The sequence below is a fragment of the Ammospiza caudacuta genome, chromosome 3, assembly GCF_027887145.1.
Source record: "Ammospiza caudacuta isolate bAmmCau1 chromosome 3, bAmmCau1.pri, whole genome shotgun sequence".
NCBI classification, from domain to species: Eukaryota; Metazoa; Chordata; class Aves; order Passeriformes; family Passerellidae; genus Ammospiza; species Ammospiza caudacuta.
The window spans coordinates 52,126,755-52,198,843 of NC_080595.1; the positions used below are offsets into that span (position 1 = coordinate 52,126,755).

The following is a 72,089-nucleotide window of genomic DNA, read 5'->3' on the forward strand; positions in this document are numbered from 1 at the left end:
TTTTCAGTTAAATCAAAGCCACTTTAGAGGGCACAGGTGTAAGAAGTTTCAGACAGCTTGCATTATAGTTTCATGCAGTAAGAAAAAAAAAGTAAGCACCGAGGAAGATAATGTCATTTGAAAATCCAAGTGTTCTTATAGCTGTTCAAGACAATGTATGTGTAATTCAAGTGTGACTCTACACAGAGAATACTTGAAGTGTGTGCTGTACTTCCACATGAAAGATCTGGGTTTGGGCTGATCTTCATTATTCTTTCAAACAGATGAAGAAAAACCAAGTGATCAGCTGCTGACTTAGGGGCCAGGTACAGCTCAGCTGAGCTTTCTGTGGCATTACCTTGAGGGATGGCTGTGTTAATGGGGAGGCATCTGTGTGAGAACTTGAGCTCAAGTGGAAACAGGTTACTATGGTACACAGCAACATACACATACCAAATTAAGTAGCAGGAGTCCCCTGTCTATGATCTAGTCTGCAAAGTATGTCATACACATCTCCTGGTTCTTGGCTGCAAGCTGTTGCCATGGCCTGTGGAAGGTTGCTAAGTTGCAGGCTGTTTACACTCTCATTCTAGACTGCAATTCCTATTTCCCAGAGTTTCTTTATATCTGGATGAAAGTAGTGCTTGTTTCTTAGCAAGGATTATTTTTGTGCTGGGTAAGTGAATTTAGGAAAGCTTGCCAAAACAGCCAAAATAAAGTTTCTTTAAAATATAGAGATGTGCAGTGGAAAATTTGGTAAATACATGAAACCAGAAAGATAAGCAGCAGCAATGTGTTGTATTCATGCAGTGATACAGCAACAGATTCATATATGGAAAGAAGATAAGAGACTAAGATACTCTGTATGCAGTTATATACACTCAAGCATTAAATCTCTGTTTTATTAGATTTAGCTGGTGATACCACTTCTTATTTTTTGTATGTGGTGGGACTGTTGGGTAGGAAGCAGGTGCTTTCTGATTTATTTTTTTTTATTTCTGCTGCCACTTTTAGTAAACCTTAAAAATCATGTGTTGATCTAAAGATAACTTATGGATTTGTTTTTTGATCCAATTTCAGTCTAAGAAGAAGGCTTTAATTTGTTTTTACTTTTTTATATAATTGGAAAAATAAATTGATTGGTAGGGTCAGTCACCAGTAAGTTTGATTTCTTTTACTATGAGGAGCATATAATAACCATTGAGAATTGTATACTTAAATGAATAATTGCTTCTGTTCCCTTTTCTGATATAGGGCCATGGCTTGAAGGATAATATCCTTCAGTTTGTTTGCTTAATTTTTTAAAAAATATTAAAGGTTTCCCTTTACTGTTCCAAACAGCTTTTGTTCCAAAGCTGTTCAATCATTATGCAGTAAAATGGTTCTATTTCTGACTTACCTAAAATCTAGTCAGACTTGTCAGCAAGACTTCCATTTTTTATGCTGTTTATTAAATTCCAGTCAGCTTTGGAGCTAGAAACCTATTGCTTAAGCACATATTGAGAGGGAAGTTCTCTTGTCAAAGAGGCTTGGGTTAAAGAACAGTTAAAGTTCCTTTCCCAAGGTTGCTTTTTTCACCTTTTTCTCCACATTTAATGCTGGGTGTGACTTCCTGAAATATTGCTGGTCATACATAAAACAATTGCAATTAAAAGGTCTGCATAATGAAAAGTAAGCAATTAAATTTTTCTTAAAATAACCCCAGGAGTATAATATACAGGAACTTTCTATCAATCAGTAATTTGCTGGGGATCCCACGAACACTGGGACCCTGCACAGGTACAGAGGGTGCATTAGACTGGAGCACAGTTATTAGGATCTGTGAGCATTGGCTTTTGAAAATGGAAGGATTATTTAAGTCTGCCCAGAAAAAAGGCAGGCACATTGTTCTACTTAAAAATTTATGTCATATTATAGCACATAATTTTTGGGTGAGATCGCATTCTCCTAATTAATGAAATAAAGTTTTGCTATTCCATACAGTCACATATTTGTTTTTACACTGTCTTGTTTCTAAACAGCCTAAACACTTCTTTTTTCCCTTAAGTAGACATTTTAATTACAAACTTGATATAACATTGGTGGTAACAGGCTTACAAAATGAAGCTTACAATGAGTTAATACTGTAATGATTACTGCTACACCCTGTTTTTCACTCAAGAAGTTCCATGTACTTTGATCTCCAAGTAGGCCCTTGGCCTCTCTCACCCCTTTGTGCCTGGCAGAAGAGCCATGTTCCTGCTAGGGCTGCCAGAACTCTGGATTGGGTTGGGTCACAGCATCCCAGTGCAAATGCACCACAGATGACATGGAGCATCCCTCCAAAAACCGTGTGGCTCACTCTGGGCAGGAAAGAAGCCATGTGCAGGACTAGTCTGCAATATTTGTTAATTTCTGGACATTGGTGAGGCTGATAGGACATCCTGAAAGGGCCCTGTGCTGAAATATGTTGGGACTTTTTCCAGCTCCCAAGGTATACGAGGCTGGGGAGGATGCAGACGGCTTAACTGGATGTTGAAAAAAGAAACCTACCAGATCAGTTATTCCTGTATGTATTTCTGTAGTGTTTACTGTAATGTTATTGCATATTTATACTGCCAAGTTGCTTCTAAAAACAACAAACTTTTTTTAAAATATGCTACCCAAACCCCCATGCAAAAGTGGAAACCATCTCCTGTTGTGTCCTATCTATTCTTGCAGAATAATTTTCCAATGCAGTTCCTGAAATGGTCAGTTCTGACAGAACTTCTGTAGCTTAGTCTGCATAAAAGGTTGCTTCTAGCAATAAGCAGCTAAAATGGTTCATGCAGTTATCGCTGCTCTGACACAGCTCAACTCTAAAAATTATGGCTAGCAGTGCTTATCTGTTAACAAGTTCTTTAATTCTTAGTCTTCTTTCAGTTTTCCGTCTATAAAGGTATTTCTTAGCTGCTGTATTGCCAAATTAGAAGTATTGGTGAGAGCATTAGTTCATAGTTCTATCAGAATTAATATGAGAGGGACAGTTAGAATTCCATTAGAAGGTCTGGGTCCATAGATTAATTAGTTTAGATTAATCAACATAATCAATTTTCACTTAAAACATGGTCTTAAGTTATTTGCACTAGAATAGGGTTTCTTTTATATTTAGCTCAATCTCTTTGAAGAAATACAGGCTGTCTAAATTTTACAGGAATGAACATTTTACCCAAATCGCTAATACATCTAAATCAGCTTATCACATAAAATAAATGTTTGCCTTTTTACAAGCAAGACTGTGTACCATGTGCTGCTTTTCTCTTTTCTATAATTAGCAGAAACATTTGGGAATTGCAATAACACTTTCTCTGTATCTTTTACAAGAAAGAAAATGACCTAAAAAGGGAAGAAAGGCAAGTCTAGGAAGGAGCACTGCTAATCTAAACATCACCCACAACTTGCAATCAGGGACACTCCCTCCCTTCTCCAACCAGATCTTTCTGTATTTGTGTTTTGTTTTGGTTATTCAACCTCTCTCTCCTCACTACAGATTTCCCTACTTGGAAATATTATCATCTGTGATCACTGTACAGCAATAACAGATAAAGCTGTTCCAAGCTGCAAACTGGGCTATGGGGTAAAAGTTTGGAATCACTAAAGAACACGTATACTGCAGACACAGGCTACCCCAACGTGGAACTAATAAGTTCAATTGTCATTTTAGTAGTATTCACATTGATCAGATAACTCTATGCTCTCTCTATACCTAGTAGACACTTTTCAAATAAGAAAATTGTGAAGAAAAATCTGACTTTGCACTTGGAAAGCTGAATTTTGAACTGCTCTATGCAGTCAAACTTCTCAACTACTATCTACTAAAATTTCAGCCAGCAATACTTTGCCCAAGTTTTCTTGGGCAGTAACAAATGTTTTAAAACTCTTGGGTTCAAAAAAATACCAGGACAGTTTTATCCCTGAAAGAGACACTGTAAGAAATAAGCCTTCTGCAGAATGTTAGAACTGTGATTCTGCAAAAGTTTAGTGCACAGCAAGTGAAAATGCCTTTAAATGTGTTTTACATGTCTGCAAATAAAGTCACAGCTCCAATTTCTGGACATGCAGACTTTTCCCCAGAATCCTTTCAGATACAGCCATTAGGCAGAAACCTGAAGGAATAACTAATGGTTGGTTGATGTTAAGTTGGTTCACAGCCTCAGTGAGTTCTCCTGTGAGATCCCCACCACCTGCAGAAATTTTGGATAATAAACCAGCTAATTAGCTTGAAATTACATAAGGCTACTAGGTATTGGTACAATTTAGGTGAAATCCACAAAGCAACTGATTCTTGCAGAAACTGTGATCTCTCAAGTCCCTTCTTGCACACTAATGCTGTGTAAAAATAAGCTGGCTTTTTCTTCATACAATTCTTCCCTTTTTGCCAGTTGGAAACAGCTTTAGCAAATGCCTGGGATGGTAGCAGAAACAATAAACTGAAGGCTTTAAAATAAACTTGGCACTAAGCCTCGCTGTGTTGCTAGTTCACTGTTCGATTTGAGGTCAGTCAAGGCTTCCACTCAGCAAGTAGCTGCTCTAAGCATACTGAGAGATCCTAAACAGCTGTGAGGGGCACAGATGCACAGCATTTATTGTTACAGTGCAGACAGACCACTAAGATGGGAGTTTGTTCCCACAGGAATCGACATCTGACAGTAGTTTTTGTGACAGTTAAAAACAACTTGACTATTAGGGTTTTGCCCCTTTGTGCCAAAGCTTTTTAATGGGAACTCTAAGGCTTGCCAAGTTGGAATGAGGACTTACTGTAGTGGGGAAAAAAAAAGGAAATAGTCATGTTTAATTTGTGGTGGTAAAAGATGACTGGACTATAGGGAAAGCTTTTAGGTTTCAGAATAATGTTGAGGACTGTAGGGGAAGAGCACTGGCCAGGCAGGACTAGAATAACAGGTCATTTTGGCAAAGGAAACTATTGTTAATTCCTTAAGAGGCTTAGGGTGACACTTAAAACTAAATTTAGGGTTATGGCAATGGCTCAGCTGTGGAAGTACTTCATCAACTCCTTCAATCCCAAGCACTAACAGTAAATGGAACTCCTCCCCACCTTCCCTGCCTTTACTCCAGCTGAAATTCCAGTTTAGAAGATGACAAATCATAGACTATGCAAATCTAACAGGGGGAAAAAACCTATATATTTGCCTTTGTTTATTGACCTTAAAAACAAACCTTACAGTCCCTTTAGCTCCTCAGTCTCAGATCTAATGCCAATAAATTTCATCCTGTCCACAGCCCCCATTCAGCTTGCAATTTCACCAATATAAACTGCTCTTCTGCTCCCACTATACCCAGCCATGGGACATCCTAAGCCAGTCTGCATTTCTGTTTTTATCTTAGTCTTGCAGGATCCATCAGTAGATCCAGGTTTTCAGCCCTTCCTGTTGATCTCTCAACCTAACCCTAATCTGCACTAGGGCTTTTGAGGAAACCACAGGAAATCAAGCTGGCCACTTTCCGTCATCTTTAACCTTAATCTAACACACAATATTGAGTGGCACAAAATGGATTAAGGCAGATCCTGGAGAAGAAATGGACTGAATTATTTTTAAAGATACTACTTGGCACATCAGAGTCTACAGAACTATTTTTTATTGTTCCACAAGGCTTATGGGTCTAAGATGAGGACTCAATATTTAAAGGCATAAAGCAGTTCAGATTTGTCCAAAGATGGATGTTGCTGGTCTCTTTACACTTGGACTTAGACAACAGCCAGGAACTAAACTGTCAATCAGATGTCCTATTGGATCCTGCAGTTTTTAAGCTGAGACTGTGACTGGAATGAGCAGAAGCATATGGTTTTATGCAGACACAATATGCTGGGGTGGTTTGAGGACTCCTGTCATGCTTGAACTTTAGGATAAAACTCCAAAGTTGTTACATTCTGTCTCGTCCATAATGTTAAAATGAAGGCGTATGGTAAAGAGATAGATATTTGAAAGGCAATTATGAGACAGGGTATGGGTAGCTTGACTGTAAGGTTGAGAAAAAAAAATTAAAATGTACTGCACTGTTCCATAAAAGCAGCAGTGCTACAGTAAAGCTAGCAGAAATGAAGGACAGTGAGAATTTCATTTGCTTTGGTTATGTCTGGAAAAGATATTCTGGTAGAATATCACCCAAACTCAGTGAGTATCAGTGAAAATTGGCTAAACGACTCTGAAAAATAAATTTGGCAGCACATCCACTTCAGTGTCATCACCCCTGAATAAAGGAAACAAACAGGCAGGATTGAGGCAGGATTTCTTTTGACTCATTGAAAGGCCTTCATCCTGTTCCCAGAACTTGACCTAAATAAAGTTACCACTCTGTTTCTGTCCTTAAAAGCTTCTGAAATAGGTGTATTCAAGCAGGGACCGCCCATTAAATGGTTGGATTGCATCCTCTTCCTCAGTCTTTTTAAGTCCTGAGTATTGCTACACGTAGGAGTTGCCAAATTTTCCCCTTCTGGCTGTAAACAGAACGCGTTCAGAGAACCCCAGATTTCTTTTAAAAGCTTTCTAACCTCCCTCAGCATTTCACATTTCTTTTCTCACCACGACTGGCTGGCTGTCAGCGGGAAAGACATAAACATCATGAACACTAAAGCTTTATTTGCAGCCAGTCCTTGTTTGTAGCTGCAAGTATGGCAATTTTCACTGATGTTTTTGCTGCGCTAAATTAAGCCTGGGCTCTTGGGAGTAATTGCAGCGGCTTCCTTTAACGCAGCAATAATCCTTGCTAAAGTCACCATACGTGACGCGCAGCCTTTGGCAACCAGCAGAGCCAGCGTTTAGCAGCGGAGAGGATTTTCCCTCCCCGCTTTAGGAGGCGATCGAGGGTCGGTGCTGTTTGAACTCCCAGCCGCTGCTTTCGGAGGGGAAGGTGGGGAGGAGTTCCAGCCGAGCGCTGGGAACAACCCCGACCGACGGAGCCCCCGCTCGGGCCCCGCAAGGGGCAGGGCCGGGGTCCGGGCCAGGGGCAGTGCCAGGGGCAGGGGTGGTGCCAGGGGCAGTGTCCAGCGCAGGGCTGGTGTTCGAGGCAGGGCCGGTGTCCGTGCCGGTGCCCGGGGCAGGGCTGGGGCCCGGGGCAGGGGCAGTGGCAGGGCCGGTGTCTGGGGCAGTGCTCGGGGCAGGGGCAGTGCCAGGGGTGGTGTCCGGAGCAGGGCCGGTGTCCGGAGCAGGGCCGGTGCCCGGCCCCCAGCCCCGGCGGAAGGGCGGGCCCGGGCGGCCTCCCAGCGGCGGCTCTGCTGCCGGCCGTGCCGCAGCAATAGCAGAGCTCCTCGATAAAGCCCGTTCTTTGTGCGGCAGTAAAATGCTGTTCCGCTTCGGCGTGGTGCTGCCCGCCCGGGTGACGGAGGGCGGCGCGGAGCTGCTGCTGGCCGGGTCGCGGCCGGAGCTGGGCGAGTGGGACCCGCGGCGCGCCGTGCCCATGAGGCGGGCGCGGCCGAGCGCCCCGCTGCCCGCCCAGGAGCCCACGCTGTGGCTGGCCGAGGTGGCGTTGCCGGACGAGGACGCCGCCAGCCCCTTCTGGTACAAGTTTCTGCGGCGGGAGGGCGGCCACTTCCTCTGGGAAGGTAACGGAGGGGACCCGCGCCGTCCCTCGCATGCCCGGCCGCAAGGACGCGCTGGCCCTGCCCGGAGGGGCGGTGCGAGGCTCTCCCGAGGGCGGGCTCTGCCTCTGGCTCTGGCTCCGGCTCCGGCCGCTCCCGCCCCTGGCGCCGCCGGGGGCTGTCCCGGCCGGCCGGGCCTGAACCCGAGCTGCCGGTGCCCCGGCACGGCGGTGGCCGGGGCTGTGCTTGCAGGCAGAGCCGCCCAGGCTGCCGTGACGCGGGTTCTCGCAAACAAAAATGGTTTTTAACCGTGTGATGGAGGCGGGTGAATGCAGACGGAGGCTGCCTTTCTAGGTTGGTAAAAGTTACTTCAAAGAGTTTCATTCCCCCCCCGCTACTTTAGGCATCCATTGTCATGATGTTTTTTTGTGGTTTTTTTTTTTCCTTTCCCCAGAAGTAAAGAATTAGAATTTAGCATCTCGTACTATGCACTATGGTGTGGGTTGTTATTTTATTTCGCTAGGGTGATATGTCATGATGGCATTTTCAGGCTGGTAAATTTTACTATTGTGATTTCTTAAAGAAAAACACAGGGAGAAGTTAAATTACAGCTTTTCCAGTCTTCTTGCCGTTTCAGTATTACTTCCAGCGTGTTTTCCTCCTGCTGTGTGATTTCAAATGTGGAATAACTCTAGTCAGTTTCCATGTGCTGTTCTAGTGCACTGAAGTATCTTAAATACAAGAGAACACTCAGACAAGCGTCTGCTGAGTCAAATAAAACTCTAAATATACCTCCTGAGGAATGATCTGACCTAGTGAAAGGAAGTCAGCTTGCTTGGTAATTTGTGAGGGCATTTTTAACTCATAGCATAAAAATCCATGTACCAAAATAACACGTTGTAGACCAGTTGCTCTTCACGCGTTTTAAGAATACATACCACACTTCTGAACTCCCTTTCTGTCATGTAGACTAAAACATGCATGTTGTCATAACTGTTGCATTTGTTTGTTCTTCTTTGTGCTAATAAAAGATTTTGTGTTAATGCTGCATTCACAGAAGTTTACATCATGAAGGACTATGTACATCATACAGTAGTGTTTTGTTTAGCAGCTAAAACAAATAGTATATTCTGCCTGTTTTAACCATGTTTTTCTTTTCCAGAATTGCAGGAAAAGTGAATTTATGGAATAAAAATCTTTACATCTGTCCAAGGAAGCAGAATTGGGTCTCTTTGAAGGTGCCAAGTTGTACATAATATGACAATGATACTGGTATATAAAGCAGTCACCACCCTGCAATTATAGAAATAAAAGTAGAATTAGAAATTATATATTAGAATTTTATAGAAATAATGGAGAATAACTACAGAGAATCAGCAGTTGTAAGGTTGATGGTTATTCTCTGGTTTGGAAGTAGTGGTAGCTCAAATTGTTGTCTGTTCCAGGGAGCACGTTTAGGAAGTGTAGTCAGAGTAGTAAACATACTGTGTTCTGGCAGATTTGCAGTTTTGGGATTAACCTGGCTGGCATTTTGTTCTTGTCATTGTGAATTCTCAGAAATTTGAGCTTAGTTTCAGCTTAGCAGGAATGATAGAAAGCAAGTGGGCATATCATCTAAATGCAGAAGAGTTTTTTAATTAGTCATTCATATTAACAATTTTTTCCTCAGTTGATATTTACAGGAAAGCACGAATTTGCTTAAACTTTTAAATTTATTGTTCATAATGTATTACATGAAGAGAGCCTAAGGATGTTTTCTTGTTCAATAACTAAGCAATCTTGCAGTTCATTTTAATCTAATTTGTTTTAATGGTTTTTGGTTTTTTTTTGTTTTTTATAACTGTTGATCAATGACAGTTTGGCTGTCATCTGTTTGTTATTATAAAAATCACAACTTGAAAAGACAACTCCCTTCTCAAAGAAAAGAACAGGCATTTTTTGTGCTAAACAAATGCTATGCATTGTCTCTTTAGTATTCTGCATGTTTAGAATTAAAATGGGCTTTGGGAAACACTTAGCACTTGCAGAACATCTGCAGTTTTGAAGAGACATTTATGAGGGATAGAGGAAAGTGCAGAATGATACTTGCTCTAAGTTTATGAGTTGAGGCATCCATCTGTAACCAGAGAAACTAGTTCATGGATATCAGTCTAGTTATGGATGTCAGATGTTTACATATATGGGGTGTCGAAATCATGTGCTGTATTTAAGAAAATTACTTCAGCTTTTTTCTTAAGACATGTATGTGTGTGAGAATTCCACTGGCAGTGCATATTGTTTTTATGATAGTATGATACCTACTGTGGTACAAATTGCAGCCATTCCAATACAGTGAGAAAACTGAAAGATAAAAGTGGGGGTAGTTATTGCTGTGGGCTAGAGGAGTCAAAGTCACAGACCAGTGCTCTGTGGCGTTTTGTAGGAAGCTTTCAGGCAAGGCTTGGCCTGTGCAGGATTCACTGGGTCGTTGCGTGTGCCTTGAGGGAACAAATTCCCCTCCCTAGGAGGATGAAGTGGGAGATGAGACTCCCCTGTGCTCCTGAAGGATCAGAGACTTGGCCCTGCTGTCCCAGGGAGATGTTGCTGGTCTGCACCCAGGGCCTGTCATTTAAAGCCATTGAGTGTTTCTGGCTCAGGTCACATGAGCTGTGTGAGGTTCCTTCAGGGTTGGTACCTGCTCACCTACTGTGAAAGCTGAAGCCTGCTGTCCAGGAGGGTTTGTGATATGCTGTGGTATCTGTGGAAACAGGTTGGTTGTGCTGAGCTTTAGAATCTGGGAATAGGTTTAGAAAAAAACCTAAATTCATGTATGTACCTTTTTTACTCCCAGCTGCATCTGTGTCTGTCTGTGTACTTTGTTTTTGATGTTGATTCTTCAGAACTGGACTTCACATCTCTCAGCTTGGGAGCTGAAAGTATTTGTTCATACTGTCAAAACTAAATAAATACAAGATGAAACTTACGCTTGAATTTGTTTTTGTGAGTTTATGATGAAACGCTCATGTGTACCTTTATCCCCTTACTTTCATCTAAATAAACTGTAGGTGCTAATCAAGAAACATGCTGCATAATAGGACAGGGAATTTACTGGAGGTATTTACTAGAGGTGTGCTCCAAACTGTATTTGGAGATGATGGAATACAATCAACTGATACACGTTGTGTTTTTGGGAAGAGGAAAAATAAATTTTATACAAAACCTACATAAGCTTGTAGTACCTACACAAGCTTGTACTGTAGTGTTGATCCTTTGTTGTCCACAGAAGCTGTGGATGCCCCTTCCTTGAAGGGTTGAAGGCCAGGTTGAATGGGGCCTTGAGCAACCTGGTCTACTGAAACTTGTCTCTGCCTGGGGAAGAGGTGGGAAGCTTGGAACTGATGCTCTTGAAGCCTACTTCAACCCAACCCATTCTGCTATTCTGTGATTTTTGTGTAGCTCCTAATTTGGTGTAGATGGAGCTTGCTTGAAGCTTCCAGATACAGTATGACCAGTGAAAGCTCCAAAGCAGGGTCAGCCTATATTCTAGCAGCTTGTGCTGGTGAGCAGAGCCTTAATCCTTCCAAAAAAACCCCCATCTCTAGTTTTGGGAGAAGGAGGGAGAAGGAGAGAAAAGGAGGTGTCTTGTATGCAAAACAAACAAATGATACAATACAGTGCATTTTGGAAAAAATTACATTGTTCAGCTTGTTGTATGTTGTCCTTACAACATTTTCAGTTCACACTCCGGTGAGCCTGTTTGTAATAAACCAAAAGATCAGTAAATTTATGAAGTAATAAAGGTTTTCACATCATTGTAATACAATCAGTGAAAATATCAGAAGTAAATTCTAATAATATGTTTCAAGGGTTGAACACCTGATTGATTGAAAACACTGGTGATAGTTAAGCACATTAAAATTTCATTTTTAAAGTGTGTTGAAACTTAGAGCAATCTGACTTTTGGCCTCAGCTCTTTGAATAAAAAAGGTATAACTTCTTAATTAAAAGGAGGGGATTCTTCTAAGGCTGTATGAGAAGGTAAGATCTAGTTGCCATTTGTAATGGAGAGATTGTAACAGAATGAAAAATGCTTGGGGCTAATCCTTAGCAGGATATGCAAAATAAAAATTCGTTTGAGGCCATTCTAGGAAGTACAGTTGGATACAATGTTTCTGTAACTGAGATCCATGGTTTCTTTTCTTTTTTTTTTTCCCTCCAAAAGCAGTTCCATTATTAAAAAAAAAAAAACAAACAAAACGAAGAAAAAAACGAAGCTCAACAAAAAACTCCCAGTGAGCCCTGAAGAGTTACAATTCTTCATGGCTCTTTTAGTGCAGATGTTTCATGTGGTGCTCTTCCCACTGGGTGGTGCCACATTCCCTGTGTATAGCCAGCGGCTGCCTGGCGTCCTGCAATTACTTGCATGTTTCATTAGTATTTAGTGTAATCTGTTCTGCTTTGGAAAATAATCCCAAATTTTACTTATTTTCCCAAGCCCAGTTCTGAAGTAGGTGGTGACTAGAAATGGACATAAAGCACAAGCTATGTGATAGTTGAATAATTCTGCATCATAGGTATTTTATTCCTGCAAGGCTGTTGCTTTCTGGACAGTGCTAGATACCTTAACACCTTTCAGATGTGACAAAACTTAACTAGTGGATAACTTTGAATTCTTCAACCCAATACTTCCTTAAGGAATGGAGGAAAACTTTGGTTGGTTACAAAGTGCAGTAGCTCTTTGTGTTTTGTTCTTCAACCCCCAGATGACTTATACATAGCATGCATTTTTGTATAATTAAATGGCATCAAGATTCTCATTACTTCCTGTCTGCTTATCAGCATTAACCAGCTTATACTGAGCAGACAACCTGACATCAGTAAAACAACGCAGAGTGGCCTATGTGAAACTGCAAAATTACAAGAATAAAACTAAATGCCTCTACTTGCAAATACATATTCTCTGGGTTTGGCAGGCATGTATATTTTCCTACCCACAGAGATAATCAGGGTCCAGTTCTGATTTCTGTGAGAGTCTAATTAAAGCCTTTGTGGTTATAATAGTAAATTTACAATAAATGCATTATTTATGCAAATCCTGTATTTACCGTTTTTCCTGTCCCTCACTTCCAAGGGGTGGTAGCCTGCAGTAGGGCTCAGCAATTTATTTTGAATGGCAAGAAACACTGAGAAGTGATAAGTAACTGGGATGATACTTTGTTTAAAGTATTGCTGTGGTTGCTATTTTGATACAGCTCATTTCCTCTGTCATGCTTCTGGTATGACAGAAAGTAGCAATCAGTAGTAGACAGTACAGTAAACAGTGTCAAAGCAAATGGGAAGATAGTATTAGATTATACATTTTGTTGCTATCAGCCATTATTCTCTCATCTGTATTTCCTGTAGTGCTATTTCTACCATCTATCAGAAAAGAAACTGTCTTATACATGAGGAAGATTTGCTTTTAGTTGCTTTTCTCTGACTTCATCATTAAGTCAGGCATTTGGTTAAAATCTCTTAGTACAATAAAGTTCCCACTGAAAAACACCTGGGCCTGAGATGAACTACAGAGAGAAATAAAACATGTTTTTGAAAGTTGCCTTTAAAAATTCTGATTTTCTTATATCTGATGAAAAAAAAAGAAAAAGAAAGAACAAGCCTTGGTGATTAACAGCATTAAGTGTTGAGAATGCCTTTCTTGTAAACCATTTAGTTTTAATTCAGGCATAATTTCAAAATGTAATTCCATCAAATAATTTTCTTAGGATATATAAATAGACTAAAAAGTCTTAAATTCCGCCTGGATTTTAATAGAATTAGAACTTGTTTCCATGGTTTTATGTAGCAGCTCTACCAAAAAGGAAGTTGAAAAGTCTGCTTTAAGTCTGGTAGAATATAAACGTGGTGTATGATGAACGTGATTTTCTTCTTTTTGGGTATCTCTTCTTGGCTTGCAAATGCAAGGAAACATTTCTGAAAATCTGACCAGTTAAGGAGTTACTTAACTAGGTGTGGCAAATTAACAATTTTGTCTTACATTAATACTAGGTATTTAAGTAATACAATAAATTCATCTGCCACTTACAGAACCTGAGGGGAAGATGGTTTGCTGACAGCAGAAAAAAATAGCATTAAAAATCAAAGTATGCTTTTCTTAGACATAAGGGTAAGGCTTCATACATGGCATACAGAATTGGAGATATTTGTCAGAGGTGTTAATACAAAGGGCTGCTGCTGAGGGCTTTGCTGAGACTTGAGGAAGGTGGGACTCCAGAGCCTGTGGCAGACTGCAACTCTTGAAAACTTGACCTCACTCAGTTTCAATGAGGTGAACCTGCCCCCACCTCTGGTTTTTTAACAATCAATAGCAATTCAGTCTTGGCAAGATTGAGACAGATCCTATTTCAAAACATCAGAGATTGAATTTTGTTCACAGGCAGCAGGGAGACTTTTGTGACAGAATCTGGTGTGAAGGGTAAGTAAATTTGAATATTGTGAATGTACTGAAGAAAGTTCAGTTTGAGTGATGTGTGATAACAAGACTGTGCAGTAGCACATTCAGATAACTGAAAATTGTATCCAAAATAGGACTTGAGACTTTTCTTCACTGTAATTTTGGTATAAAATGTAAAGAAGCTAGCAAAAACTTATTCTTTTAAATGCTTTATTTTTGAGATTTTTAAAAAAATGTTTTCTTTACTCTCTCTTCTACTACTATTTTTTTTTAATAAAAGTCTTTTATTCCTTGACTCTTCCCTGTTTATCTGCCCCCAGAGTGCTTATAATATTAAACTCTTCCAGGGGAATTTCTAAGCATGAACTTAAGATACTAATTTAACTTGTAAAAGGACCTCATTTGATACAAATAGAATTACTTAAAATATTTAGACATAGTTAAAAATTTTGAATTGACACTTAAAGTGTGCTGGTTCATGCAAAACTTAAGACAAAGATTATAGGAGTTAGTCTGTCCTCTGACTGATTTGTGAGTAGGTGATCTCAAAATTGCCTGGCTGCTTGTGGTTTGGGTTGGTCAGTTAATGTGTTTCTCTAAGCTTATCTAAGTAGCCCTGTGGTTTTTAAAGAGATAGCAGTGAACTGAGAAACACCCTCACCTTACTGGGGTTTGGAGGTTTGGAAGTTGCATATCTGTGTTTTAGGGTCAGGCTAAGGCAGGGATGAGATACCCAGCACCTTATGGCTGCAGTTGTGCCCTGTAGTTCCTGCACATCTTCCCTTACATAACATAGAATAGAAAAAAATTAAACTTGGAGCAAGGTGTGCAACAAGCTGGTAACTGGGAGAGCAGTGGCTGAGCAGAGATTTGCAGCAAAGAGCTCTGCAGAGACAGTGGGAGAGGCAATCTCATCTTTTACATTTATTGATGTGTTTTTTGTTCATCACTCTTAATGGTGATAAGAAATTTCATTGACCCATATTTTGTTTATCTTTTAAGATCAAGCTGGTAATTTCTCCACTCTGTGCAATCTGTGTGCAGTCCTTTTCTGTGTCAAGATGAGTCTGTGCTGTTGGCAGACTGTTGAATTATACTTCTTTCATGCCTGCAGTACAGCTCTAATAAAATAGTAACTGCAGGCTTTTGTGTTTCATGGTTGTGCCTCATAAGATTGAATTTCAGAACATCCTCTTCTAGTCTCTGCTTACCTTTTTGAGTCCTAGATCTTTGTACATCTTGTATCACTTCCTATATCTGCTTCTAGTTTTCACAAAATCACAGAATTAATCAGGTTGCAAGGGAGCACTGTGGGTCATCTAGCCCAACTTCCCTGCTCAAGGAGGATCAAAACCAAAGTTTTCCTTTGCTCCATTCTGGTTTCCTCCTTTTACCAGAGCAATTTATCAGTTATATGGAGGTCTTTGGTTTTATTCTTTTGTTTAGTTATTTGTACAGACTTCTTATGCTCCTTTGATCATCCTTCATATGGATTAAACAAGGAGCCATAAACTGCAGTCCTGCAGATTTTGAAAGAGCCCTCTGTGAGGCTTGAACTATAAGTGGGGCTACTTGGTTGCTTTGCTCTCTGGCAGTTCCCTATGTCAGTGGACTCTGCACAAAACCATCTGCAGTACAGATCAACCAGTGCAAAAGCAATGAAAAACTTTATCATTTAATGCCAAGAAACTTATTTTAATCTTTCTCTTTCAGAAAAGCACTTTTGCTGTGAAGACTCACAAAGATGGGTTTTAAATATTTAAATTAAAAAAAAAAAAAAAGAGCCTTATTAAAGGAACTAAAATGCTATTCTAGAAGTTAAACTAGCACCTCTACGTTCTAAAAAACTCTTCCAAAATGCTTTTCATCTTTAATTAGGAAAGCCAACATGATCAATTAATGGGAAGATCAGTACCATTCAAATATTTAAATTATCTCTTTTTATGGTTGAATTTTACATATTTTCAGATGGTTGTGTATTTGCTTCCTAATGATAAATAATTAAACCTGTGTTTTTCCACTTGGAATATGAATAAAAATGAGATGAAGAAAAATACTGATATAGAAATGGGTTTAGCTGTAAAATCATGTGTTCGCTGTTGTGTGAGCCCTTTCTCAAAGGACATTTGTGTTTCTTTTCCTTTTTTCAAAGATGAATGGAACATTTGATGTTCTAGGGTTTACTATTGTCTCTAGAAACAGAAAAGTTGAAATAGTATAAAAATTGCATTGTTGTCTTATGACATCCAAAATATGGTGGATTTCCTGAGACAGATTGTGCTAGCAGAAACATGATGTGGACTGAGAAAATAACTTTTTCTCATTTTGAAACTTCCTTGTTAAATGCATATTGTGAAGCAAACTCTGATGAAAAGCACTTGTGTAATCATGGATATTGCCTGGGTAGTGAAACCTGATCTTTTTTGGTAATTGCAGATTTCCATAATTCCTTTAAGAAGTCCTTCTGAAGACAGTCCACTTTGATCATACTGTTCCCTAAATTAGTATTTATTGAAGATGGCAGCACACTTTCCTTCCTGTATGAAGCTATATCATGTGTGAATATATATGTATATGTTGAAAATATGTTGATGTACATTCTGTTGCACAGATGTCTTATTTCAGTAGGAAAGTTGTTTAATTTATAGATCAGTATCTAACATAAGGAGTAGTAAAGGACTAGGCAATTCTCATAAAATATGATATAAATGCAAGCTGCTACTGTTTACCTGATTATTAAAGGCAAATCAGAACCACACCTTTTGAGATTCAGGTCTGACTGTAGGCCACAGCGGGAAGGCTGAGGCTCAGTGGTGCACAAAAATCAACATCAATAAATATTTATTACAGAAGAAAGTGTTTCAGAATGAGATTTGACCAAACCTGTTTGAGGGAACAAATAAAATAAACATCTCATGGCAACTTACTCTTGGCCCCATATCCATATGTGGTTTCAGGCTATTTAGGGGAATTAATGGTGGTGAAGGTGGTAAGGTTACTAGGCAAGGAGGCTGCAGCACTTAAAAAGGCAGAGAGGAGGAAGGTCATAGGGAAGGAAGGAAGGCAAAAAAGGGACAAGAATTAAAGCTGGAGAAGGAGAAGGATGATGAACTGTAAAACTGGCAGGTGGCAGAAGTGCATGCACCTTCACCAGCAGCAATTGGAAATGGGGCAGTAGGAAGCACACGGTGGGTACCTGTGTACCAGGAAACACAGGGCTGGGAGTAGCAAAAAAGCCAGAGATCCATGGTTCAGAACTGGCAGGGCACAGTGAGGGCTGGCCGCTCCCTGGGACTGCAGGGACACCCCATGGGACTGGCTGTCAGGAGCAGGCAGCCTGGGGCACGAGGGCAGCCCCAGCCCCGAGCATCAGGCACCTCCCTGGGGACAGGCTGAGGCTGGGGCAGGACATGGGCCCGTGGGCGTGTGGGGGTCAGGATCAGACACAGCCTCGAGATGGCAGGAGGTGGGCACTGTGATGTGCATGGCTACAAACAGGTGCTGGAGAGTAGAATGGGGAAGGCAAGGTGGGCTCTTTGTGGCTGCATGCATGAAGTCATTAATTAAATATCATAAGCATCCATATATTTTGTCACACTGTTGTATTTGTTGATGTATGCTGTTGTCTTCTTGTATTGGTTACAAGTGGTAAGAACATGTAAGCAATTATAAGTGTGAGATAAAAATATAGTGGTGAAATTTGTAGCTTCTGAAACTTTACTGATCTTGCTTACCTTATTTATAATCAAAATAATCAAAAACTATGTGATGCATAACTGCTCAGCAATGTGAAAGAGAAAATAGTTTTCCGCCTCATATTTTATTTTTCATTTTGGTAAATAATAATATGTCACAATTATGATAAAATGGCCTGCACGTCATCTGGAAATAAGGAGATGGTTTGAGCTTTCCTCTTAAATGTTATTCTTACTCTCTAATCATTGCATTAATACATATCCCAAAATGCTCTTGCTTTAGCAAATTTCCCTAACTGTAGTGATTGAAAACTGGTCATGCATTTATGTGCAATGGGAAATTGAAGATATTCCTTTGGGCATAATTTTTCTCAGAAATATTTTAACATCATTAATAGTGTATAAGTGTAACAGGCTTAAGGAAGCCATAGACTAGGTCACTTCTGATCTGCACGATAATTATTCCTACATGGCAATTAGTATTACAGTAAGTATGTAAAGATGGTGCTGGGGGGAGACTGTACATGTACTGTATTTTTGGAGGCTTGATAACCTTTTGGTTGATGATGCGACCCATTTCAATTCAAGTTTCTTACTCTGGTAAGCAACTGGGACTAAAAACATCTTTTCTGACTAAAGCTCACACTATTGCTGTAGGAGAAGAAGAAGAGGTAATAAATATTGGTGGAAAATCATAAGAAAAAAAAATCTTGCTTTAAACTAGGCCGTTTAGGGTAGCTGTGGTCATTCACCATTGCAATTGTGACTCTGTGGGTCACTTTGGGCAGCTTCTACTGGGTATGAACAGACTCTCAAAGTGAGACATGCATTGGAAGACAACAAAGTGAGTGTCTATTGGTCCACAAACATAAAAGACAGAGAAGGTTTAATGAACTCCTTGGCTAGATATCCAAATGTGTCTGGTCTGCAGAAATCTGATGAGTCTTTGCTGGCCAGGCAGCTGTGAATGAGGTGGAAGAGGAAATCTTTCCCCTTTTAAATAAGTCTGCCTTGTTTCTACATTGCTGTTTCTACATTGCTGCCACCTTCTTTGGGCTTTGATGCCTTTCCACCTTGAAGTTTTTCCTCTTGAATCCTTTAGCTGGTAGCAAATCCTGTGTCACCAGTCCTACCTTTTTTGGTGGTTTTACCTTTCTGAGCATGCATGGCTGTCCTCTGAATTTTCTCTGAGGTCTTTCCCATATCTTGGCAACTTTCTTAGAAGTCAACCTGAACCAAGGTCAGGCTGCCATGGCATGTCTGAGACACAGCAAGATTGATACCCTTGGGAGAGGTCACTGAGCAAGAATATTAAACACTGAGGCCACATACTGTGAGACATCAAATGAGGAACTTAAATGAAATGAATTATTCTTACATTGTAAGTGATTTAGGAGTTTTTCATATTGTGGGGGGTTTTAAAATAACCAATAAATTAAAAATATTTTTAAAATAATCTACAAAATTTTATTTTAATGCTGAATATTTGCTTTGTGGCAGTGTTTCTGTTGCCACTACTTCAGTTGCTAATAATGCAGTTTGAAGAAGCAGGAAACACTGCTCCTGGCCTTGAATGCTCAGTTCAAGTCTCCCTACAGTTTTGGGTTTTTTTTTAAGATTATCCAGACACACAGTCTGCACCTGTCTTTCTTCTGTTCCAGGTAGTGGGCCCCATCATGATCGAAGCTGTGTTTACAACCAGAGCAACATAGTAGATGGAGTTTACTGCCTCCCAATAGCACACTGGATTGAAGTCTCTGGACATACTGATGAGATGAAACACACAACTGATTTCTATTTCAATATTGCAGGACATCAAGCTATCCATTACTCCAGGTAAAAGAATTGTGCAGAGCTTGGCTGGTGTCAAATGTTACAAACAAAAAATCTGAACTGGCATATCTGAAAACTGCATTTGGTTTATATGTATGTAAGAGTAAACTTTAACAAAGGTTCAGCACCTCTTTGTAATTAAATGTCAGTTTAGCAGATTCTAAGTTCAAGGATACCCGTACCCTGTATGTGTCTGTTACATTGCATCACATCTGAAAAAGTTTTGTGCCAATTTTAGGCTAGTCATTTTCAAATGCTTGTCTATATACATGTGTAAAATTGCATGTATCTTATGTGTTTGGTTTGGGATAATTTTACTGAAGAACTTGTCCTGAGAAACAAAAATAATGTAATCCAGCACTGGAGTTTACTGGTGACATGTTGTCACTCTTGTGTGGCAGCCTCTGCAATTAATGACAGCAACTTTTGATGACTTCTGCTTCTGGGCATTTATTTAAAAAATATATTAAAACTTAGACAAGTCTTAAAATGTTTGTATTCCATAGTGTTCACTTGAGTCCACTGTCCCATTGGTGAAGATCCTGGCTTGAATAAGGAGACAGTAAAGGTAGAGGAGGGCACCCAGCCTTTAGGGTGCAGAGGAAGCACAGGCTGTATTTGGAGCAACAGGGTGAGCACTGAAGGTTAGCAAAGTGCACTGAGGAATTTGGGACCCTATGTAGCTTTTCCCCCTATCTCCAGCCAATTGATACAGCAGGAAGTTTTGATAATAGTTGTGTGAATGCTGGCAGTCCTGATATGCCACATGCATTGCAGAACAGTTAGTTATCCCAAAGGGATATGTATTTTTTTTCAGAAATGAAACCACCTTGTACTTTCATTAGGCCTCGCATTGTTTTGTGTGAATTTCTCCCGACCACTTTATCAGCTATCCCAACCTTACCATGGTGTCTCCTCTTTGTGCTCTTTGTCTCCACCCTCTCAAAGGGTAGGAAGGAGAATTGTCTTTTCCTCATTAGACTTGCAGTGTGAGAGGGAAAGATTTCTTCCCCTTGGTATTTTTTGAAATAGCAGGGATTCATAAACACTGTCAGGCACATGTAGGTGTTTGTGGGACCTTTTTCCTGAGACCCTCTCAAGTTATATAGTATGCCTGGTAGACTAAAGTGTTATGTGGATCTTAAACATCTGTTTCCAACGTCCTATCAGAGTAAAGATCTTGTTTATTCCAAAGCAGAGATTTGTCAATCCCAAGTAATCTTTGCTTGGCAGAAACATTTCTTGAGAAAGAAGAACAGCTGTCAGAAAGTGAATATCTAAGTACCAAAGGCCAACTTATCTTCCTTTCCAGAGGCAGCAGTGATCCATTTAATGCTGCCTTATCTGCATGACTATGTGTTTAAAAGATTAGGTAAAAAGCTGCAGATTCTGCTAGAGGATATCTGAAGAAAATTTTCTGGGCTGTTAGTCTTTTGCAGATGAAGGTCTTCTCCTTCATTCCCTTCTCTCACACCTATACCTTCATTGAAAGGCAACCTTATATGTACATCTTAATAACTCTTATCTCATTTCTTTGAGCTGTATTAAGCAAGCGTTCTCTGTAACAGTCCTGTCACATAATTATTTCTAATACTTTGAAGATATGCAGCCTTAAATGTTTTTTTAATTACTAACAGTTGGGGGCAGATTCACCATTCTGCTGGTTATAACAAAGCAGCCCAAAAATAAAAATCTATTTTAGATTTTTTGTTGTTGTTGGCAGAGCAGCTGAAGTGAGCTGATGAAAATGCCTTTATTTTGCAATGGATTTATTAATTCAGAATGAAGATTAATACAATTTTTTTAAAATACCCATATACTTCCCCCCCCCATTCTCCCCAAAGCAAAACCAAACTCAGAAACAAAAAGTCAATCCTTCTGACTTTTCTGACTCTGATCAGAGTATGATCAGATCATGGTTTTCCAGCTAAGATTACCTTTTTCCATGCTGTACTAAAGGCAGCAGTGCTGCAAGGAGCATCATGACCACAAATTCTGAGTCCTGTCACCCCTTGTATGATCTTTACAGTGGTGGAGGCTGGAAAGAAGTGATGTATCAATGAAAACTTTTGATGTGAGCCCGTCCTCTATGTTGCTCCACTTAACAGGGCAGCCATGTGTGAATTAATGAGAAAAGAAGGTTTTTCTCTGTCAAAGGAGGTTCCCACATGAGCCCTGGGACTGATTTTATTTATCCTGTGTTGAATCACAATTAGAAACAGTTGCTCTGAGCTTTGTTGCCATCTTGCTTCTTCATAAAACATGAGCTTCTGCTTTAACTGGGCTGCAGCAGGATGAGAAGAGCCTGCCTCTGTCTGGAGCCAAAACCAATTTTGCACTATGCTGAGGCTGACAACAGTGCTCTGAGGAATCAGATTTTTCTTATTTGATGTAGATGCATCTCTCATAATTTAGTGCACTTACATTTGAACTTATATTTAGAGAACTCATTTTGTGTTGGTCATTCAGGTAGGAGAATATATAATGTGGTTTTTAAGCACAGCAGGAGTTGAACTAATTTCTTGTAAATGTGAAATGGAGCTTTCCCGCAGCTAGGAGTCATGACTGATACCTTTATGGCATTAATATTCACTTGGTTTGGAGATGTAATGACACCTTTAACCAAAATCTGATTCAGGAAAAAAAAATCCCACCAAAAAATCAGTTTCTCTTTTGTGTTAGATATTACTGCAATATGATGGCTTCAAATTACAGGAGAGTTCACTTAGGATGAAGAGTTCACTTAGGATGAAGTAATTTTCCAAAGTAAATTAGAATTATTGTAATCTTTTCTGAGAGTAGATGACTTCAGAAAATTTGTGAATCTGGGCCATATTATCTCTGTTTCAGTCCCATCTGTGAAAGGCAGAAGTTCCTAATTTGTAGATGTAGTATACCTTATTATTTGTATAAAAACATCTGCATTTCTCAGAAGAAAGGCATTACATAAGAGCAAGAGAGGGAAGGACACCTGAAATTACAAAATCCTTAAATAATATATTGAAGACAATGATGCTTGATGGCAGAATTAGGTGCTATGGAAATGAATATCTCTAGTTATGAATATCATCTAGTTAGTTTCCTGTTTCCAGACTAATTTTAGGTGTGTGTTTTTTGTGAGTCATACTTCTTAAATCTGACAAAGAAAAATAATTTTTACATGCTTTGCATGTAAAATGCAGATAAACTGGAATGTGTAAGTGAATTCCTCAGACAACAACCTCTGTAAGTGTGGTATTGTATGGCTGTTAAACATTTTGGCAGAAAATACACAATTAGCAATCCACAGTCAAGGGAGTCACTACATGACAGTAGCCATGGGTCCTGACAACATTTTTTTGAGGTACAGGTTTCTTTAGTACCTTTTTTGCATTTCAAATATATACACATACATATATGCTGTTAAATACTAATATTTCATGTTTATGGAGTGATTGGGAATTTGACAAATGTGTTGCTATCATCAGTGGTTTTTTTCCCTAAGACAAAATTAAGGTAACGATACAATAAAATTTACTCCCATGCTTGGAAATATTATTTTTGTTTCTCAATGGTTGCAAATGAAATACAATTTATGATGTAGTATGTACAAATGCTTTGTGGCTTGTTGGTGAGACAGTTTCCTAAAACACTGCCAGTAATACAGGTTATAACCTAAGTTAGGTGTTGAGTGGGAATGATCAGGAGAGTCACATAAGATGTGTGTCCCTGCTTCATTGTAAATGTTAATGTAGATAGGTGAGTGAATGAAGAATGATCCAGGGCAAAATAGAAATGCCTCTTTTTTACCTTTTGGAGGCACTAGAGCAGTATTTTGCTGATGGAGCACAGAATTTCTTTCTATGGGAAAAATGAGCATTTACTTGATTGATATGCATCTTTAATTAGGTGGTAAACAAGAACTTGGTTGAGTATATTTGGTTCAGTATGAAATTAGAATTGCCTTTGAAAAAGATACAAGAGAGAGCACGTTTTTTTTTTTTAGTCTTTAATTTCTCTTTTTACTGGTTGTAACTCATTCAAAAATAAAATGCCTTTCTATTTTAAATATAATTCTTAGCTAATTTTTATTACTGAATTGTAAAAAAGGCTTTAAAGAGTAAGCTGTCACAAAAAACCCCTAGAGTGCAGTGACATGTGCTACCATAATAGAAAGCTGCACTGATATTTTATGCCTACATTATGAATTAAGAGAAGAGGTGATGATGTCTACAGAGATTACCATAATTAACATTAAAGGCTGAGAGCTAACTGTCCCCTGTGCCTAAAGAATACTTGTGATATTAGAGAAAAGAATAAGAAATAATGAGCTCTGGAACAAAATTCATTGATTGTATTCTAGTAAAATAGTCCTGATCAAAAGGACTTAACATCAATAAGAGTTCATCCTTTGATTTCAGTACTTGGGGTTCTAACTGTGAAGTTATCTGCTCATTTTATACATTAAGTAATGAAAATATTCGAAGGCACATTTTTTTTATATGTTTATCACATAAACTAGGATATCTGACTTCTCCTTTGAATTGTTTTGTTGTACTGAGCTATAGTCTGAAACTGATATGAATTGGAACCATTGTTTACTTACCAATGGGAATCACCTTTTATAGAATGGTTCAAAGGTTAATTTTATCTTTTGTCCTTTGTGTGTCTTCATTTTTTTCCACATCACCCCCAGTTGGAGCTGGGAAATGCTTTTACTAGCCTCTGTTGTGAAGAAAATGGGTTTCAAATCAGCATAAGAAGTGACATTTATGCAATTTTTTATTTGAGTTCTTGAAAGTGAGGAGGGAGTGTGAGGCAACAGGACCAGAAGTGAGAAGGCAAATGATGAGGCTAGAATTTGATTTAGTTTTAAGATTTTAATCCTTATTTGTTTTCATGTATGTAATTTGGGTGATCTCTGTGTTGGCTAATAAATGCATTTTTCTTCCTCATTTGTTGTCCATCCAGACAAAAAGCTTCTCCTTTTGTGAACTCCCCACACTGTGCCCTTCATAATAATGGCTAAAACTAGGAAAAAACATTCTGTTTTTCTAAGTTTTGTGATCTTGCTCAGGCAGGATGGCACTCAGCTGGGATAGCTCAAGCCAGGCTATTATTGAGTTAGTTACAAATCTCAGTCTTGTGAACTGTGAACAGAAATGGAGTTAGGATGTGCCAGCAGAGCAGTCACATGCCATGGAGTGGAATACTGTGGACGAACTAGATGGCAGGAATTCTCTTTTCAATTATTTTGATTTTCTGAGCATTAGCAAGTAGCTGTTGCCAGCACAGCTCTGGTTCTCTGGCTGTGACCTACTGCCTGAGCACCCAAAAGGAGCTTGACATGGAAACTCCTGGATGTCACTCATTTCTAATAACATTTCTTGTGAGTGCTGTGGTAGCAAGGGAAATCTGCCTTTAGAAAAGGTGATTTTGCCAGAAGAAAAAAAAGTCACCGAGATTCTAGATAAAGATTTTTACATGACTGTCACCAGCATTTGAAGTCCCAGTATTACTTCCACCTCCAGTGACTGGCCTGTCAAACCTGATGAATGGCTATTAGCCAGCAGGCTGCCAGGTTTGTTGCTTTCTTCAATGACTAAGGGACACAAATTTTTGGCTGGGCATTGGGATGAAGCTGAAGTAATGTCTGATGAACAGTACACTACCTATGTGAATAAGCTAAAGAAAATCTTAGCATGGTGTCTGGTTAGTCTTGTGAGTTTTTTCTGGAAGTTTTTTTCCTGTAGTTTTCTTTACCATTCTGCCATTCTTATGTGGTTTTGGCATTGGGTGTTTGAGAATTTTTTATTTAGAAAGATGATTTTCTGGAATGAGTATTTCGTTAGTAAAATGGCAGCAAGCACAGTCTGGCTGTTGATGAGAAGATGAGGCCTTTAATCAATTGGCTGGTAATAGGTAATATTTACTTAAAACCACTGTTGATCTTTAAAATGGATCTTTTCATAGGTGTGCCTCTGCACAAAATTATTTACTTACTTCTTAAGAAAAACTTACAATTCTGTGTCATTCTGGGAGAAAAAAACAGAAGGGATATTGGGAACCCTCCATGGAAGGCTGGAGGAGTAAACGTAGTTCTGTTTTTCTCTGTAGGGTATAACAGAAAAATGTTGATAGTCCAGTAAGTATGAATTTTATGTGGGGTATCACTGTTAGGGAGCAGAAACTATTGTTGCTTCTAATTTCTCTGTGTGTTTTACTGTGTCTCCCTGCTGCTTGTTCGTATTTATTCTGGAGGTTTTCAGCCCTTTTTCCTGCCTCTTTACTCTTTGAAATTCAGGCTGTCAGTGAGGGAGTAAAGTTCTGTCTCCATTGGAAAGCAATTTGCTGGTGTTGCTGGCTGTGAATGAAATTGACTGAGATTGTGAAATCCCGGGCAATTTAGCTCACAGCTGGGATGACAAGGAAGGGGCAGCGTCACTCTCTCACTGAAGATGGTGTTCCAGTTGTCTTGCAGATATTCATTTCCTCCTGGCTTTTACATCCATTTATTAGGTGCTGGTAATTGCTGGCATTTCTTAATGCAGTTTATCCAGAGATAGCAGAACTCTTTCTGAAAAGCAGAGATTGTGTACACATCCTAATTGGTATTTTGCTTACCAGGAGGGAGTAAATTCAGATTGCTGGTTGTTGTTGGAAAAACTTCACTAACACAACTGTAAGTTACACCTGATGAAGCTGTTGAACCAGAGATGTGTGCTTGCAGAGTAAACCCACTCTGCCTCCCCTTCCTGTGATTTTTTGCAGGCACAGCTCCTAGGGCAGACTGGCCCAGCCACCCTGAGGTGACTCTTACAGAAAAGAAGCCTCAGAACAATTGAGTTCTTACTCCCAAATGTGGAAAGTGATACCATCAGGTGTTTTATTATTACCAGATGGTTTGGTGTTTACTTACCTGCTCAGTGTATACTATATTTCTGAAAGAGGTGATCTGAAAGTCAAAAAAATCTGAAATAAACAACTGCATAGTTATTTCAAATGAAATGGGAAAACATTAAAGATACTTCATTTGAAACAGTAGCAAGCTATAGCTATCAAGTTATGAATGCTACCTCCATCTTGAATAATTTTTGTAAATGCTGAGAGATATAAATGTAGGTTTTCATGCTTAAAAGCTCCAGATATTTACAAGATAATTTAAAAAATGAATCTCCATGTGAAAATATGGAGAGTCCTACTTAAAGGATAAATTTTTTTTTATTAGAAAGGAAACTGGAATATAGCTCTAGTTCCTTTGAAGCGTGTCTCAGAAACATAAGTATTTTATTTCTCAAGAGTAAATAGAGATTATCAAATGGTTGCTGTATTTTCCCATATATAATTTTCTCTCTGTAAGGAAAAAAAAAACCAACAAAGAAATGAACTGCATTTGTCTTCCCAGGGAACATATTAAGAGGCTGAACTGAAAATCTCTTGCTCCCTCCTTTAATGCTTGTACTTTGGGAAATTTAATTTCAGAGAGTTAGGTACATAATCCCTGCTGTTGTTCAGAAGTTTAATGTGTGTCCTCCCATGAACTGTGATAAAAATTGAGTCAAATGTCATAGACATTGCCAAGCTTTAAGAAATGTGTATTTCTTTATTGGTTCAGTAGACAGCATGGTTTATATGTTTAAATGAAATGTCTTTTTTCTTTGATGTGAAAAACCCAGTAATAGAATATATGATTTTAAGCATCAAGAGAAGTATAAAGGCAATATATGCATTTGAGTTTTAATACAGACACAAGAAAATGTGGAATACATTAAAAAAAAATAAATTGAATAGGTGGTTGCTTACTTTTTCCCTTTCTCCCCTTTCCTTCCCTTCTCCTCCCTCCCATCCATCAGCTGTGGGTCAGCAATGAGGCTCTCTATGACTATCATTTGGTTCAGGGCTGGATGCTGGGCACTAGTACAAGGGGATGGATGTTGGTGGGCTTCTAGAGCCATTTCTTTTTTAATTATTATTTTTTGATTTAACTAACCTCTCTGGGACTGCCTTTTAAAAGCGCTTCAGAACAGATCTATCCAGTGCCTTCATTTTCCCAAGGTGATGATCTGATAAGGAGGATATGCAGCTTCCCTAACAAAATAATTTCTCTAATGCTCCTTCTTTCTGTGGTCCAGCTGGGGGGTTGGCTGTGTGCAGACCAGTCCTAAAGAATGTTAAATACTGCTTTCACTGCAGAAGACTGAATTTCTCAGCTTCCTTATAACAATGAGTTCCTTCAGTCTGGTGAGATAAAAGGCGAAAATCTTCTCAAATATATCTTTAGTCTTGGTAATAAGGTTATCCAGTATGTTTAACAAATGTTTAACAAATGTACAAAGTCAAGCTTCAGTTGATAATGTAAACACATTTAAGCAAACTTTAGTAACAGTAGATCACTTTGGAGTATTTGTTCAAATGCTTGGAAATTTCAATTTCCAAGCAGGTTCAGTGATACTGCTAGGAAAAGAAAGAAGACTGAAAGAAAAAGAAAGAGACATATTTAAAAAATAGAGAACCCCTGGTAATTCATGTCAGTTTTTGTGCTCCAATAAAAACTGCAGCATTGATTATTCATAAATTTAACTCTCATGATATTTTTCCATTTTGTCATCCTAGACTTCTTCAAGACATTCCACTATACTTTGTAGTTTTGAGTTAAAAGATATGCATAGGTTCTTCTGGTTCTTCTAGTACCATCCCAGCCTCAACATTTGATGTTGGCTGCTCATCCACCAGGGTTATTAATCTTATGTTTAGAATCTAGAAACAGGTACATTATCTAAAATGAAGTTTTCTGACAATTTTTTATGGTAGCACTATACACAGGTTATTCCTTTGATTTGGCTTTCCTGTGAGAACACCTTATTTTAGATGTTTATGTAACTGATGTGGTGTGGTTAATTCCATTTTTCTCCATATTTCTAAGATGTTTCCCCCAGCCTGTGCTGTTCAAGTACATATTTTTCCCTCTTTAAAACGCAAATAAATGAACTGATGTGTGTTTAGAAATTCTGGATAAATTCTGGAATGAACACAGATACAGAGCTCATCAAGGCTGTTTGCAGATGGTACCACAAGGGATGAATGTACATCTTTCTCTGACTGTTGGAGTTCTGAGAGATTCCATTATTTTGTACATGTGCATATGCTTCCATGTGGATCACAAGGCCACCTAGCAATAATCTGTGCTTTGCAATTATGCAATTTTCATTAATATGTACTTGTTTCTGAAGCATTTGAATTTATTTCCATTGGATCTGAAATGCTACATTTTGAAAACTGGATCTATCTTTTATTGTTTTCCCAGTCTAGATTCCTAAGTAGCTGCTAATAGGTAAACTCTGAAAGAACACAAAATATATTTTTATTAATGATTCCCGAATCTTCTTGGGCATTAACCTAAAGTTCATTTGTAGCAGTTTGAGTCAATTTTGTTGAGATGATTTAACTTACAGGTGCCAGCAGTGGCATCATTCCCATTGCCAAGCATTAATGTTAGAAATTCTCATTCCTAATGCCAAGGAATTCATGGTTTATTGCTGTCTGGCTGAGTTTAGCAGCCTGTTGTTCTTGTGTTTCCGGGTATTCATTCTAATTCAAAACAAATGGGAATGTTGGCAGTCTAACAGAGACATATGTAGGAAGTAACCACTGGCAACCATGGCTGCATCAGACAAGATTCTTTAATTGGAGCATTTAGGCATTAATGCTCACAAGCCAATGGAGGAGTCCTTTCCTTTCCAGGTTGTTCAGTACAAGCCTGGAACCTGATTCTCTTCTCAGGCTGTATTTCTGTAATTGGCACACTGTCTGCTTTCAGAGAATGTTTATAAAATGAAAGTGCAAGAAGAGTCATTTCTTACAAAAGCAAATTTTGCTTTCTTCTGCATACAGTGTGCTCCTTAGGCATTCATTGAAACTTGTGTGTAGGTTTGAAAAGAAATTCTGGCAAAGTCCTGTAAGGCTAGATCTGGACACCCCATCCTACAAGGCATTGGTGTGCTTGTGGATCATTACTTTCTTATCTTCACAGTAGAAATACATAGAAAAATGTGACATAAAATATTTCACTTTGAATACAGGGAGAATAACATTTAATCTTCCATATTTCAGTTCTGGCTGTGTAGGTGAAGTCTTGGGTGACCACATTACTTTGGATCATATTTAGACCAGAGACAAAATAGATTATAAAAAAAGTATAAGAGATAAATTATTTTGCTTTAAGCTTGTTGATGGAATGAAGTGAAGAAGGAAAAAGAGTTTATTTTGTGCGTCATTTCACTGTATAGGTTTGAATGTACTACAAGGTTGATAACAGCAATTCTACTGGACTTACTGGAGTATGTGAGCTTAGTTTAGAGACAAAATTAGACAAATTTAATCTATTGTTGTATCTGGAGAACACACATGCAATGAATGAGAGTGGTTTCCACAGGATGTGCAACTTTTATGCCACTGGAGTTGAAACTAAATAAATTGGTTTCTGCTACCATAGTTTGACTGCTCCTGGGATAGACAGCATAGTTTAATGAAGACTAAGAAAGAGGATCTATTACTATTTGTAAAAGACATTCAGGAATTACTACAAAGGAGGAAGAAGAATTATTGAAATTAAACCTTCTTTAAGATGAAATGGATATTAATTGCTTCTGAATGAATTCAGAGTGTAAATTAGAACAAGGTTTCTGTCATCAAAGGAAAGACATCTGAATTCTGGCACGACCTTTCAAATAGGGCAGGAAGGACAAGGAACCTAAATTATTTCAAGATGGAACTTGATAAATGAATATAGGTAGTGCTTCCAGAAATGGAAATTAAAGTTTATGATTATAGTATCATAGATCATAGGCTCAAAGAGACCTCAGAAAATATCCAGTCCATTTCCTTGCCCCAACTTAATCTCAATTACATTTAAATCATTTCAGGTTTATCCAGCCTGATCTAAAATATGATCTCATCTTAGTGATGAGACTCTACAGGCCTGTTACTCTCCCATTCAATTACCTCACTATTCCAACCATTAAAAAGCTTTACTAATCTCAATTTAAGTCTTCCTAGTGCAATTCAAGTTAATTTCTTCTTGTTCTCTCCACAGAAGACTTGGAGAACAAATTAGTATCCTGCCTCTCTATAGCCCTTTAATATATGCTTGGAAACTCCTTTTTTCCCAGAATCAGAGTGGTTGACTTTGGAATATCTCAATATGTTCATTCTGATATTAGTCCTTGGATCTTTCAGTCTTTTCTCTGAAAACTTGTCTTCTAGAACTCTGATTGTTCTGGCACTCTCTGCTGGGCTCTCCAGCTCTCTGTTTCTCTTCCTTCATCCCATTTTTCCTGATGATGGTCTATGAGTACTGAATGCAACAGAAGGATTATTTTGTGACTTTCAAGCATAGTGCTACTACTTAGCCAAATACTATTGTCATTTTTGCAGCATGGGATGTGATTTACTTCCCAGTTGTCTACATGTTTTTATCAAATAAGTTCCCTGCTTTGGCAGGGTATAGGATGTTAGGAATGTTCTCAATCTCTGCATTTCTTATTATGAGATGTTTTTTGGGAGTTTCTTCTAATAAAGCTCTTATGTTCCTTGTAAGGGAATGTTTGGGATTGCTGTGGAAGGGGAAAATGGGCCATAAAGAGAAAATTTTGTGGCTCTATAGACTAAAGTCTTATGTGACTTTAATTCTTCTCACGTGGATCTTTCTATCCTGTACCCCTGGTGACTTCAAAGCCGCGGACAATCCTGAAGCACACATGGAATGCACCAGAAGGTTGTGAGTGCGAAGAGCTGGGCTGTGCTTAGGCATGGCCACAGTTGCTCAGTGTCTCAAAACCTCAAGGCACTGTGGTGCCTGCTGTAAAGCAGTTTGGTGGGTAAAGGGAGCACAATCAAACCCTTTTGTACCATCACACTGACGCTATGGAAATCCTTTCCTAAGACAGCAGAACCTGAGGGCTGCGCAACACAGGAACGACTTTGCAGTCTGGGTAATACTGTATTCCAGTTACAGGTTTGATGTTATTCTTACCTGCTTTATTTTTAGCACATTGTCAGCTTGGGGTCAAACCTTAATGGCTTATTTGCTTGGCATATCAGTAAATGAGGTAGTTTTATGCCACAGATTTGTGAACATGGAATAAGTAAGATAGTATTAAGCATAAGACTCAGAATTCAAGGGCTTGAGAAATTTTGCATATTGCTAAGCTGACAAAGTGTTGTTCTAAAGTGATAAAAGCAGGTGTTTCTTTCTACATTCCAAGTCTGCTCCCATGTGAGAGGCTAGATAAGTAGTTCAAATTACATCTAAGTAGAAAATTTGCCAGACCTTAATTGCTTTTCATCAGAGTTCCAAATAAGAAGGAGAAGTAAAAAAATCCTTGGAACTACATTGTAGCCTGTTTAATTCTCCTCATTTAAAGCCCTGAGGTAGAAATCTTAACTTCACAATAAACTGCACTCTTTCAGTGGTAAAGCAGAACAAATTTATAAGCAATGACTTGTGCTCCTTCTACATTTGACATTTAGGTAAGAGCAATTTTTTGTTCAAGAATATAAGTAGTTTCTACAAGGTCTGCAGCTGTGTCATTTCAGTAAGATATAGTTTTATCATGAATCAGGGCTTTTCTCTGGTGGCTTCTGCTAAGGTTATGGACATTTATTCCATCTTTCTTGATAAGAGTGATCTTATCAAGCCTGTTTATTCTATCTTGGAGTCAGACCATAGCATCATCAAACCTTGCTCTCCTGCTCTGGCTACTACTGCTTGACTCTGTGCTGGGAAATGAAGTGCATCTGACTGTTCCCAGTCAATCCTGCTTAAGTCAGGCCTCTCATCGAGAAGGGTCCGTCAGTTCGTCTTCTGCAAGGAGACTTTATCAGTAAATCGACAGGAGAAGGGATTAAGATCACATCATTTAGCCTTGTGCCCTCTGCAATAGGCAATGAAATGTCAGTGTCATAACCCCCCAGTCCCACATAATTATTTCATTGGCAAGGAGGCATTTTGCTGAGAGATCTTTCTGTCCTTTGTTTAAACAGACTATAGAAAAACCAGAATTCCTGTGCAAGACCAAACAAGGGACTCTGTTTTGGTATCTGTCCATGCTGTCCATATTTTGGAGGAAGACACAAGGCTAAAAAATTATTTTTAAAATTTTGCCATTTTTCTCATCTCTTGGTAGTTACTTTATAGGTGAAGCTATATGGAATTTATATTCTTTATAAATATTCTTTATTTATATTCTTTATGTCTTTTATTTAGATAAAGCCAGTTGATTTGGCCTTTTCATACATATGAACTTTAAACAAGGGGAAATTCCCTCTTAAGGATGTTAAATCCTTAGGCTGCCCTCATTTGAAAGTATTTTCACAAGAAATCTACTGAATTGATATTTAATATTTTTCATTTTTCTGTATCTTTCTTGATACAACAAAATGTTAGTAAAAAGTTCAAAGTTTGAGTGGACAGAGTGATTTTTTAGACCATTACTATGCATTTTTTGTTACTTTTAGTTCACTTCTTGGTACAGGCTCATATTTCCACTTTGATCTCTTTATAAAGCAATGCTTTCACCAAGTGTCACTAGAAGCAGGTACTGTTTCCCTTTCCATTTGATTATAGTTAGCTTAAAATACAGTGATGTGCATATGAGATTATTTATTCCAAGACATATTGCAGAGATGCATTCATTAACTGTGAATCTCATCTGCTCTTTTGCTGCATATTCATTTAGTTTATTTTGACACCACTGGCAATTGAAACTAATAATGGTTTGGGCAAACTTTGGTCTCTCCTTGTTGAGTAGGTTCATCTGTTTGGAAAGATGTTAACTTGAAAAAGGAATCCCATGTTGAATATAGGTCAGCAATGACATGCTGTAGAAGAACTGCCAGGGGACTTGAAAGAGGGATAAAGCCTTTGAAGCACAAGAAGTAAGTAAATGATAAATAATTGTTGGCTCTTCTCAGAAATGTACTCTTTTCAGTACTGGGCATAACATTCAAAAAGAGAGTGAGTCCAAAGGCAAGCAAGAGTGATCAGATGCTCTGAATATATGGCGTGTGTGTGTGTGTGTGAAGAATGCAAAGATGTGTTGGAATGTGTTAGTAACTTAGAGAGAAGTAAAAGGGTTTTACAGAGTGGAAGGAAATAATCTGTTCTTTGTGTCCATTACGGAGACACAAAGAAGGTGTGTCTATGACCTGTAACTGCGCTATTCATATTGGACAAAATACATTTTTTTCAGAGGTGAGGATAGTAATCAGTGTGTTTTCTACATATCAAAGAATATTTGAACATGCTCAGATCTTCCAACGGAGAAGAGAATTTGGTAATTTGAAAATTCTTCTCTGTCTGTGAATGCATTTCAGGGCATTAGACAGCAATCTAAGCAGTGTTTCCAGATTGCTCTGACAAAAGTACAGGAACCTCATCTGATTTCTAGGAAGTGCTCACTGTCACAGGTTCAGAGAAAAGAACAAGGAAGGCTTGGAAGAGAGATGTCTAATTTGGTACTTCAGGGAAGGCACACACAGACCTATGAATAAGCTGCTACATGTTGTTAGAAGGATGCCACAGGCAAAAGAAGGAGCACATAGAGGATGATAGTTCTGGGTCATCATAATCCAGTGGTATTGCCATTTAAAGTGATGTGCCTTGTCACAGGGCAGAGAATACAGAAAAGATGAAAGAGCATCTCAGCTGTAGCTGAGGATTTCCTATATTCTCACTTTGAATGTGCCCAAAGCAATACTTCTGGAAATCTCTTTTTGTGTCATGTGAGACAGGGAACAGACATCTGGTCTCTGAACTAGTTTAAATTTGGCTGAAAGTTGAAAACTTCTATGAAGCTTTTGGTTCAGACAGATCATAATTTTTGATTAAAAACCCACCTTATAGAAATTCTGAACGAGTTCCTACTCCAATGCCATCAGGGGAGGAAACAGGAATGCAGTGTAATTGCAAACAGTCTCTAGCAGTTCAAGTGCTACAAAAATCATCTGTAACGGAGCTGTACTTCAGGCCTATATTCCCTTTGGGCTGCTTGCTTCTAGTGGTACCAGGGTAATAGCACTACATTTGTGCAAAAAACCCACTCTGTATGCCTAGAGCAACACAAAATTCTGAGGGTAAATTGACTGAATTATATATGTTGTTCTTCTGGGAATGCAGAAGTTTTACTGCAAGTTCCATGTAGCTGAGGTTGCACACTATACCTTACTAGGAAATAAGAGTCTGGAGGAAAGATAGAGTCAGTTTAATCATTATTTTGTTTGTTGCTTCAGCTAAATGGCTTTGTTTTGTTATATGTGTATTTTAGTACTTATCTCACTGTCATCAGATGCTTAATGGGATCTAGGGAAGTCTAGTGTAGAAAAGTGGAGTGCAAGCTTTAACACAGGCTACCGCTTCACCTGGCACTGGGGATGATTCAATCAATCACTTTTCATTTAATATAATAGACTGGACCTTGGTCAAAAATATCACTGGTATAAACAAATGGAATCATTGATAGATCATTGTTGCCAATAACAATGAAAAATACCCTGCAATTTTTCCTTAGTTTTGCAAAGTCATCTCTTTTGATTAAAGCTGGCAACTATCAGGATAAAAGAACACCGGTCAGTACTTGATGGATATTCTTATGAAATGTGTTCCTAAAGTGCCAAATCCTATCCTTTTCTATAAGAACTGTAACTCTTAGAGGGTTGATTAATTTTAGGGTGCATTCTAAGATGCCTTCTCCTAGCACACTGATGATTGCTCAGATCTGGATGCAGTACCCGAGTCAACCCAGCTTGCAACTCTGCATTTTAAGGAAATTTCAATTTAGGATCTGTTTTTCTCAAAGCATTATTAGCAAAAGTAAAACTGGGTATGCTGAAGAGGCAGAGTAGACATTGGTGTCATGGAGGAAGAGCTGACTGCCTGATGCAGTGGCCTGCTGTCTTCCCCTAGGTCAGGTCACCTTCCCTGGAAATCACATCCCTACAATTACAGTTGCTGGGCTGGTTTGGTACTGTACTAAGGCTGAGAGGTATGGTGTATGATGCTTTGTGAACCAGCCTGACAATTATTCTGCACCATTAAAACAAAAATTCACAATGCTAATTTTTCACTGCCTCAGACTCATTTCCTCCTTAGGGATGGGGAAGAACATTTGCATACACTTTGATTAAATTGAATGCATTTGGTATTTTAGATGTATTCACTCTGAATTGTTGTATATAATATAACAATGTTATATATAATTCACTCTGAATTGTCATTTTAATCCAGACTGTGCAGGGTCCTGGCGGGAAGCCAACAAACACAATATATGTCTACATCATTAAAAATAACTTAAGTGTGCTGGAAAAGAAATGTACCAGTGTTTGCAGGGTGTTCCATATTTAGTCAGGGGTAATGATAAATAATTGTTGGTGTTCTCAGATTATAAATCAAAAAGTAGTTTTTAAATATGTCAGCCTTCTGTCTGGGTTCTGTAAAAATAAACTGAATAACATTTTCCTAACATTCAGTCCTTGTTACCACAACCTCAAGCTTCTCGCATTAATTCATCCACTGGACCCCTAAAAGTCCCCTTAAGGTAGGCAAATATTGAATCCTGGTGGGGAACTGAAGTGTAGGGCAGGCTGAAAGTAGCTGACAGAAATTACCTATAAAAAAGGGCTTATAGACAATCTTCAAGACTTAATCTCAGAAGATCACTAAATAGTGTTGATGTTTAAATCACTCTAGGTGATTTCTTCATTGATAAACTGTCTCTGAATTGACCATGTCTTCTGGAGCCAAACATGGTTTATTATCCTTGATGCAGAGAGTAAAGATGTACAATGACAAAGTGCCATTTTTATATGAAAGCAAAGTTTCAAGTAGAATTTTGCTAAAACCCCATCCTTTTTTGATATTTTGGGAACATCAAAGGGGTTCAGCTGAAAGGATTAAAGGTCTATTGATCACTAATAATTTCCTAATATTTTTGATGTGCTCAGGGATCACATAATCTGCTGCTGGAATACGCATACATGTGAGCTGGAAAGCACTGGCTGTCAGAGAGCTCAGAGCACTGTAACTTGGCAGTTTAGAGGGGAACATAAAAGAACTTTCCCATGCCAAATGGTCTTGTGGCTAAAATCTAGCTACCTACTGAAATTCAGTGGCAACTTAAAGAAGGGCATTAATGATTAACTTAATGACATAACTAAAAGTTATATCATCATATAACTAAAAGTTGTATCATTAAGGAAAGAGATGTAAAAAAAGAAATTACCACATTCTTGGTTCAGTATGTATGTTTTCCTGATCCTTAGCATAGTGAAACCCTCAGTAGGGCTATCAAAAAAATCTATATATAAAATAGAGCTGCTAAACACTCCATTAGTCTCTGTACTCCAATATGCACCAACCCCTTTTATTCCTTCCTTCTGATGTCAGAAAAAGGTAAGGTTTGAACTAAATAAAGCCAAATAGGGATATAGGTACTGGGCAGTAGGATTATCCTAGAACTTTTACATAAATTGGCTGATAGGACAGCTCTGCAGTATTGTTTTCTGCATGGTAAAAGGGTGGTTAAGCCTTGGCCAGCAAGACCAAGAATTACAGTTGTTTGTAGGTGGGTAGATAAAGGGCTTGTAGACCAAGGTCAAGGCTACATCTTGATCCTCTCAAAGGCTAAACTTTAGGACCTGATAATAAAATTAATTCAGAAGAATTACCTGTCCTAAATACATCTCTTAGGTCATTCTCTAGTGTCTCCACTAGTTTAGTTAATTGTGGGGAAAGACAATGATAAAAATTCAGATTGTTCAATAAATGCAATTAGTATTGTGCAATAGAGGAGGTATTGTCATGTACAAGACCTGTTAGGCTGCACGAACAAAATAAACAAATGGTCTGTATCCCAGGGGTCTTGCAGATAGCACAGCTGTGATGTTCATCCATTAGAAAATCATTGGGAAAAAATTATATAGCATTGGTTTACCAGTAAGCAAGAGTACTACTCAGAATTTTATTTATCTTAGGAATGCTTTAGTCACTTTAAATTTAATCAAATCCTAGAAAACACACATTTTTTCCTCACATCAAGGTAATTTAGTGCATTAGATGTTTCACAAAGTATCAAATGAATTACATATGTATGAGTCTCCAGGAAAGCCTTTGAAGGAAGGGTACTAATGTTCTTGTTCTTGAAATAATATCCTCATATTGTCACAAGTTATTAGTGATACTGCCATTTCTCTGTCCCGGGAATGGAGCTTTGTGGCCATTGCTCATCTCCAGCCATTTGTCAGCCTCTTTTAGGGCTCTGTAGCTCACACTGAGCACCTTGAAATGCCCTGATCATGGTGGCAGGTTCCTGTGGCAGGTTCCTGACAGCAGTCACTCACTCAGATTGGGATGGGGGTTGCTGTGGAGCACGTGGGAAGGGGGGCAGTGAAGGAGTTGTTGCAGTGGAGCGTCACCCATCCCTCTGATCAGCGGGAATGCTTGAGCTGGGATGTTGGATCTTGGGCAATTCTTGAACATGTATGTGAAACAAAAACGAAGTCAAATCTTTTCAAGTGATCTCACTGTTGGAACATGGTTGAAATGGTGATTTGCTATGTAATATATTTGTTTAAATTGGTCTCAGTTACCACGTATTGAGATCAAGTGTTTTGTCCCATTGAAACAGGGGCTGTCAGGGCCAAAGGCTGTATTTGTGTGGCTAGTATGCAACTCACCATGAAAACAATAATAACAATTATTGTTAGAACAATAACAATAATTACAAGCAGGATACAATAATAATTAGTTCTTCTTGGATCTGAATTTTTATTTTTGATAATATTGCAGTACTAATATAGTAGGATTTAATAATGACAGTCAATTACAAGTCTTAATTAAATGTTAGTACCTATTACTGTGAACAGTAAAATGGAAATAGCTACCTGATGATTTAAGAGTGCTTTATAGGCTCCTGAGAAAAAACATTAAAAATTTCCTTATTTGTTGCTGAGGTTAAAATTGGGAAAGAACATAAGGCATGCATGGCAGATGTTTTATTTTTGAGGATCTTGCTTTTGTTGTAGATTTGCATGTAATAGTGTTTGCTAAGTTTGTAGTTAGTAGTGCTACAGATTTGTTGCAATTAATAAGGTTTGCATAGTTTTATGTTAAATGCAGGGGTATTTTGTTTAGCTTGTAGATTACATGTTCAAAATTGAAGTCAATGGAAGCATAAAGAAATTAAAGTATATCACTAATAATTTCAGCATCTGAATAACCCATTGTAGATGCCATCAGTTTAATTGCATGTGCATATTAAAACCCCTCATTTGAAAACAAGTTTCTAAGTATTCAGTTTATAATGTCAACATCTGTTGAAGTATACAACAGTTTTATGACAATTAGCAATGGGAAAACCATAGAAGTCTTGAAGTTTGATGTAGATAAACAACCATATTTCTGCTACTTTCCCATCCTACATAAACCTTGTTTTCCTGAAAAATTTCTGGTCCTTCAGCCCTTGAGGGAAGCTATACATGTGTTGTTATTCTGTATTTGATTTCCACTAGCCTCCAAGATATCAGAGAAAAATTAGAAGAGAATGACTCATTAATTTTCAAGTTTCATCACAGAAGAGCTGTTCAAAATGCTTTTTTCCCTACTTCCCTCATTATAGTGGTAGCGAAAGAGTTGGAAGACTTCTTTCAGTTTGACTTATTACTAAAGTAATGCAGATTTGGATAATGTGAATTCTTTAAGTTGTTTTGTTGTTTTTGGTTTTTGGTGGTATTTTTTTTGTTTGTTTGGGTTTTTTGTTGTTGTTGGGTTTTTTTCTCTGTGTGTGTGCAAATTGCATGAATCTTCAGAATTTTTTCATTTGAATTCCTGATGTTAGTAAGCTTCTACTTCAAGCTTAGTGATAAATGATGTGTTGGAGACCTGTGCTATAACTGTGCTCTGAAATTTTTTCTCAGCACATCTGGCTCTTTGGTGTAGTCTGGGAGCTTGATCCCCAGTGTCAGACATCACCAACTCAACTGGAACAAAATAAGTTGTAATGAAACAAGAAGTTTCTTACTGCCTGACGTGAAAAGTCTGTGCTTAGCGGTGTTTGTGTGATGACGTCGAGCAGGTTTGGAACAGGAGCACTGCTGAACTTGGCAGTTTCCTTAAGATACTGTAATCAACCCCACTCTTTTCTCAACGCTAGGATTCTGCCAAACATCTGGCTGGGAAGCTGTCCTCGGCAGCTGGAGCATGTGACCATCAAGCTGAAGCATGAGCTGGGTGTCACAGCTGTGATGAACTTCCAGACTGAATCTGACATTGTTCAAAATTCCTGGGGCTGCAACCGCTACCCAGAACCCATGAGCCCCGAAATCCTCATGAAACTGTATAAGGAAGAAGGTCTTGCCTATGTCTGGCTGCCAACTGCAGACATGAGCACTGAAGGTAATGCTCATGTCACTCTTGCAGTAAATTAATAGCAACAAACAGTTGGAGTTAATAATCTGTCACTTTCATGACAGCTGTGAGGGAGAGGAGTTCTGTGCACATTTTGCATGAAAATAAAGCTGGAACACAAGGTATAGTTTCTTTGTGTGTTGTCTTTAACAAATGATTCATATTTTCTTGTAGGCAGAGAGGCCAGCTGAAGTACTTTGTGTCTGGCAGTATTATTTGTGTTTGTGTTTAAAGCCATCTGACATCAATAACTGCTTGACTGTTTTTACTTTCAGCTTGAGTTCAGCCTACATAATGAAAGTATGCTGTGTAGGTGAAAGACTGCAGGTTTGCAGAGCAGGGCAGCTTGCCACCTTTGCTGATTAAAAATGGAGAGGCAGTGCTGTGTGTCTGCTGTTCCCCTCCCCAAAACCACTTTTTCTTTAAGTGTAGTATCCCAGTCTGATGAAACTCCATAGCAACATTTATATAATAGATTGCAATTAATTGAAATTACTCATAGCACCTGAGCTGTAACATCAGTTACCAGTACTTTTAAGTCCTTGGTTGGAATGCTCAGTTCAAAGTCTTGTTTCCAACCAGAAGGTTAGAAAGTGAGTGTGTTTTCAAGTGAGCAGCCTGGCAGCAGAAGTGAGTGCTTTCAACACAGGGAAATACACTGCCCAAATAGGTAACTGTCATATCAGCAACAGGACATCAGGGAAGACAGGAGACCTTAGAACAGGGATCTGAAAGGGCTTAATGTCAGTGCTCATATGTGCCATGAGGAAAAGTTGGGGTCTGCTGCTTGCAGCTCTGTTTCCCAGGATAGCCAGAAGAAAAGTGTCAGAAAATATGGTATGTTCATCCCTTTGAGAGTGAGAAAGGCTATTCTGTGTTGTTTGACTGTATGCTTAGTGCACAGTGAAATCATAACAATTTTAAGTTGTACAGTAAAATGTTCTTCTGCTCCTCCTCCCTCCTCACTTACTGAATTAATGGCCTTCATTAAAATGCTTTGGAAATCAGCAATCTGTAGGTACTTTCACAAACCTCTGGTATTAAAAAAATTGAAATTTCAGTTTTGGCTTGCTAACTTTAACGCTATGTAAATTGTGCTGTTCTCTATAATGTGCTGCCTTGTCTCAGTTCCTTCGAAAATGAATGTGCCACACACATCTGATGTTATCAGAATTTATATTTAGAAGAGACTTGGGGCATTTTAGTTTTGTGTGATCTGATTCTATATTGCAAGGAAAAAAACAACAACTTAGCCTAGAAAGTGATTTGAGAAAAGAAAGAAAAAAGTGGAATATGTCAGGTCTGCTATTATATTTCACAATTCATCAGGCTGTGCAGGCAGAATCTCAGTCATGAACTGACTTTGTCCAGTGCAAATGAACGTGCCTTGTTTTTAACCTTAGGCAGAATCCAGATGTTGCCACAAGCGGTGTGCCTGCTGCACGGGCTGCTGCAGAACGGACACACTGTCTATGTGCATTGCAATGCTGGCGTGGGCAGGTCCACAGCTGCTGTCAGCGGCTGGCTGAGGTACGTGCTGGGATGGAGCCTGAGGAAGGTGCAGTACTTCTTGGCTGCCCGGAGACCAGCTGTCTACATAGATGAGGAAGCTCTGAATCGGGCTGAAGAAGATTTCTACCAGAAATTTGGGCACCTTCGTTCCTCGTATCAAATACAAGAGTAGAAAAGCAGAAGAAGAAAAGGAAGGTGAAGAGGAATCCTTACATTTGAACCTCAAGGACTTAGAAATTTCTGTGTCTCAGGCACCCACCTCAACTCTTCAGATTATAAACTTCTTGTAAAAGTGATGAGAATTTTGTTTAAAAAGTGCCTTAGAGGTTTTTATTTGCTTTCCTTAAGCTGACATGGTTCATGTTTTCAAGCCTTTTGGTGCAATTATGAGACCTAGAAACTGCAAAGGGAAGCAAGATTTTCTTTTAACTACTTGCCTATAGGAGCTGAGGTTTTAGGCTAGAGACTAAACAAGACGTGAGGTGAAATAGAGTTGGCAATAAAAAGTGAGAAGAAAAAAATATGAATATTGACTGGATTAAGATTCAGATTAGGATGGAGCAGATCATTATCAAAGCTGCTCAGTTATTTTAAGCAGATATTAGATTATTGCAGTGTTTTGTAGTAATTCTGTAGACAAGTGGTATTGATGAGAAGGACCAGAAGGAAACTGGTTCTTCAACTCAGTGTTTAAAAACAAAAAGCTAATGTCTAATGCAGTGAACTAAGATTTGCACTTTGTCCATCTAGTTAATGTTAAGTATTATGGGCTGCAGCTGAATTCTTTCATGACATTGGGATTATGCTGGGCTGTGGCATGGAGAGAGGACACAGCTCCAGCTGTGGCAGCCTTGCTTTGTCGTGGGGCAGGACCACTGCTTGTTACATTATCCTAGGCAGTGAGTTCTCTGAGATGAAGCTGCATTTTGCCCCTCTGGTCCATGCAGTGCTGAACAGGGGCTCCCTTAGGTGCCAAGTCAGTCTGACCAGTGACCACTGGGTAAGACAGGACCTATAGGAATTGTGTGATAAGCAGAGTGCATGACTGGCACCTCAGCCTCTGGGCTGTTGACCCAGATTAACATTTCCAATACAGCCAAAGCCTCTGCTTGTGCAAGCAGTGGGTGTGTGCTGGGTTTAGCTCATTGAAGCTAATGCTGGGCTGTCTCTGGGCTGAATGAAGTCAATAGATTCCTCTGTAGGAGCAAAGAGCAACTCTGCAGAGGATGGTTTCTCAGGAGCTCCCTAATGTTTTCCATTGCTGCTTGGTCCCTTAGCTAAACTAAGCACCAACAGCTTCCAGTCCCGCTCAGATGAAACTAATTTGATATAAATTGAGTTCAAGAGAGAAGAGAGGATTAAGGATGCATAAACATTAAGAAACATAATTTCTATAAGCTTATTCTTCAATGAAATCTCATTTTTTCCAGGCAACTTGTTCCTCTAAAGATGCAGTCAGTGACAGAGTAGTTTAAGTAATAAATATTGATTTTTTGAATGCTTAATGGAGAAACTATTGGATATGAGCTGTTTATGGAGAATGTCCAAAATAATATATTTTATTTATCCTATACTTCAATCATCTTGAAAAGAAAAATGTTCATTTAAGTTATTGTATTTGTGGGTTTGACCATGACTTTATTTCTGAATTTTTGAAATAATACTGCCTGTTTAGAAAATGGATGAGGAAATAAAGACAAAATGACTATTCCAGCAGCCCATTTTGTCATATCTCTTTGTCTCTCAATTTCACAAATAGCAAAAAGGATCGTAACCCACATTTCTATATAGAAGTGGAACCAGCCACTTTAATGGTGACAGCCCATGTCTTGTCTTGTAATGTGTCAGTTTGACAGGAAATCTCAAAAAACAGCACAGCAAAGGTGTGTGGACCATATGACACCTCTGGTACCTTCAAAGACTAAAACAGGTGTTTCTTCTCCTAGCCCAGACAGAGAGAAGAGGGACTGTGTGAGTGCTCCTGTCTGGCTCTTGGGCTCACATGAAAATGTGCAGAGCTACAGCTGCCTGCCCAGGAGTTACCGCATTTTGACTGAGTTTAAAGTAAAATTGGTGAGCTTTTGCTACCATATTCTCCTGAAAATCAAGCATTGAGAGAAGGAAAATGGCCAGACAAACAGAGAGGACAAGTTGCTTAAGTTCTACATTTCTGCGGAGATTTATTTGAAACTGCAAGCTTAAAATGTCTTTCCAAGCATCCCTGACAGAAGCCCTTTCCTCCAGATGCAACTTGTAATACATGCTGGGGCAAATACTTGCAGATTTGATTCTTGTTCCACAGGTAATGTATATATATGTGGATATATATATATATACAGTTTTAAGGCTCTTGGGACTGAGCAGTGCATATCATGGCACAAACAAGTAAGTATATGACTAAGTACAGCCACTCTCTATTGGCCACTTCCTAATTCTGATTATATTGGCAATGGAAGCAGACTGATGTTTCATTTGCAGGCCAGGAATCCACAAGACACAGGAGTCACAGATTCAAGGATGCCCTAGCAGGCTGTTAATTCATTGTTTACTGTCAATTCAGCAAGGGGTTGTTGATTCACTGCTTATTGCCACTTCAGTTTGCTTTTCTGCTGAACTGCTTGGGAGCACACATCATAGAGATTGCATTAGCTCATGAACTGGATGAAAGCAACTTGCCAACATCACACTAACAAAGAATGCAGAGATCCCAGAGGATCCCATGGGTTTGCAGTCCCTTTGTAGAATTTGTAGCATCCTTTTATTCCCTCATTGCTACCTTCCTGCATTTGTCAATGAAGACCTCTCTGTCAGTCAACATTCATTCAAAACCTTTTCTGTGGAATGCAGCTAGGAACTTAAATGTTATAGGAATCATTGCAAGAGACTACATCAACAGAAAAATCAAATCTATAGAAATATTCAATTTCTTCAAATGTGTAATTACATAATAAATCTGCATCTAGAGATAATGTATTACATTTCAAATTTGTAATGTGTTCTTATGCTGATTGGATCATTAGCTCTTTCCACAGGCCTGCCTCTTGATGTAATTTGGATGAAAGGATCAAGACAGGCTCTTGTTTATATACTTGTATATTTCCTTGCTACTTTAGTCCTAAAGCACTACAAAATTTAGAGAAAATGGTCCTATAAAAAGAATTAGAATCAGATAGACAGTAATGGTTATTTCGGAGGGGGTCCAAGAAGCCCATAATAATGGGAACCAGGTAAAAATGTTTTGATAACTCATCACAGAAGAGCATCAGTTGGAGAAAACAGCTGTGATGCTGTGAGCATCAGTATCCTCTGCCCTGTTAGAGCCATGTTTTTACCTCCATGAAATGAAAGAATGTGCTGCTTGAATTGGAAACATTTATAACTCCAGGTAGTCAGAGTGTCTCAGTGTCATTATAAGGCCAAACAATAGTATATATTCTTTCCCAGGGCTATGCAAATGAAGGAATTAAACAATTCTCTTACAAGTGATATTGTAACCATCACAGCTCCTTGAGTGATGGGTTTGGCTTTGAGGGGTATAGTTTTGTGAATACTTTTCCTTTGGACATCACAAAAGTATTAGTGACAATCTTTAGCAGGACATTTTTAGATTGATGCTGCCAGCTGATGATAGGGAACTGGTGTGTCTGGTGTGACTATTGAAAACCTTCATTTCTCCCTTACTCCTTACTTGCTATTTTGCACTTTGAGCTTTGATCCCTTTGCTTATGTTGTAAGTTTATGATTTTCCCTCCCAGTACAGCAGCAAGCACAACAAAGCTCTGGCTGCAGGTGTGATACCAGGATGTTCTCCATGGCTGAAAAGTCTCAAACCTGGCAGCTGAGTTGTATGTGCTGCACAAAATCATGTGCAAAACAGTCTCTCTGCTCTGGAATTAAATTAAAGTTTGAGACTGCCAGTCAAGCCCACGTGGGCAAAGGAAAGGAAAAAGGCTGTGGATTGTGATGGAGCAGGTAATAAACATCCCTATTTAAAACAAGAATGCAAAAAGTCAGAGTTATTCCATTACCTATCTTGATGGCCTTTTTGAGCTCTAATCTATAAAACTCACTGAATTTACTGGTCTGTAATTGAGGGGAAAAAATCTAAAGTAGCCAAAGACATTTGCTCTAAGTGTAAGCCTGTTACTCCTCTTATTCTTCATAATTAAATTGCAGTGATATGTTTCAAACCAATGATTAAATTACAAAAAATTCTTAAAAAAAATACACTGTGCAGCAGAAAACAATGAGAAAATACTTAGAAGCATAATAACTCCTGGAAAAGCATATATTTGGCAAGCAAGAATTACCTTCTGGAAGGATAATGAACATCAGGCTGCTGTTAGCTAAAATGGAATTGGATTAATGCAGCAAAAGATAGCTGAATGTCTCCAACTCTGTTTATATTCTCAGTGGTAAATCACCTCTGCAGTTATTTCTTAAAAAGTATTCTGCAGGAAAAAAAATTGTGGCTTATTTGCCATATGAATCTAATATAAAGGGTAATGGACTGCTCTGATGGAGCAGACTGGGAATGGTAGAAGTGGAAAGGAATTAACAATTTTTATGTCTTTCAGCAATAGAGTGACATCACCAACAGCAAGACCAAACCACATGATTTCATAACTGATCTGCTTCTTAAATTATTACAGGAAAGCAGTATTTTCAAGGGCAATGACATTACCATCTATTAGGATAATCGCAGGATTTTGATACAAGTAACCAAAATACATATTGTTGGCACTTCAGTTGTGCTAACAATGAACCTATGGGGTGCTCATTATTAATTAGACATATTTTACTCTTGCTCTTCCTTTCACCTCAAGGTCTTTCATTATAATCCTAAATTTTTAATTTTGGGGCTAAAAATTTCCATATTTGTAAGAATAAGTAATGAGTATTTTATCAAACCCTTTTTACGTATTAAGACTTGTCTTATGAAGTAACAATTGTGATATCCTGTAAACTAAAGATGGTAACTAACTTAACCTGACATGATTCAATCTTTTTGTGCTTAAATGTATTGTCTTATTTGGGAGATTGAATTTATAAAGATTGCAGGATAATGTCTGTGATTTGATAATTACTTCAATGCTGATGCTGTTATATTTACAGCAAGGAAAAGAAAAGGCCTGTTTATTCATAAGCTGGTAAAATATTAAATGATATCTTATTCTTGATTTAGACAATGTGAAGAAAAAGCTTAAAAAATCTTCAAAGAAGAAATTTCTAATGCTGGACAGGTTTCTGTGGCCGTTACTTAATGTCATTATAATAAAATTTATTTTGTGGTAATGCAGTTTCAGCAGGGAAATAATTAATGGCCAGGCCATCATCCAAGAGTAGCAGCCATGGTTAAGTTGGGCAGCCAGCCCAAAGTCACTGCAACAAATCAGATGCTGAAAATTAATCCAATCTTCCAAAATTCAATACAATGCATAAACATGGAGGTTAAGAATGAAAGACTGTGTTTAGGCTTAAAATGCAGTTTGCAATATTTAGCTGCATAAACAAAAAGAAACATGGGAGGGTAAGCTTTCCAGAACACAGACCAGCTGGATACCTTCTCCTGGGCAATTAACTCATGCATTGCACTCAAGCTGGTGAAGCTTCATGAGCACAGAAATGGTTGCTGGTGCCCTGTGGTTCGGCAGGCACATCAATCCTTTGTGTAGAGATGTGTGGTTCAGAAATGGGATCCCTGTGGCTGTGCTTTGGAAGAGCTAATGGGAAGGGCACCACTTAAAGCCTGCTTAAATTATAGCTCCAGGTGGAAGTCTAAACAAAACCACATCTTGATGGAATCTTTCTCTTCACATGTGTCTGGCTGAAACAGGCAAGCCTCTCAGATGTCTCCCACCCTGCAACACCTGTGCTTATAGCCTGAGAGGGAAATCCTCACTAGCAGCAGTGGCCCTGGCACCAGCCAGACTCTACAGGTGAAATGGATTGTTTAATCTCTCTACTCGAGTTATTCTGTTTCTTAACATGTAGTTAAATGGGAGAACTGCTGCTCCCAGTGCCTTCAGTCACAGTGGCTGTGGGGATGCTGTGAGCACTGATCAGACAGTATTTCAGGTACTTTGGAACTCCATAGTAATATGGTCTAAATGACCACCTTAAATTTCACCGAGAGTTACTTGTCTATGACCCCCACATACTTTCTTGCCACATGTGTGAGTATTGCAGCTTGACGGCACTCACAGGCAGCTCAGGATCTAGCAATAAGAACCAGGACTCTGATTGTGCCTTCTTCCCACCTGGGATGTCTTACTCACCAACAAGGAACAAGGATGAATGAACAGATGCTGGCATCTTTAGCCAGACTTGATGTAGTTTTTTTTTGTTGTCTTCTGGCACTTTCCATCCAAGTGCCCTCTTCAAAAATAATGTAAGCAATCATGACATTGTATTCTCAGCACCACTGAAAATCTCAATTGTTTGTTTGGTTTTAGTTTGTTCGGTTTTAGTTTTTTTAATTAAGCTTAATTTACCTATTCAGCCATGGGCAACTAAAGCAGAAAGTGCTGCTCTTAATTATTGAACTCTTCTACTCTTCTTATATGGTAAAATAAATTCATTGTTTTGCAGAAATTTAATGCAAAGGACTGCAAAATGTCCTAAGGCAATAACTACATACACTAGTCACTAGTTATCTTCCTCTGTACTAGAGGAAGATGGAGAAACAGAAGGAAAATGCCCGAACTGAAGAAATGAGCAGCCTGCTGGGATAAGGCAGAGGAGGTAACCAGGTGACCTTCCTTCCTGAGCTCTCATGTCACCTGAGAAGGAGCAGGGGAGCAAGTGAGGCTGGAAGGGCAGGGAGGGGAGGCAGGGAGAGCTGTGTGACCGAGGGTGCCTGGGAAGAGCTGAGCTCCAGGGCAGAGGCTCAGGGCTGAGGTGTGAGCAGAGCCTGTGTCCTGGGGGCAGCAGAGCCACAGCCTCCCATCTTCAGCTGGGTTTCAGAGCACTTGGAAATGCCTCCTTCAGCTGTTAGCAGGCACAGGGGCTGAGGGCACACAGCAGTGAGGCACAAATACATCTCAGCACCCAGCAATCACCGTAAGCACACAACACCCTTGGGAACAGCAAAGCCTGGCAAGCTATTTAACAAAATCTGCCAAGATCATTATTTTTGAGAGGAAAAAATCTGATTAGGTCTCTCTTGATTGCTGAGAACATGACTTGAGTACACTTTAGAAAATGCTGAGCTCTCCATTTGTGTATTCCTGCTTATGGAGCTAAAATCAGTAACTTAATTTTAGCTATAAACATGGTTTTATTCTGCTTTCCTGAATAGGAAATTTCCTTGTAATTTCAAGGTATCCTTTGGTGGCACTCTGATTTAAAAAGAAAAAACCACAAACCCTCCAAAGAATTGTATCAGAAATTGATGAGAATTTTATCAATAGGGTAATTTCTGTGCTTCTAAGTCTCGTTTATTGTGGTATTACTAAACATAGAACAGTTATCATTTTACTGAAATGTCTATATTATATACTTATAACTGTCTTGTATTCCTGATTAAAATATATTCTTGGATAGCACTGATAATATAAAACTATGATTGAAACCATTATGTTTTTGTGTTGCTATGAAAATCCAAGGTTCATTGTGTTAAAATTTTTGTTAAAACTCCCCACATCCGTAAAACAAACATTGATAAAAAATGCAGTTGTTTCCAGAATGTGCTGTTATCCCGCTGAACCTGCTTTTCATTTGGCAGGTATGAGAGAAAATTGTTTAGAAAAACTTGTTAAAGTCAAAGAGAAAATGTACCTATACAAATCAATGTACCTTTCCTCCCTTTTTTCAGCAGTGGACTTGGACAGGTGATGGGCTGCTTCTCCTCCTGTGATCTGAATGGCTCTGCTCAGCTGACACATCCTTTAGATTCAAATTGATCTAACAAAATACACACAGCTTGTGGAAATTTAAGTGCCAGTGCAGTCATTTCAAGTTGAATATTTTATCCACGTGGTGCCCAAGTTCTTGGTTGCATTTTCCACTTTGATGTTTGATGAAACAAATGAAAAATTGGTTTGTTGCTGCAACTAAAATGCCCCCAGAAAATGCCATGATTTTAAGGATAAATACACTGTGGTTACATGACTCTGACTCAAACAAGATGTGTGAGGTGGGAAAGTGAAATCACTTCATTTTTCAAGATATCAGGTGGTAATAAGTATTGGAACTTCTTTATGCAAACAATATCTGACATTATCAGTTGTGCACACCAACAGACCTTTCTGAGCATCTCTGTTCTTGTGCCACATGCCTCCCTGGAATAGTACAGAAGCCCATGGAGCTCACAAATAGAATGAGGAGCAAACCTACCCAAGATCAGGGTTTTCAAGACTGCAAATTAAAAGGATGGAGGTGTACATGAGTAGCTGGAAATCCAACTAAGCTCTGCAGTGTTTTGGTGAGAGTCTGCATTTTTCAGCAATATTGCTGTTGTGTTTTGCCTGAGCATCATTTTTCTCTAGTCTGTATTCATTTACCCCTATACTTTTCTGCTTAATTTCTGCCTCTGCTACTCCTCTCATTTGAAATGACTCATACCACAGAAGTTTTGAGGAAAATTCTTTGACTTGTGGAATTTTTTTTCTCCATGGGCTTCTGTACTCCTTCTTGGTAACTGTTCATTCCAGACTTGCCAAAAACCAGAGCAATACTATCCACAGTTTGGTGCCACAGCTGCTTCTTTTCACCTGGGTTTCTTCATAGTGCTTTTATTCAATGGAGAGAAACACAAAACTATGTGAGGATTCTGCATGACTTTGAATCACCTACAAGATATGTACAGAAATCATAACAGATATAAATCTCCCTACTGAAGAATCTGGATCCTACAGCTGAGCAGGATTTTTCCATCAGTCCCTCTAAAGTGTGTGGGATCTCAGCACCTCAGGACTGATGTGCAGAGTGACCGAGACCATCCTTGGGGGACTCGGGAGTCCTGGAATGTTGCCAGAAGTGTCTGGTGGCTGGACTTTGATCCTACACAGGAGACGACACCTGTATGAGGATGGGAGGATTTCACTGGGTGAATGGTGAAGGGATAAGTTAATTAGAGTGTAAAACACAGGGTTTAGGATTTCTGTACAGGGGGGTCTAAAGAAGTAAGAGGGAGGAATTGGGGCGTGTCCTGTTCTTCTTCTTCTTCTTGGCCTCCATCTTCTGTGGTGATGTTGGCACTTTGGGATTGGTTATTACTACAAGTGCACTGGTTAATAAGGGTAGAAGGTATTGGGGAGAAATGATAAATATTGTATACGTAACTTTGAGTATAAAGATAGGTGACCACCCCGGGGGCTCGCAGTGTGCTCATGGCTGGCTGCTGTGCAGACCTCTGTCGGGCTGAGAGAAAATCTTTTAGATAAACAATTAATAAACACCGAGACCGAGAAAAGACCTGAAGCCTCTTCTCGTCCTTTGAAGCGCGGGCTGTCCAAGGCCACCCCGGGCCTTTCCAGGCCACCTAAACAGCCGAGAAACCGACAAAAGTGAGGCTAATGAAGTTCTCTCACAGGGCACAGCTGCACAGAGCAGTGACATGAGGTCACACTGGGGCTGCCCCAGCCCTACACCCCACTCAGATGGTGGAGAAAGCACAAGCCAAGGGCAAGGTGACGCCAGGGCAAACATCAAAGGCACTTTGCTGCCCCCAGGCTCTGAGCATCTGTAGCTCAGGATATTTCCAGAGCTGATGTAATATCTCTGCTCAGTAATCTAGAATATATCTCTATTCAAGTCCTGCTGCTGTCTTCAGTGTGCATAAGCTTCAAGTACTCACAGCAACCTCTGGGAAGAAACTCCATAAGTCTGCTACATGCTGGAGGAATCACCACATTATTTTGTTTGTTTTGCAGTGCATTTCTTATCCCAAAGTTTTCATATGGGAAGAGTCAGAGCATAATTAATCTGTCCTCCACCTTTTCCATCTGAGAACATGTGCTCTGTTAAGCACACACACAACAGAATATTAAGCACTTGAACTCCACTGGGAATTAACAAAACCTCAACCCAAACCTAAACACTATCACACCTGCAAATGCTTTGCTGAGCTTGGGAGCTCTGACAGCATTGCTGTGGAGCTGAGCTACACTAATTCTGTTCTGCTTTAAAGCAGAACGCCCTGCTCCAAACCTTCATTTAGGTGCAGAGGTTTAAAATGTCCCGTCTAAACATCTGCTTTCCTTGAGACAAGCTTTTCCCCCCTATCCCTATTTGTTATCTGCTGCCTCAAAAACCCTCTGGTTTATTAAGTTATTAAATGAAGTTTGCATGCCATTCCCACATAACTTTCATTCTCTTAACTCTTCCTTACCTTTGATATCCACTTGTTCTCTGCTGTGGTCAGAGGCCACCAGCACAAAGAAGGAAATGAGTCCCTACATTCATTTGGCCATCTCACAGAGCCTGAAGAAGTAAAACTCCTGTGAGCACCAAATTCTGTTTCTAGGTACTTAAACAACCAAATGGAAGCAATCATCACGTTAGCATTGCTTGTATGGCTCTGCTGGTGCTTGTGCTAATGTAATCCTGGTGATTTATTTTATTTGCAAAAATTCTGATGCATATATGCACAGATAAAAGACCTAGAAGTAATGGAAGACAACTTAGAGGAAAAAGGGTCCTCATGTTTATGACTAATGCCCCATAAAATCTTTTTCCCTATCCCTTTCCCCAAAGATTTATTTCTGAGTGTGTGACCTGCAGTTGTAATAGCCCAACTACAGAGCAGACTCCAAGAAGTTTCTTAATATTTGTTTTTAATTACCAGCTAAAACTTCATCAAAGCACATAGGTTTTAGGGCTTTTATGGACCAGATGAAGCTATATTGTTTGGTGTCCCAGCCCCTATATACCACCTGCATGCTGACAGAGGAGTCACCTGGAGATACTGAATAGAAAATCAGAGGTCAGAGGGAAATCTGATGCCTGTCCCTAGCTTGGGGGAACTTCTGATAAACACCTCAGCCTGCCTGGGATATGGGGCATGGCATCATCCCTGGAGGAGACACCTCTTCTTTGTAGTGAATTTACTCCTGCTTGTTTTTTAGGGTGGTAGGACAGGGGTGATAGCTGTAGTGCTTATTGCAATTATTCAGGGCTTAAAATACTGACCTAGAAAACAGGACTGTAGGCTTAGTCCTCTTTTCTGCCCAAAATGTTTCGCAACTGTGTCTCCCAGGTTGTGGCCCTACATGATGAGCTTCAACATAAATTTCCTTCACATGTATAGCATATGAAGGAAATTTATGTTGAAGAGCCTTAACAAGCCAAAACCATCTTGGAGAGCAGGAAGGACACTACTGGGCTCCTTGTCAACCATGAGCATCCTGGTCTCCAGATCCCACCATCACCATCTCTGTTGTGCCTTCCTCCTCTACCTCAAGGAAACTTAGAATTCTGTCCTGCATTCTGGCATGATGCTGGGGGGAATTGGGTGACTTGATCCCACCATGCTACAGCCTGGCTTAGAACATGTTGGTAAAGGAACTTGCAGATTTTATGCTCACTTCCAAAGCAAGCATTCTTAGAAGAAAACTATTATGCCAAAAATACCCCCATAGTCTCAGGTGTTTCAGAAGAAATGAGAGAAGTGATAGCATATGTTCACTCAGCATCAAGAAATTAAATGTGAATGATATTTGTGTAGATGATATTTGTGCTCTGAAGCCTCAACTCACTAGGGAATCTGCAATGTTATAAATCCCAGCCCTGGCAGCTGATGTACACAAGGTCTAGAAATGCTCCATGCTGGCACCACCATCATCACCCCAGAATCTAAGGGGGGTTTTGCATGTCAGCTCCTTCTTTGGCTGTCATCCATTGTAAATGACAAAAAAAGTGTGTATGTGCAATCACTGTTTCATTCAACAACCTCCAACATTTTCTAGTGAAAAAAAAAATAGAAGAGGGCAGTTTGTGTGCTGCCTTACCAAAGGAGAAATGTTTCCTTTCTTTCCATTCTTAGCCCATATAAGCCACCCTTATACTGCCAGGAAAAGCTGTACTTGGAATGCAGAAATACTATAGGTTTATAATGTAAATAATTTGATTTTCCTGTTGTCTTTTTCTTCTTTTCCCCAAATGGCAAAATAATTTAAAAACTAATTTAAAGGGAAAAACAATCTGCTAAGAGAGAGCAGTCATAGAAAACGCCAGTTTACTGCTGGTTTTCTAACAAGGGTAGCTGTGTAGGGGAAAAGGAAAGGGAAAGGGAAAGGACGTGTCTCTGCAGCCATTCCAACAGCCTTCACCTGCCACTCTCAAACAGCTTGTGCCACAGTGGAGGAATTCTGACCTAGGCTGGATTCCCTCAGGAAATACACTCCTGAAAAATGGGACAGACATCATCATGACCTGAAAGTAGGTGTCAAGGTGAGGGATGGCTTTTTGGTTGCTGTGGGAGCTCAATGCAATCTGGGAGAGCTCTGCTGTGCTCAGACAGGCCGTGCCCTCCTGCAGGGACGTGTCTGTGTGCCAGAGGATGGGGTTTGAGGGCAGCTTTACAGCACAGATTGGCCTCTACCTCTGAGCTAAGGACAATTTTTAGTGCTTTGGGCCCAGGCTGGTGGGTGCCCATCACAGTGGGTCTGTGGACTCTGGAATCCAGACTCCTGGCCAGGGCCACCTCAGGGGGAATGGAAGGGAGGAAAGCAGAGCAAAGCCATGGTAGGGAGCCCCTGTCTCAGCGTGGCAGCATGGCATGTGGGGACTGGCCTTCAGCAGAGCTTGTAGCAATGCCAGCTCCTGCAGCTGGGCACAAAACCAGAGACAGACTCATGCTTAAAAACCCACACAAAAGCCTCTTTATATGGGCAGGGTTTTGAGAGTCATCACAAAATGTGTTTGGGGCATTGTGCTGAAATGCTGCTCAGCCACCTGGCAGCATGCTTCAGAGGGCAGAGGAGAGCCCAGGCCTCCTGCCTGCCAGCCCCACTGCCCCACCACCCATCTGGGCAGGCAGGCAGAGCAAAACACAAAGATAAACTGATGTTTAATTGTATAAAAACAGGGTAGCTGGAGAAACCAGGCTGGAAAGGAAATGAGAGACCTGGAAAGTGAGACAAAATACACCAGGAGAAGGAACTAGGAGAGAACACCCATGTGTGGGTGTGTGTGTGGTTTAGCAATTCTGACAAGATATTCCCATCATCCCCAAAAAAGTAAGAGGAAAAAAAGGGTCTAGATTTACAGCCCCTGATGTTTACAGAATCCTAATGAAAAGTCTCTCACATACCCATCAAAATCTCCTGTCCACACATGGGCCCAAACAGTGCTGGCTGTTTCTTGGAGTTTTATTTTCTTCTGTCTTGCTGACTGGAAGACATACATGAAATACATGTGGAAGTATAGGAATCCTCAGAAGATCCTTTAATACCTTCTCTGGTGATTACTTTGCCTTTGCCGTGGACTTGTCCTTCTATCCTGTATGATAATACTTTTGCACTTGGAAAAAAGCAGGCATTTACCCTGCATGTAGCCATATTGTAACAGGCAAATTTTCTTAATCTGAATTTTTTTTTTCTACTCCCCCACAACATGCTCCAAGGGAAAAGCACATTCTCTTATCCTAGTATTTCACATTATAATATCTGTAAGTTCTGTGAAATGGAGGAAGGACAAACCTCCCCTACAGTTTACCTCATATATCCCATAATTTCTTTGATTAACCCTCTAATGGGGACATCTTGACGAGAGACCTCAAGGAGCTCCAATAACACTTTGCAGGGAAAACACTTGGCTGTGGAGGATGCAGGATCCTGAGAGAACCCCCTGGAAGTGCCATTGCCTTGATCTCACTTGACAGTGCAGCAGATTGTGCCAGTGCTCCGTGTCCTCAGGGCACCTCATGTGTGAGAACCAGCTCCCTCCACCCTTGCTCATCCTCTCTCCCAGGAGATTTCAGGTCCCTGACCTCAGCAACACAGGATTTATTTCCATTGTTTCTTTTACTTCTCTGTAATTGGGTAAAAGCATGTACCCGTAGAAACAGTTTTTAAAAAAAATATTTTGGGCAGGTTCCATTTTTTCAATTTTTACCTACAGAGCAGACAGTGTGATGAGCTTCTCTTGCTGCTGGGTGTGCAGGCATGGCTGTAAAGCAGGTGGAAATTCTGAGAATGCAAATGCTGATTATGTTTGAGGTGCTTATGGAAAAATCCAAGTGAGCTCCTCATACTCTGAAATATTCTGTTTCAGTCAATATTTGCCATGCTTGAATTGGTCATTCCTTGGCATACTGCCCTTTAGCTGTATCGTTTCATAGTCATTTCATAGAAAAATGTCAGCCTGGTTGACTGGAAATCTCTGCTGTAATATAAACAGAAAGGGCAGATCAGCAGACAACAGGGGAGCAGATACCAAATTCATTGTTCCTGGCTGGTGAGGTGAAGAGTTACTTCCACTGGGATTGGGAAATTCATACCCTGCCACAGATGATTGCTTTGCTCATGATCACAAAGATTAACCCATGAAAACAAACTGATATCCTGCTTTCTGGTTAAGGTGAAAAGTTTCATTGATCTCATGGGACTTGGCACTGCTTCAGATGTGCAATATGTGGTCTATAAGAAATTGGGACAAGTGCACGTGAAACAGATACAGTGTGAAAAACACTAAGTACAGAATAAAGCTAAAAACAGCACTTTTTTTAAAGTATTACAGGTTTAAATGTTGATCCATATTGCAAATGCAGGGCGCTCCGTCAAAGGCAGGAATGATGCATCTGACTCCATGTTCTCAGAAGGCTAATTTATTCCTTTATTATAGTATATTATATTAAATAATAATAGACTATCCTATAGAATACATAAAAGATACTTACTCAATGCTAAAAAGATAATAAGGAAACTCATGACTCTTTCCAGAGCCCCGACACAGCTTGGCCCTGATTGGCCAATGAGTGAAAACAACTCACACCAGAATCCAATGAAACAATCACCTTCAGGTAAACAATCTCCGAACACATTCCACAGGAGCACAACACAGGAGAAGCAAATGAGATAAGAATAGTTTTCCCTTTCTCTGAGGCCTCTCTCGCTGCCTTTCATCTTCCCAGGAGAAAAAGCCTGGGCGAAGGAAATTTTTCAGAGAACGTGAATGCCACAGATCCAGGCATCAGCATCTTTTGCTACTGACTGTTGTGCAGAACTGGGAGTTCCAGAACAGGGTTCATATTCTTTTCTGAAAGTGTCTTCCAAATTAACTTGAATTCAGCTCTGTTATCCCTCTCCTTCCTTTCTCAAGTGCTCCCTTACTATGCATTTATTGAACTTTTAAGTCACTGCAGTTTCTATTGGTCTTTGAGGGGAAAAAATTGCAGCACCCACATATGGGTTTAAGCATTCTGTTTTGTAGGGCTTCATTTTTTAGGTATGTGAGTGACAGTTTTGAAGTTTCTCTTGTGGGGCTGTTGAAGTCTTTTTCTACCTTCATGAGAATATTCCTCTTTTCATGTTTTTGAAATGGAATTTTCATTTTCATTTCTATTGCTTGAGGAAAATTAAATGGAGCACCAGGGAAGGTGACTTTCCTCATTCGGATTAGATTGGTCTGGTTTCTCATTAAAAAAAAAGAAAAAGATAAAAAAGGATAAAAAGATGAAGCACTTGACAGTGCAGCCATATCAATCTTAGCTGATCTTAACTTTTGGGGGAATGAAGGTTTCTGAGTTAGTCTTTCATCAGGCTGTCAGGACATTTATTTTCTTTTACAAACTATAGGTCCTGTTTGCATTTTTGTGGCATCTTCAATCCCGACGGACTGACAGCACTCACCTTCTATCCATCTGCTCTGGCTTCGCCCTCTGCTGAGGTACAGCTGCCACAGTCTCTGGAGCACAAATTGGATATGTGTTTAATTGTGTATAACAACCCTGTCCCAGAGTGAAGGACAGAAGCAAAGCAGAACCCAGCAGAAACAGCAGGGGACCTTCACATAAAAGTGTAGCTAAAAAATGAATATTCAACTGAAATAATTTTCTGACAATAAATTTCACTTCATCTCATTGCTTACCTGGTTCAAACCTGTTTGTATTACAGTTATCATGTGGAAGGTACCTGATTTGCCTGTCATACCCTATAGCTAGTATTTTGATCAAAACCACAAATTTCTAGTTTATTCTGAATTTATTTAGGGAGTACGTGCTTTCTGACTCTCAGAGGTGCTCAATGTCCTTGCAAAAAAAACAGTGGCTATTGATGGAGCCCATTCACATACTCATCCTGCTGAAGCACAGGCTCCCTAGACAGCCCAAGTAAGGAGCATGGAATGAATTCCTGCTCCAGGAAAGTGTGATCATAACAGCAGTACCCTGCTCATGCACAAGGAACACAAGGTCCGAAGATTGGTCAGGACCATAACAGCCTCTTCTAGCTAATAAGGCAATTCAGCACCTGAGATAAGCACAGGCATTCAGGGTTTACAGCTGATGTAAACAGTGGCACTTCTAATGGCAGATAGCAACAGTGCTTTAATTCAGCAGCTGGATGGTCAGTGATGTAATTTTATGTGGCTTCCACATTGCTGTCTGCAAGAAAACAGGACAGCCAGCACAGCAGCCCAGAAGCATTGCTTCAATGTCCCTACTTCTGTTGGGAGGAGGCTGTTTTGGTGGTGAAGGGAAGAAAGCAGAGCAGCAGCATGCTGGCAAGCATGGGCAGGGGTCCTTGGTGAACAGCCCCAGAGGAAATACCTTGTTACATGGGAAGTTTTCAGCCCCGGTTTGCTGAAATTGTAGGGAAGGATATTTAGCTAGTGAAAAAGAGTTTGAAAACAGAAATTTGTTGAAGTCAGTGAAATGCTGCTTAAGGCAGATGAAAGTAGTGAGGTACACAGCTTTCCAAGGGCCTTGATTTCACCAAGGTTTTTCTGATTTAATGATCTGCTGCATCTCTAAGCTGAGGCAGTGCATGCTCTGGAGTTATCTTTAGCATGGGCCATTTTCCTAATTGTCCCTGAGCATCATTTATAGTTAAGTCAGTCTGCCAAGGAGATTCAGTATTCATGGTAGCAATCCCCCTCCATACCTTCCAGCAACCTCAAAGGACTCATTTGGGCATGTTTATCACATACAATTATGTAGGAACCCTGTTAATTAATTAATATTAACGTCTAAATGTTATGGAATTAATTGCATTTGGAAGAATATAAAAAATTAGTAAATAACCTCAAAGTGTTGAGTCCTATTTGGCAAGATATTACAGCTCATCCTGCCCAATTACAATGATAAGATTTTAAACTAATTGAACTCACACTGTGCCTCCATTACCTGACATTCAGCAGCACACAGAGAAGATTAAAGGGATTCAAGGGATGGTGTGTTTATAAAACCAGGAATAGTCATTCCTGATTCTTATTTAAGCATAAATGCATTTTAATTCACAACTGAACATTACTTTTTTATGGAGTTTGCTATAGAAATTACCATGTTGAGGAGTTTGGGGCTTTTGCTGGTGTTTCAGGTTAAAAATAGTGACCTGGGATGCTCAGGACCTCATTACACAATGGCAGGTGCATACCCTGCAATCAGCTGCTCACCATGGCACCATAGGAGCAGAGGGCTTGCCAAACTGCATTAAATCCTTTTTTCATCTAACTTGACATTTTGCCTTCTGCACTGATATTCTTGAGGAAGGTGGAAGGCTCCCATAATGCCAATTACCTATCCAATAATGCTGTGTGGTGTACAGGGATGAAACATGCTTCCAGAGCCCAGCAGGCAATTAGCATACGCCCAGAAGAGTGATATTCAATTACCCTTATTATTTCAGCATGCCAAGCAGCAAGGGGTGGTTAATGATTGCACAAAATTATCTAGCCTTTTAGGAAACTACACTCAAAGTTACTGGAACCTTACACTGTATATCATCAAGACCCATATGAGGCCCACTAACAGCAGTAAAGCTGATGGAAGGCCAGTGACAGATTATTCACTTGCATGGTAAAATTTGTATTTTTAAGCCTCTTATTGATACCCACAGAATTAGTCCTGGGGGACATTTTGCAGGATGAACATTTAACCCAGAAGCCAATCTATTACTCTCCCAGCTGAAACTCAAGGGGTTTTGTTCACTATGCAGAACTGGCTATTTCTCAGAGAAAGTTTTGGGCTGCTGAGCTCTCAGATTCTCTTGCAGCACTTTGGACTCAGAAGTTGACGGTGACCATATCCATGGTACCCTGACATCTTCTGCCACAGCAAAACAAAAGATTGAAAACTGAGTTATCTTTCAACCACTAATTCTAAAAACTTTGGAGTAGAGTTTGCACTTGAATGGGTATTTCTGTTGTCATGGAAAAACAGGGTGAAAGACACCAAGGTCTATGTAAGTTGTGTAGGAAGACAGTATAAACCCATTCCCTACCATATCAGACCATGCAAGAAGAGAGCTGGTAAATAACAACTGCTGTGAGAAATTATACATTGGACACTTATTTTTAACAGAAAGGTCTGGGCTGGTATCTTTATGTCCTTCAGAGAAAGCACAAGGGAGATGATGATGAAATGCATCTGCATTTTTTATTGTACCAAACAAGTGCTGAACTTTGTCAAACTGGTGTTATAAGTGGGCTGCAGGTGAAATTTCCCAAGAACTTCATTCTCTGAGGGAACGTGTACTCTGACTAAGATGTATTGAATCATTACTTATTCAGTAAGAGCAGTTAAGTTCTTCCTGCTAAAAATTCAAGCAAAAAACATGGTCTTTAAGGATTAAAGAAATTATCTTCCTTTTAAGTGAAAAGCTGTCTGCTAAAACCAAGGGTGGGGTGATGGGTGCCTCTTACAGCTTCAAACCATCATCCAAGTTCAAAGAGAGTCAGGATCCCAGTTAAAATGCAGTTTCATGCCTTTAACCAGTACTGATTGGATCAAATGTATATTCTGTAAATACATATCTGTCCACTGATGGTCATGTCCTTGCCTCAGTAAATACTAGGACTGATTCTGACCTGTTTCACACTTAACTAAGAAACAATTCAATTCCAAAGCCTTTATAGAAAAAGAGTATTTGTCTTAATTGACTTTTTAAATGGACTAGTTAGGAAATGGGAATTTAAGTCTCTGTTTTGGGCATAGTCTTGGGATTCACAAAGAGGACATCAGGATTTATATTCCCCAATGACAGACCTACTGCTTATGGCAGATAAAAACCAGCTGCCTCCTCATGGGCCACAGTGAGCACATGAAAACAAAATACTGCTTTGCCAAGCTTACTTGATTATTTGAAAATTCGTTTCCCTAATATCTCTGTTTCCTGTAGCAGATGATAGGAAAAAGTGAGGCTAATCAGCTAAAATGTTTTCTTTTCCACGTGGGGATTAAAATTTCATGGTGTGCTTTCAATTCAAATATTCTTGAGTACCTACAACTGTAGCTTATTGAATAAAATGGGTGTAAACTAGAAAAACGTATGGGTTTACTTCTCTCATTAATCAGAAGAATAAATTGCATTAAGATGTTGATGTTTTCCTAGAACAGAAAACAAATTGTTCTGTGAATGACAAATAGGAAGTAACACCAAACTGCTGCAAGTTTTGTAGCAGAGGCCACCAAGGGCTGCAAATATGGGAGGTAAATGAATAATCACCGACAGAGCAGAACAGCCATCAGACATAATGATGGAAAACCTCCTTTCACAGTCACAGACGTCAAGATTTCTGTGCAATTAAAAGTTGGCAGAAGCAAACAATTGGCTGTAAAACAAGACAAAGAGCTATGAAAAGAACCCAGGCTTTTTGCTTCAAGTGAGTGGACTGTGAATGAATTCAGTTCCTCTGCTTGAAAAAGGGAGCAAACCAAAGCACATGCTTTTCCACCCTTCAAAAAAAATCAGCGTAAGGAAAAAAATCAAACTATTTAATAAATCAAACAATAGCTACCCAAAACATTAATTTCCTGCTTTTCTTTAGAAACAGAGCAAATAATGCCTCTCAAAAGTGTCTTTAGATTTGTGCCCCTCTTGAAAGGAGTGCAGAGGAGTGAGGGCCAGGGGTTGCATCCCTAACTGATGAACAGCCAGAGCAGGATAAAGGGAGATCACTAAGTGTCTTCTTCAGTGGTACCTACTTTGTTCTGGTGGAGTGCTATTGATTTCTTAAGCATCACTCACACAAGTGAGATGAGAGTTGTTTCGTGTCCTTTGTGCCTCAAAATCCTTTAAGCACTGTTTGACGTGGTATTTTATTGCGAGCCACTTCTATTTCCTGAAGGAAGTAGCCAAAGAAGATGGAGGATGTTATGTGGGTGGCACCTGGTAGGAGACAATGACTGAAGAAAGGGCAATGTAGAAAGAGAGGAAGTGCGCTGGAAACAGAGAGCAGATGATTTTCTCAGTCTCACAGAGTAAAACCAAGATAATGGGACTTCGCATGGTGATTTCCTTGTGAATGCTTTTCTTTCTGTCTGGGCCTGTGAGTTTGAGATAAAAAACTTGGAATTTGTATGGCTTTGTTTTTGTTCTCATTCTAAATTTCTGGTAAATTCTATCATCTGGCAAATTCTAATTTCCACGTCCTAATTCCCTCCACCAAGTGGATAACAGTATTTCGTTGATCATCATCTTTAAATGACTTCAGCCATTCATGCTGGGAATGTTAGGCAAATAAAATACACCACTGAGCAAGAGGGTCCAGGGCTGCATTTTTCTGTGCTCTTGATAGTTTTATTTTTATTATTAGGAAAGAAGATAGACTTTTATTTGAAGTCCTTTCCATAGAAATGAGAATACCTAGAATTTTAGAAGAGAAGAAAATAAATTAAATAGTACCTTTCAGAAAAAATTTCTGATTTTGGCCCTTCCAAGTGAAAAGATGGTACTGTCAGTCTTCTAACTTTTAATCAAAAATTTCAGGCAACTTGAAATTTCAGAGTTAAAATTTATCAGCATAAATCTCCTGAAATACTATGGAAAATGTCATTTTATTACCATTTTTCACCACTGCTTTTTAGCTGTATTTTAATAGCAAGGTGAAAAGCAATTTATTGCCTTAGCAAAAATTACTTTTCTGGGTTGGTTGGTTGGCTACTAGTGTTCAGTGAAGGAAGTTACAATATGAGTGGCTGGCCATTAGCACATTAAGGTTTTGCTGTGTAGGAAAGCATTTCAACTCTTGAGTGTTTCATTGAACTGGAACCACAATTAAAAATGGTATTGCAAGTTCACCTAGGTAAGCACGTAATGCTGAAGCAGATAGGAACACCTAAAAAGAAGGAAACTTCTCAGGAATGTGAAAAGATTAGATTATATTCTTTGCACCAGAAAATTAGGGAAGTGAAAAAGAGAAAGTAGAACACAAAATAAAATCCTGTCCCCTTACCTCAAGAAGGGGCCTATTGGATCAATGCAGGATCAGATCCAAAGGTTCTTGTGGATCTGGGCATCCTGTCACAGGGACATCAACCATCTTCCACCCTCCTCTGTTGCCAGAGACCTATATAAATACTGGTGAAAGTTAAACAGACAAATTTAAAAAGTAAGATTTCTTTGGAAAAAGTTTTCTCTCTAGTTTCAGATTCTGTGAAGTTTTCCAAAAGATAGGCTCTTAATTCATCACACCTTTTCTATCAGGCTGCAGCAGGATCTTTCCAAGTGAATGCTTGGATTAATCAGGTATCATGAATAATTGGCCTGTCTTTGTTAAGTTTAAAACAGAAAGAAGAAAAACACAAAAGGGAAAGGCTAGGACAGAAAAAAACCTTTAAACTCAATAGAAATAAAATGCAAGAGGTATTGATAGTGAACCTGAGATTTTAAAAACTACCTTAATGTTAATAGTTTGGGCATCTCACAATCAGATTGCTTTGTGGGTGCATTGAGGGATTATGCCAGGATCCATGAGAAGGACAACTAATTGTCCAGGCTCCCTGGCTCCCTGGCTCCCAGTACCTGTCCTACAAATGATCACCCTGCCTTTTGCCAGGGCACTGACAGAAAAGGACGTGGTCCTTCATCTCTCCCATCTCCCCAGAGTGACACCAGAGTGACAGCTATGTCCATCACCCAGATATCAAGACAACATTTTAGGTGCTTCAAATACAATTTGAAATTCAAATATTTTCTCTTGCTGCTTCTGTGCTAATTTAGGACCCCAAGCAAACATGAGTTCGGTTTCACTTGTTGAATTCTCCGTGGATTGCCTAAACCAGGCAGAAACATTTTTCTTCAGCTTTGCTAGCAAATGGCTTTTATCAACAAGCTTATGGGAAACATTTTCAGGTTGAGCTGGATTTTCTGTAGCTTTTTTCATTTTCATTCAGAAAGGCATTTAAAACTTTGGCAAATTTTTATAGCATTTGCATGCCCCAAATACAGAGACTTAGTGTAAACACACAACCAACCTGCTGGCTTGGTCCTCGCCTGTGAAATGTGATTGTTCTTCTATTCTCACAGTATATTTAACAGTATGAGAACTCTACACAAAATAAACTTTTGTAGGCTCTGAGCTTCATTCTCTTATTGGAAAAATAGTGGTGTAATTTCCCTGCTACATGTATAACACTTTCCTTGTTAAATTTAAATATGTATATATATTCAAAACCATTTTTTTCTATATATTTACATCCAATTTTTTACTTGTTGCTAGTGGATCATGTAATTCCTTACTCTATGCAATAATTCTATTAGTAAAAGTACCTTGCAAAAGTAAAGAAAAGTACTTTTTCTTTATCCATTTGTTCAAAGCAGCACAATAACTTGTCCTGCATCGCTAGGTTATAGAACCATAGGTGCCAGGGCACAGGACTCCTGGAGATAAAAGGTTCCTCTGGTCTCCTCTGGTCTCCCTCCTAACAGGGAAACCTGAGAAGACAAAAATCAAGGAGGAGCTTCCTACTGTTATTTGCTATTTTATCAATGATATCTGGGATTAATGAACAAACAATAAATAGCATAAAAAAATACAACACAAAAATACCAACACAGCAATGTCTTTAAACATGTCTTGGAACAGATCCTTCCTGATTGCTGAGGCAGATCTTATCCCCAGTGACATCCCAAGAGAGAACAAATTTTGCACAAGCAATTTTTAAAGTTTTAGACCTCTTACAAAATTCAATCTTGTACAAGGCAACTCCTAGAATTAAGAGAAATTTGCCTGTGTCAGAGTTACCTCTGGGTGTCCCAGGAACGAAAGCAAAAATGCTGGGGCCAGAAATAAAGCTTGTGTTATTTAAAACTGGAAGATACATTTCTTATTTTCCTATTTGTTCTCACTTTCATGTATGCTTATTCTTTTTCTTTTCCTAATCTCAGCCTCGGGTTTTCAGAGCTGTAGCAGCACCTTGGCTCACCTATGTTACCTGGTACTCTCTCTCTGTCAGGTTTTTACATCCTCCAGAAATCAAACAATAGAAAAATAGTTTGGTATTTGGAGTTAAAATTGTTATTCATATCAATGGCTCCGAGACATTTGCTAATGAGATGTTGATGCAAAGGATTTAAAAATTTTAGCTACTGGCTTTTAACTTCAGAGGAACTGAGCAGCAGGTGGTTTGGTGTTGTTTTTACCTCCTCATGCTTTTGTGCATGATCTTTGAAACAAAGATCTCTTTAGCATTAGTGCACTCAAGAACTGGGATGGCAGTCAGTTTGTCTCTCCCTAGTTGCTGGTTCACCACCAGGGAGAACTCATGTCTAATCCAAGCATCATCAAGTGTCAGCACCATCAGTATCCCACGTTAAAACCGTCTTTCCCCCATCATTTTTTCTGATTTCTGCATATTTTAAATGTGCACTTGGCACTGTTGACTTGGGGGCTATGCTCTCACTCTGGGAGCGAGCCTGAGCAAGGGGTGACACTCTCCTGGTTACTGGGGTAGAGTGCCAGTTTAGCACTCTGAGTGTAAACAAACTGTGTATTCAACTCCTCTGTGCACCATTTCTCAGGAACTGGAAATGATGGGTCCTTTGCAGGAGCTGCCCGGTGCACACCCAACACCTCAGGCTACAAGCTGCATGTTAAATGAGATAAACAGAAAGAGGCAAACCCTGCAGGGCAGGCTAATGTTCCTTTTTCTTCACAAATAACTCAGCTGTGATAACTCCCCACGAGGGGAAGCACCAGCACAGGTACACCCAGCCTGAGCGGTCATCTCTGCTGATGGGCTGTGGTGGACTCAGTGGCACCAGCAGAACAGGCAGCTGCAGTGACTGAGACCATCAAGGACTCCCAAAATATCTCATGATTCACAGTTTACATAGTACTTTGTGAAACTCCCTGCCCAGGGGGAGGTGCTGAGCATTCCCACCTGAACCTTAGCATATATAAATCTTTGGCTTGGGGATGGGGACAGCAGCATTTGATAGAACCAGAGGAGGATCAGAATTTCCCCAGGACTGTACCATGACTCTGACCAACAGGTGCCAGGTTGTAGTCTGACACTGGGGATTAAAAACAGTTTTCTCTGCGTTGTTATATTTGTTGTAGTCTCTTCAGTAAATTGTAACTCCAAAGTGTGATCTCTCTTGGCCTGGTTGAGTGGGGTTCAGTTCTCTGATCAGTTTACTTTTAGACTAGCCTAGTTCCCAAGCTCTGAGCAGCCCTCAGCTGACATTTTTAGGTGTTTTCTGACAGCCATGGTGTGATGGTTCCTGTGAAGATCAGTTTCCCTGAGGCATACACAACATTCCCCTGCATTCCTGACTCTGACTCCATTTTCCAAAGGAAAGGTCTAAGTATTTTTCTGGTTTTTCCTTCATCCCACTGAAGTGCTGGGCTAAAGGCAGAAGTGTTGTTTCCCTCATGGACTTCTTGGGTTGCTCATCTTATTATCTGAATGCATCTTTCATTTGATGCCATGACAACCAGGTAAAATGGACTGCTGTTGTCATGTTTGATTTACAGCCTGGATACTACAGCAAAATGTAGCTGAAGTGACCAGAATTACTGGTGATCATTAAAGCCTGAGTGATGAGGGGCCTAAGGAGACACCTGAAGGCTAGTTTCAAGGGTCTCTAGCTCTCTCAGGCTTTCTGCCCCTCTCTCCTGCAGCTGTGCCACCCAGCAGCACCACTTTCTCTTTTTGTCTTTCACCTCTTGCTTTCCTCTGTCTGCTGCTAAAATCTCTCTTCTAAATTTAGTCTGGTCACAAAAGTGCACAATAGTAACCTCATGTAAATGAAAGCATTCCTCAGCCCAACTAATCCCACTGACTTCAGTAAGAGTAATAGCATTTGGTTTTATATATCAAGAAACAGGGGGGAAAATGGTGGAGTTGGAAATATATTTTGTATTTTATCTTGGCTGTGAAACAAATATGCATTTTCTGGTAGTCAATTCATATTATATGGACTACTAAAGCAAGTGTATCAGATGACAAGACCTGGATATAGGCTCATATTTGTGGGCAATAAATCAGGCAGAGAGTGAAGAACGGTGTGTTGCTGTTTCAAGGGAACAATGATCATGCAGCCTCAGAGCTTGCTGTAGGATTAAATCCATAAGTTCTGAGAAAATAAATACTTTTTTGTCCCAGAATTCATCTTTTTGTCTCATTATTTACTTGCAGTTTGTGTATGGGCAGACAATAAGGGGATAATGAACAGCACTGAGTTGCAAAGAGGAGCCTTCCAAACTGGGCTGTGTTACTGTGTGGATGCGACACATCAAGAAAAGCAAAACTGGTGTCTTGCTTGACCAGCTATATCCCAAACAGAGGCCTACAAACTCTGCAAGAGAGGTTTGGAAGAGCTGCAAGGGGATGGCTCTTGCCTCGTTTGCCCTTTCACTGCAGGAGCTGGGATAGTGCATTAAGGGAACTCTGCATTTTATACTGAGTTTAAAGGGAGAGTCAGTGGCTACTTTTTAGTCCAACCCAAACTCAAAAGCTACTTCAATCTTTTGATAGTTACATTAAAAATATTAAAGCAAAATTTTACATATCCCTTAGTTAATAGAACCTGTTAATAAAACCTGCTAAATAGAACCTGTTAATAAATTCTGTTAAATTCCCATGTTAGAGCCTCGACTTGTCATAGGAAGTGTGAAAAGGCACTACCAAGGTAGGGGCAGAACTGTAGGCCACAATGTCCTTAATCATCAAAAGGGACTTTGCTCCCCCTCAGTCTTGCATGATTGAGTTCAAATTTAAAAGGAAGTATGTCCTCTGAACACATATTTTTCATAATCAACTTTGGTTAATAATCACAGTGACCAAGGCAAATTTCAACATTGGATATCTGTCTATTCTGATGTTCTTCAGTACAGAAAAGGAAAACCTCTCCTTCTGAAATGTTCAGTACCAGTCACTTGGATATCTCAACACCAGCTGAAAATGCTTTGCTGGTGTTGCTTTCGCATCAGGTAGCCCTATAAAAAATGTGTTTCGGCTGCATTTTGAGAATTCTTATCAGGCATCCTAACACTTTCTTCCCACACTTACAATTCAAAAAAACCCTGCTGTTTTCATGTTTTACTGCCTATGTAAAGAGCACTGTATGTAATCAGTATTGCATACAGCATATACATACAGCCTGGGAATTTGCATTCCATTCAAACGTAGTGATTCTCCTTTTTAAAAAACAAATGTAGGTAGGTAAACAGCTCAACATGTAATTCAGAAAAAGAGAATCTACTGCTTTTGAGAAAGTGATTGGCAAGAGTAAATAAGAAGAGGGACTAAGAAGAAAGAGAGCAGAAGAAAAGCTATTTTATTAGGCCCTGAAGGCAACATAAATCAGGGATGTTGCTGAGCTTTATAGTGTTTAGTAGTTTATAATGAGACTGCATCCCTGAGTATTTCCAGGTGACTCACCTCCCTGAACTTCCTTGGGATGTATTTGACCCCCACATGGAAGTCTTGGTGTTGTCTCTTCAAGTTTAACATGTTTCTTCTGTATGCCAAGCAAGATATCTTGTGCTTTCCTCTGCAGACCAAGATTATCTACCCATCCAAGGTCAACACCAGCCTCTGACAAGCAGTAGTGCAGCAAGATGGTCATATCTCTTCATACTATTTAAATCTATAGAAATATTTTTCACTCCAGGAATTAAGCATTTGGTTATACTTTCAAGAAAGGGGAATGCTGGGCCAGATATTTGGTGGAAACTGATTTAGGGAAGATGTGGATGAACTTGGCATCTTTGTAACTCAGATGCTTTCAGATAACTTTGATCTTGGCACTCAACCATGAAATTCATTTTCCTGGGAGACTTCACAGAAATGAAGAATTAGAGTGTTATCTGCTTTTCTAAGGTCACATGGATGACTAGCATCAAACTTTAAAACATATTATCTTTACAACTCTAATTAAGAAAAAACACCTTAGGTTAATTGCTTACTTCCAGATATATTAACGGCTGCATCTATTTATATGTGGAAGGTAATGATAGCAACAGGAAGGTCTAGAAGTAAAAGAAAAATTATAGAGGAAGTTCATACCAAAAATATTTTTGTTCTTCTCATTCCCTCAGGAAGAATGTTTAGATTGCAAATGTAGGTACTAGATAAACTGACACAACTATTTATAATTTAAATGTGCTATTCTCATAACTCTAAACCCCCAGATATTAATACAAAGTCACCTTAACATCTGTTAACAATAATGAAAAATGTGTAATAAATATTTTTGACAGTGTAGCTAAGTATGTTTTTAAACTATAAGTTTTAAACTTATTTAAAAGTCTTGTTGCACCACAAAAACAGTTCATGTCCTGAATTGCACAAACTTAGTTTTGAATAAACGACAACAACACCGAATACCACTAAGGCTGCTGAAGATACCCATGCATGGAAGCCCATATATAAAATGAAGGGGTTACATTTTAGTGGTAAAACAAGATGATCAGGAAGAAAAAAGCTTCCATAGAGACACCCATGAGAAGTACTATGATTTCATTAAAATGAGACATAAGACCACGTCTTTTTCCTTTTAATCATACAATTTTTAGTTCAGTCATTTAGTGACTTGATCAATCTGCTCTCAGTTATTGGAGGATCTCTGTCTAACAATGTTTTAACATCCCAAGGGCTTAATACTTAATAAAATGAACCATGTACTTAATACTTAATAAAATTGAACCAGACTACCTGCAATCCTTTATTTCCATACTTAACATGTACTAGCCATCACTTCAGTAAAAGGAAGCAAAGGGCCGAAGGATGATAATGAGTCCATTGCTGCTGTTCCATTCTGGTTTTCACATATACTGTCAGCATTGTCTGGATTGTGCCATAAAACCATTTCAAAAAGCTTGGAAAGAGCATGTTTTTCCTGTAACATCCCAACAGGAGGCTGCTAACTGCAGAAGGGTAAGAGTGTTTTTAAAACAGGGATGCAAAAACTAATATTTCTGGGTATGTGCTCTAAACAAACAGCCCTTGCTCATGTAGAGATGTTGACAAACTGGTCCTGCAGAAGGAAGACAACTTTGATGTGCCTGATGTACTGTATTTTGGTGCTTTCCATTATGATTCTCTCCAAGATGTAAAGCAATGCTTTCTACAGTTTTATCCACGTTTACCATCTGCAAAATCACAGCTCATGTGCAAACTGAGGCATCCTTTAGTTTAAGGATAGTGCACACCAAAACCAGGAGTGGGAGACCAATCTGCTTGAATGCTTGTCAGGTCAGCAGGTGAGGAAATCTTCGGGCCAGTTAAAGGACATCACTTAGAAAGCCATTGGCAGAGCAGGCCAGAGCACACGAATGATTTAGTGAGCTTTCATCCCTTGAGGCATTGTCCCTTCTGCTTAAACAAAAGGTAGCTTTTCAGGACACGATTGAGAGAAATTTGTACTTTTTCTACTTTTCTGCTAAACAAGGCTTCATGTCATTACCTTAAATGCTGTAGTTTTCTGACAACAAAACAAGCACTTTGGGAAAATGGACCCATTACTTCTTTGTTGGAAGTAATGGAAGAATCTGAAAAATGCCCAGATCTGCTCTGCTAAGTGGAGTAAGGAGAGTGGGCCTGGTGAAGAGCTTTAAAAATTGAAATCCTGCTCATGGTGTGCTGTACTAGTTTGACACTAGTGGAGCATACCACGATGATCACCTTAGGCCTTTCTCCAAGAGTTTCTGTGGGTTTTGCCCCATCCAGAGATTTTTTTCTGTGAGTTTCTCCCATCCACAGTTTTATCCTCTTAGCTAAATTTCTTACAAATCAGAATCACCACTTGCCACAGTCTTTACTTCATGACTTTGCCAAAATTCATGCTAAGCAATCTTAGGATCTTTTCTGAATATAACCTTCCAGTATTTTGAAAGAGACTGCCACTGTATTTGAATAATCTCTTTACATAAACCAGTATTATCTCAGAAAGCATGCCTTCCTGCAGCTATGAAATAATTTTATATGTTTCTAATTCTGCCAAGAAACCCTAAAGGGAATATTTTTATATTAAGTCAAGCCTGTAAATTTTAAAAAGAAATAAGGCTTGAATTCAGAATATAATTGCCCAATGCCCTCTCTAAATCTCTTAGCTTGAAACAATTAGGGGCTGTAGGAGGACAATGGTAGTGAGGAGATGACAGTGTTTTAAAATTTACTGTGAATTCAACTGAACTGTGCAGAGAGGTAAATCCACCATTTCTGCATGCATATGTGTTGTCTGGTTTTCAGAACAACAAAGGATCAAGGTGCTGCCCAACTTCAATAACTAAAGGTCAGATGACATTTCCTATGGGCTTAGTTTTAGCCCTTGTGTTCTGGCTGGGCTCCACTTCAGCTGCTCCAGCCTGACCTACAATTTCAGCCCCTTTCCTGGTCCCCATGGCTGTGTGATATAGTGAGGCTGCCCTCAGCACTGCTGTGCCTCCCAATGCCAGCCTCAAGATCAGGGTGTTTGCTGGCTAGGGAGGGTGTGGGGGTCTGCCAAGGGTCAGAAGTCTACCAATAATTCAATTTCTTGTAATTTTTCACCAAAAAAAACCCCTCCTGCATGTGAGAGTAGCCATGGTGCACTCAGTGAGAGGGACAGGCTGCAGAGGATGTCCAGGGCACATCAAGGGCCCAACTGCCTCCTGATGAATAGAGGCATAAATAGGAATAACCCCCTGTGGAAATCAGTGGGGTTGATTTACCCTTCTGTTGACAAGAGGGGAATGATTCTCATACCCAGGGTGTTGCTGGTAACACAGGCAACATCTGTTTTATAGCCTAGCTCCTGGCTCAGGTAAGTGAGAACTGTGGAGCTATTGATTGAAAAAGAGAGTTTGTGCCTTTGGTCTCACCTGCTCTAGCTCTGTGATTTTGTTTCTGTGTTTGTTTTGCAGACAGCTAAATCCTTTCCTCCCAGTGTCACTGAGCCCTAGACAAACACTATGGCATTGGGACACCACAAAAAATATGTATTGACAGTTTAATCAAAAGGGGTAGGGATAAGCTCTGGCCTGCTGGCATGGTGCCAAGCTATTTCTTTTATTTATGGGGTTTTTTTTTCCTTGATACTTCTTTTTTATACAGCTTGTTTGCTTTCAGACTTCCCAAGAGCTGCCAGCAGTCGTGGCTAACCCTGCTGTCCTGGGGGCTGGAGGTGCTGCTTGACAGGGTAATGAGAAGCCCCACTGAGGAATAGAACCTGAATAGTCCTGTGTTGTTCCACAGTGTCTCACACAGAAGAATAAAATAAACTCAAAATGAGCATGCCTTCAATCCTGCCTTTGTGACAAAGCAAGAGATATTTTCAT

The 72,089-nt window shown here is 39.5% G+C and overlaps 1 protein-coding gene across 1 annotated transcript; it reads left to right on the top strand.

Moving 5' to 3' along the window:
- The first annotated feature begins 7,296 nt into the window (after positions 1-7,296).
- On the top strand, positions 7,297-43,157 carry EPM2A (EPM2A glucan phosphatase, laforin). The gene is made up of 4 exons (XM_058802401.1): positions 7,297-7,558; positions 19,321-19,495; positions 39,676-39,917; positions 41,333-43,157. Exons 1-4 carry the CDS (start codon positions 7,297-7,299, stop codon positions 41,611-41,613), a joined length of 960 nt encoding a protein of 319 aa, XP_058658384.1. The 3' UTR covers positions 41,614-43,157.
- Positions 43,158-72,089: the final 28,932 nt, after the last annotated feature.

What these genes read in the sequence shown, in the direction of transcription:
- EPM2A (XM_058802401.1), top strand. Translation starts at nt 7,297, where the DNA reads ATGCTGTTCCGCTTCGGCGTGGTGCTGCCCGCCCGGGTGACGGAGGGC. An exon ending in CGGCCACTTCCTCTGGGAAG is followed by an intron (nt 7,559 to 19,320) that starts GTAACGGAGGGG and finishes CTTCTGTTCCAG; the next exon opens with GTAGTGGGCCCCATCATGAT. An exon ending in TGCAGACATGAGCACTGAAG is followed by an intron (nt 39,918 to 41,332) that starts GTAATGCTCATG and finishes TTTTAACCTTAG; the next exon opens with GCAGAATCCAGATGTTGCCA.